General features: G+C 43.6%; 1 protein-coding gene across 3 annotated transcripts; it reads left to right on the plus strand.

Moving 5' to 3' along the window:
* Nucleotides 1-14399: 14399 nt before the first annotated feature.
* ZNF217 (zinc finger protein 217) lies at nucleotides 14400-52626 on the plus strand. Of its 3 annotated transcripts, XM_032605640.1 has the most exons (7): nucleotides 14400-14496; nucleotides 25603-25682; nucleotides 39958-41725; nucleotides 45440-45556; nucleotides 45883-47397; nucleotides 48833-48964; nucleotides 50850-52626. In XM_032605640.1, exons 3-6 carry the CDS (start codon nucleotides 40333-40335, stop codon nucleotides 48940-48942), a joined length of 3135 nt encoding a protein of 1044 aa, XP_032461531.1. In that variant the 5' UTR covers nucleotides 14400-14496; nucleotides 25603-25682; nucleotides 39958-40332; the 3' UTR covers nucleotides 48943-48964; nucleotides 50850-52626. The 3 variants fall into 3 exon arrangements, with proteins under 3 accessions (XP_032461531.1, XP_032461533.1, XP_032461532.1); XM_032605642.1 differs by lacking the exons at nucleotides 14400-14496; nucleotides 25603-25682 and adding an exon at nucleotides 28961-29164; XM_032605641.1 differs by lacking the exons at nucleotides 14400-14496; nucleotides 25603-25682 and adding an exon at nucleotides 29409-29508.
* Nucleotides 52627-71844: the final 19218 nt, after the last annotated feature.

Below are 71844 nucleotides of genomic sequence, written 5' to 3' on the forward strand. Positions count from 1 at the left end.
CATCATCGCGGCCTCTCTTGTTGTGGAGCACAGGCTCCGAACGGACAGGCTCAGCAGCCATGGCTCACGGGCCTAGTTGCTCCGCGGCACGTGGGATCTTCCCAGATCAGGGCTCGAACCCGTGTCCCCTGCATTAGCAGGCAGACTCTCAACAACTGTGCCACCAGGGAAGCCCTAGCAGTGTAACTTTCTTACATGCAATAAGAACTTAAAAGTTTACTGAACTCTTTCATACAATGAAATCATTTCAACTTTCTCTCGTGGGGTTTACATTGAGTTCACTTTAAGATGAGAGCCTTCAGGTCTTTTCATTATCCACAGAATGAAGAGCTTAATTAAATTATACTTGTCAGAGCATTTGTATGTGTTCTTTAGTGGTTAGCAACTTGATAATAATGACAAGTTTTAATGACCCGTATAAGTTCTGTATATTTCAGTCATGTCCCAAGGATAGCTTTTCTTCCTCTTGTTAAAATTGCACTGCAGTATCTATAGAGTGGGTGTTGCATTTAAAAACATGTGTGTGTCGGATTTCCCTGGCGGTCCATTGCCCTTCCAATGCAGGGGGTGCGGGTTCCCTCCCCGGTCAGGGAACTAAGATCCCACACGTCCATGCAGCGCAGCCAAAAAAAAAAAAAAAAAAAAAAAAAAATGGTGTGTGTGTGGGGGGGGGTGTGTGTGTATAAAAACAGAGGCCTTTTATTTTCTCACTTCCCCTTTAGAAGGAGGAAGAGATAAATCATGAGAACAGGACTGATATTAGGAATTTGGTCCAAAAAAAGAAGGTTCCAGCAAATGCTGTGAAGTCCATGTAGGTAAAACTTGACTTAAGATGCCTTCTATTTCATCATGAGTGATAAGGCAGTTCAGAATGAGGGCTTTGAAGAATTGTGAGTTATCCAAGAAAAATGATACTTGTTTTCTACTTGTGGTTTATTTTATTGATATCCAAACTTGTTTCATAAAACATGACATATTTCCCATATTACATGTTTAAAGATTGAAGAATATTTCTTGTATATTTAAAAATGTACAAGAAATATTTATGTACATATATTTCTAATATGTATTTAAAAAATATAAAAGCTGAAAGAAAACTTTTATTTGTAGACATCCGAGTAACTAGAATATATAATTAAGCAAAATATATATTTTCCCAAACATTATGGCTAGATCAAATTTGTTGTTTGCTTGGTTATATTTGTTTTTTCTTTTTGGTTTGTTTCTAGTTTGCTTGTTGATACTGTTTTTGTTTTGTTTTGTGTAAGATAGTAGAGTCCTTCAGCTAGTGAATAAAATCCTCCATGTTTTAACATTTTATGGTTTGTTTTATAAGCATTTAAAATGAATTGAAATGCATCTGCTGGTTCAAAGCTAAGGTATCTAGCACTTACTCTTTAAGATATGTCTTGCTTTCTAGCTGAACTGACTTAGCTAGGGAACCGCACTTTGGTGCCGCAGCAAATGATTTGACTCAAGGGTTTAGAGGAAACGTTAACGGGTAGAAATAAAGTGTTGCTGCAGATCAGTGCCACACCCCTTCTCTTTCTCAGTGGGTCCCGGCTGTCTATTGAGTTCGAGTCTCTGCAGTGAGATTTCCCCCGACTTTCACCTACACTCCTGTGACTTTAGGAAAAAATCTGCCTCTGGGACAAAGGTCAATGAGCTATAGCTTCACTGAAGGTTTGCAGGCTGCATTAATGTCTGGAGGCAGCAAAGAATAATGGGTCTGAGCATGGCGCCTAGCTGTGCAGTCTCGGGCAGGTGAGTTAACATTTCTGTGCCTTTTTCCTCCTCTGTAAAATGGCATCTGCCCTACAGAGCTGTAGTAAGGATTCACTGAGCGAAGAGATATAAAACGCTTAGAATAGCACTTTGAGACGTGGTGAGCAAGATATAAAAATGTTTGCCATTATTGCGTTGTGCGTTGGTGATAACCCCCCTCCCCCCAACGGCTACAGCTCAGCAAATAAGAGTCTGCTCAGGAGGGAGGGGGCTGGAGCCACTGGGGGAAAGTCATTTACTGAAAGAACAAAGTTTTCTTTTATCTATTTTGAAAATGGAATCCTTCACAGAAGACAGCTCTTCTGTATAGTAAAAATGCCAGTGAAGAAGAGAAAATGCTGATTTCTCCCAGCCTGTGGCACCAGGGAGGAGGGACTTTTAGAGCCAAAGGGACTTTTAGCTGAGTAATAAAGCAATATTCCTCAGGAACACCACCCTCGTCCTTCTCCCGGTGATTGTAAAACTCTGTAACAGAATGTTCAAGGTCTTCTAGGTATTTTACAAAAATCACTTGAGAAAGATTGCTCCTGAACCATCAATTTTTAACCAGTGCTTACCGGGCATATTCGAAATAAGTGATACCCAAACAACTATTTAATGGTTTGTCATGAAACTCTGCAATTGTTTTTTCTACTGGTGTTAGCAATAAACATCCATTATGAGAATTACAACATGTGAGTTACACAAAAACGATAAGATAGTTTTTAAAACTAATTTTTTTCCCTAAATAACAACAACAACAACAAAAAAATCACTGTTAAAAAAATGTGAAAAATAAACACACATACACAGAGGAAATTAAAAATTACCGGTGACTATTAATAACATCTTAGTGGATGAGAACGGGTTTTTAAAAAATCCCTCACATGTGGTGCAAAATCTGGAATTTTTTTTAGATGTCGGGATAAAATAAGACCAAAATAAATTCAAGGAGAAAAAGAGGAAGCCATTCTACATGAATACCAGAATGGAGACCACTTGCTTCTCAAATAGGTTCATCCCCCTTTGTGAAAAAGGACCAGAATCTTCAAAGTAGGGAGGAGAAACAAGAATATCCCTTGGGAATTCTAGGAGTTGAAAAGCACAGGCTTAATGTAAAAGCAACAAGCACAGGAGCTGACAGAGTCTGGATATACAGAAGGAACATGCAGACTCAGGTTACAAGGGACAGGGTGTGCGTGGGAAGGCCAGTACTCTTTGCCAGAAGTCCTGGATTTAAGTTTGGTGCAGCTGACTAACTTTGTGATCTTAGGAAGGTCAAGGTCTCTCGGAACCACGGTTTCCTAATCTGTGAAATGGGACCACACACTTCCTCTTTCTCCCTTGCCGAGTCATATTAAGATAATGTGTCTGTGAGATCCTTTCAGTAGTACAATGCAAACATGCTGTTCCTGAGGCACAATTCCAAGCTTTTCTGTATTGTTTGGATCAAAACATTATTTTCTTGTCTGCATTACTTACCTACATGGACTTACAGTTGTTTGTAAAGATGAAATGAGCTGCTTTCCCAGAGCCTGTTCAGAAACCTGGGTGGTTGAATTCTTTGCAAATTTATCTAAAGTCATGTTTTTAAAAATAGGTACCTAGGGCTCCCCTGGTGGCGCAATGGTTGAGAATCTGCCTGCCAATGCAGGGGTTCCGGGTTCAAGCCCTAGTCTGGGAAGATCCCACATGCCGCGGAGCAAGTAAGCCCGTGCGCCACAACTGCTGAGCCTGCGAACCACAACTGCTGAGCCTGCGTGCCACAGCTACTGAAGCCTGTGCACCTAGAGCCCGTGCTCCACAACAAGAGAAACCACCGCAATGAGAAGCCCGCGCACCGCAACGAAGAGTAGCCCCCTCTCCCCGCAACTAGAGAAAACCTGTGCACGGTGACAAAGACCCAATGCGGCCAAAAATAAATAAATAAATAAATAAATAAATAAATAAATAAATAAATAAATAAAAACAACAACAACAACAAAAAACCAGGTACCTAGAAATACGCTTCCTCAGCTGTCCCGAGGTTAAAGCCGCCTCGCTCACAGTTTATTCCTGACTCGGAACATTTGCTGACTGTTTCTGGGCACCGGTTAATGGCCTGAGCTTAAGCAGTCTTGATGAATGGATCGAGAAGTCAGTATTTCCTCGCCAAACACATTCTCATCCTGTACCCCATCTCTGGCCAAATTCTTAGGGCTCTGGCCATAAATATGTAATGCCTCCTAGGAACACGGGCCTGCCTATCTGTGGGCCCACGCCCATCTGCTGTTCCACGTGAAACTTGGAAACAGGCCAGGGTATGGCCAAATAATGACTGTGCCAGAATGTGTTAATCACAGGCCCTCCAGAGCAGGGCGGACAGAGACCCCTCCACGCTGGACCCAGGCAGGCTGGGGAGGCACTTCCGAGCCTGCCATTCTGGTGGGACAGTAACCCTTCCAGGCAGCAGGAGCCTTTGTGAAATTACCGCAGTGTTGAGCTAATTGGGTGCCGGCTCTCTGGATTTAGGCCACGGTTACTGGTTGGCTTTTCTCAGCCTGCTTTTGGCAAGGTGGGAAAGGAGGAGAAAAAAAAATGGTGTAAGCAAGTTTCGAAATCTTAGATCATTTCATGAATGACTCAGTGTTTCCTTTTGGAAAAGTGCAATAATTGACGTTCATTAGTAAGTTAGCTACAAAAAAAAAATAGTTCTAAATATTGAGGAGCCTTTTGGGCTATCTGAACACAGTCATCCTCCAATCTTCATTTTTATAGCTTCCAGAGGAATCTCATTCACTTGATAACGTGTACTTGTTGAAAAATAAACTGTCACATACTTCCTTCTTCAGGCTTCCTGTTCTTTCTGAGAAAAGCATTGAGGTTGTCTTTTTCTCTCTTTCTTTCCTTTTTTTTTTTTTGATTTGAAAATGCAAAATATAATGTATCAAATTAACACGTACAGTTTAAACTTACATAATGTTATGTGTCAATTATACCTCAATCGAGCTGGAAAAAATATTCAAAATGTAAAGCTATTACCCTTCTTTACAAGCCTAGTTCTATTCAGACAAGAAGAGAATAGCAACTTCTTTATGTCATACAGAATGAGAAGGTTATACAGTATATTTCTTTAGTGTATGAAATAAATAACGAAGTATGTTTCAAATATTATCTTTAATTCATTTGGGCATATTTCAGTTTTAGAATTAAAAAAACCAAACAACAAAAAACTCTTTCTGTCTCTCTCTGTACAAAAAAAATCCCGAAGTTGTAACGCAGAAGACACCCATTTTTCCGGCATTAGTACTGTACAATCCAGCTAAAGAGCTATAAACCCGGAGGATGTCTCCAATGACTCATTACTGGAATAAATGTTTCTAATGTTGAAGGTATGCAAATAGAGCTTAATCGGCGAAGGGAGACTCTCTGCAATTCAATAAATAAGGTTGAGAATGTTACTGTGGTTACCGTGGACTCTATTTGCATACAGGCTTATCTTGTTTTTAAAGCAGTGGGGGAAAAAAAGAGGAGGGAGAGAAAAATCCCAACTTTCACCGCAGGTTCTCAAAATACAATCTTATAAGGCACCACAGTTCAGGCCCCATTAACAAGCAGAAGAAAGAAAAAAAAAAAAAATGCTTAGTGTGGAAGAATCCAAAACCCATTAGAAACATTTTCTAGAATGTAGAAGGCAAACAAGACACTAGCCTCAGGTCATCTTACCGAGAAAATTACACAATCAAACTTTTTGTCACTCACGTCTGTGTTAGATCCGGGCTGATTCCATGACTACTCTGGTCTCAGGAGTCTGCCCTGCTCAGGCTGTGGGCTCATCACTACGTGTGTCCCTGGCTAGCGCTCCAAGCCAGACAGAGGCTCACATTGAAATAGGATAGAAAAAAAAAAAAAAAGGAGAGGGGCCCCATAGCGGATTCTCACGCTATATATCAAATCACAAATCTTGCCTCGTTTAATACTGTGAATTAAGCTGGAATCACTCGTCCTCATTTTGCAAGAAAAGCTCAAACTGTACATTTTTTTAAAATTAATTTTTATTTTTGGCTGCGTTGGGTCTTTGTTGCTGCGCTGCGCATGGGCTTCCTCTAGTTGGGGAGAGCGGGGGCTACTCTTCGTTGTGGTGCGCGGGTTTCCCAATGCGGTGGCTTCTCTTGCTGCGGAGCATGGGCTCTAGGCCCGTGGGCTCAGTCGCTGTGGCTCGCAGGGGCTTAGTTGCTCCGCCGCATGTGGCATCTTCCCGGACCAGGGATCGAACCCGTGTCCCCTGCATTGGCAGGCAGATTCTTAACCACCGCGCCACCAGGGAAGCCCGAACTGCGCATCTTTGTACCTCCGTGTGAGCACATCTGATCCACTTTGGGCTCCAGAAGAAACTGCTCTCCCATGCGATTGCTCGTCCATGTGTGGTGGAAGTATTTCAAGGAAATAGACTGGGCAAAGTCCACACTGACTCAGGAAGGGAATGGATTTAAAGCTTCAAAACTTGTCTAAATTACTCATACCCCCGGTGGAGGAGCAGGCGGGAACAGGGAAAGCGCATCACAGGCAGGTGCCCTGCTGGCGCGAGGCGCCCACGACAGACAGCATCTCACACTGTGGACGATCCGGCATCCGTTTGCCTTCCGGGAAGGGATTCACCGTCTTCCAGGTGCGACGTGCTGGAGAAATGCTGAAAACGCTTAGAGTAGAAACAAGTACAAATGCTCTAAAGATTCATTTTATAACCATCTTTACGTGTTTGTATTTTATATAGTTAGATAATCTAGCTTTGGGGGCGTTGTCAAGGCTGCTCTGACAATTTACTCGCGGACAGGATGGAACAGGTGTCCTATTTGTAGTTACTGTGCACCACCCCTCCCCAAATGAAGTTTGATTCCGAGGTGGAAAGTGAGAAAAGGGAGCAGTGGTTAAGAACCTTAGGTACTGAGAAGCAGAGATGGTGTGCTTTTATTTAAGGAGCTTGGTCCCTTAAGATTGTAATACAGCCATATGTTTTACTGGACTTTAAAAAAAACCTACGGTCGTATTTTTCTACCATGCTAATACCTGCCTCTCATATCAAATTCCAGAGGTACAAAGGGGACACAGAGAAAAAGCCTATCCCCTGCCCGCTATGCTCCCCCCACCCCCAACCCTTCCCAGGTCCCCTCCCTAGAGGTCTCCACTATGACCAGGGTGAAGATTTTTTAAAGGAGATAATTACCCTGTCAATTTGGTTCTCCTTTACAATGTGAATACCTCTTTTGTGGTCTTTATTCCTGGATAGTTTGCTCTGAAATATCTTAAGATACAAAGGGAAAAAAGAGTTTCAGTGGTATGATGGTCTTTACCTATTATGGTTTTAATTCAGCTGTCAGTGAAACCTTTTTCTTTTTTCTTTCTTTTCTGTTTCACTTTTCGGAGATATTCTGCACCATTCTGCTGACCGAAAGACCAAAAGGAGCTGGGGGCAGGGGTGTGGTGGAGGAGTGTGTACAGCATTTGTGTTTTATAAATATTTATATGAGAAAGAAAACAAGGCATGATTTAAGAAGCTAACGTTTTTAACACATGGGAAAAATCATCGTTGTAAAGGATCAGGTGAAGAAAAGCAGAATAAAACCAAGTACTATGTCATTTTTAAAAAGCTGCCAGGAAACATACCAGTTTTGGAACCATGGTTGTTTCTGAGGGTCATGTTTTTGGGTTTATGGGTTTTTTTTTCAGTTTTCAAATTTTCTGTAGTGAACAGTAAGTCCTTCTAATCATAAACATTAAAAAGTGTCTCTTAAGCATTCTATATTGTATCTAGAATGTATCCTCTGGTCCTTCCTCAGTGATACTGTAAAATGTGTAAACTCTTATAATTAAAATATGGCAGGCGTACAGACCTAATGACAGTATTCTTCTGCTTACTGTGGACTTACCCTGAATAACTCTGCTTCATCTACTGTGGCCTCTACTGTATCCTATTTACATTTGTTCAACATATATTATGTATACTTTAACCATATAGATAACATTTCAGCAACTATCCCTACAGTTTGGAAGTTGGTATTTTTAACACTATGCAGGATATTCTGTATCAGGTCAGTAAATAGAAGTTCAACTTGAATATTGAGGATCTGGTCAGCTTTTCTTAAAGAGTTGGTCTTGACACCTACAACAAGCCTGAGAATGGATTACAGACACTCCATCTAATAGTCTATAAAGATCCCTGGCGGTAGCTTCTTGGCTTGATCAGCTTAATGATTCATTTATATTGCAATGTTATTTTTCAGTTGTATGCCTGTGTGTGCTTAAAGTAAAAAGGACAAAAATAAGTTTGAGGGGGAAAATACATTTTAATTGCTTTCAAATGTTCCAGTAAATTCAAACCCATGTACTCTCGCTCAAGAATTTCTTTGCCAGATTATTACGTACTTGCTTGCCAAATCTCTCTAGTTTTCTCTTATTTTCTTCATCTTAGGAACCATAGAAGATATTATGCTGGCTGGTCAGAAAATGTAAATATTTTCAAAAAACTTAAACATTCAAACGTCATAGGAAAGAGTAAAAAAAAAAAAAAAAAATCAGATCTCTACTCCTAAAAACAACTAATAGTAAGAATCAGAAAATAGCAAAACCAATCTTAAGCCCTCAAGAAGAAAGAATATATAATTTTTTCACATTCATGTTTAATTTTGTTATCTTCAACTGTAGTTCCTACTGCAAACATCCCAATAAACGGCCAGTCTCTATGACTAAGGAAATATTCCAACTTATGATGCACTGATAAGGCGAAGAAATATCAACAAGTCCAGGAGGTCTCTTGAGTCGCTATCTAACAGATGGTGGCACCAGCAGCAGGCCCAGCTAAATGACAAGGAGCAGTGGTTGTACCCAAACCATTGCGAGTTTGCTAAGATTATTTCAGCCCATCGAACAACTCCAGGTGGGCACCAGTCACACTGGATTCTATGTGACCAGAATACAATACAATATACATGAATGGTGGGTGCCTGTTGTTCAAAGAAGTTTTTAATTATTACAGGTTGAAATTCCAGTATTTCTCTGATGAATTTACAGTATTTAGCTGCATACTTGAAAACTCAGAAACACATAAAATCTTTCACAACTTGGAGAAGTAAAGAGGAGGGCACACACACAGATGGAAAGAGACAAAACTTGAGAGTGAATTCAGATATCTTTTTCCACAAGCAAAAACTCAGATATAAATAATATCCCTAAAATGTTTATAAGAACCGTTCTATTTCAGTCTTGATTTCTTTGAGGGTGAAAGGAGACAGCTTCTTGGGTTCAGGATTCTCTTACAAAATACTGTTTTCTTTGTTTGGTTTTTTTTTTTTGGCTGTGCCTTACAGCATGCGGGAATCCTAGTTCCCCGACCAGGGATTGAACCTGTGCCCCCTGCATTGGAAGTGCAGAATCTCAACCACTGGATCACCAGGGAAGTCCCCAAAGTACTATGTTTATTTTATTTATTTATTTATTTTTAAAAAATTATTTATGTATTTATTTTTATTTCGCTGCGTTGGGTCTTCGTTGCTGTGCGCGGGCTTTTCTCTAGTTGTGGCAAGCGGGGGCTACTCTTTGTTGTGGTGCGTGGGCTTCTCATTGCGGTGGCTCCTCTTGTCACGGAGCGCGGGCTCTAGGCGCGCAGGCTTCAGTAGTTGTGGCATGAGGGCTCAGTAGTTGTGGCTCGCAGGCTCTAGAGCATAGGCTCAGTAGTTGTGGCACACGGGCTTAGTTGCTCTGCAGCATGTGGGATCTTCCTGGACCAGGGCTTGAACCCGTGCCCCCTGCATTGGCAGGCGGATTCTTAACCACTGCGCCACCAGGGAAGTCCAAGTACTATGTTTATAAATGGTTATTTTCAAGATGAAATATCTATGACATCTTGATGTCTCCAAAAAGGCAATATTGGACTTCCCTGGTGGTCCAGTGGTTAAGACATCGCACTTCCACTGCAGGGGGCACAGGTTTGATCCCTGTTGGGGGAAGTTACGCGTGCTGCATAGTATGGCCAATAAAAGACAGTATCATGGTCATGGGGCACTTTTCCTGCACCCTCCTAGTGTCTTGTGATATAAGCAGGGAAACTGAGTCAGGGATAGAGTCAAACTGTAGCTCTTATATGATCCAAGAACAGCAAAAGCCCAAAGTCTGTTTAATTTAATCCAGTGCCCTTGGCTCTCAACTCTACTTGACATCATTGTTATTTAAAGCACATGAATTAAAAAAAATAGTTTTCATCATAATTTATCATGTAGTATTAGAAGTAATTCATTAATCTCTGGGGTCAGAAGGAAAGGCTTTCATTCTTAAGAGACCCAATCAAAGGTTAGTTTACCCACTAAACAGCCTCAGACATTCTCAAATGCCAGAGGATGTCTTCAGAAGAAATAAAATTCCTAAGTAGGCCTTCTTTGCTCCCTCTTAGACCCCTAAGAAGGCAGGTTTGCCACTAAGGCAAACACCTGCTTTATCTTGTAGTCTAAGGCTATGAGCTTTTCTTATCTGTCTTCTTATTTACAGCTAAGATACTTAATTAAAAACTAAATATAAATCTATCAACCTGATGGGCTAAAAGAAGGAGTCTTTGAAAAGACATTGATTAAGGAAGAGAAGTCTGAAGTAGAAAAATGGAATATTGTGTCATAGAGCAGATTTAGGATCCCTCAAACTGCAAAATAATGTTTTCCAAATAGTTTTTAAGTGCTTGTCAAATCTGTCAATTATCTGTCAATTATTTGGGTTATTTTACATTTTTTCAAAACCTCTGAAGTTCAAAGCAAATAATGGTGACAATGGTTAAGTCCAGCATTTACAAGGAGACTGTTTCCAGAGAATTTGACATTTCAATTAAGGTTGCAACAGTGATGCCCCTGCCTTTTCAAAGATGATCAAATATATCACCTTGGAAAACTGTGTAATCTTGTTTGGAAGCCTCCCTCAGACTCTTGCTCCCTATAAGAGACCTGCTAGAGAATTTTAATACAAACCAGAAACTTAATTTAAGTAAATGGTACTAAAAAAGAAACTTCTGGCCCAGTACTTCGAATCTTTGGACTATTAATAACCAAGAGAACTGTATTTTCAAGTTGGTGTATTGTTCATCTATTCTGCTCCCAACTTTGATCTCAATATTTACAGGGTGTCTGTGAAGTCTGGAAACAAAGAAGGAAATGCATAATATCATCATGAACCTCTTCAATCTGCAAAAAATTAGAATACAACAGAATAGACTGATAGAATGGTATAATCGAATAAAACAAAACAAAAAAACAGAGTAAAGTAAATTAATAAAGTAAATGAGGGCTTCCCTGGTGGCGCAGTGGTTGAGAGTCCACCTGCCGATGCAGGGGACACGGGTTCGTGCCCCGGTCCGGGAAGATCCCACGTGCCGCGGAGCGGCTGGGCCCGTGAGCCATGGCTGCCGAGCCTGCGCGTCCGGAGCCTGTGCTCCGCAACGGGAGAGGCCACAACAGTGAGAGGGCCGCGTACCGCAAAAAAAAAAAAATAAATAAATAAATAAATAAAATAAATTAAATAACACTATCTATGTTTCCAGACTTTATGGAAATCCTCCCCGTGAACTTGTGTTGAGCCAAGAGTAGCTTGGCGAAGTGGGAAACTCCACTGCAGGAAGTGGTGCTTTTCTGATGCTGCTAATTAAGGAATGTGGAACCCTTCCTTCTGAGTCAGCTTGGCGGTATGTGGATCTCTGTGCTGCTTGCTGCTTACATGATTATTGCATGAAACTTTGGAAATAAAACCAGAGTATCTCACCACTTAACACTTAAGAGGCAGGAGGTGGTATGTGTGTGTGTGTTTTTAAATGGTTCCTAATCTTTAAAATGGTTTGCTGCAGCTGGCCTTGTTATCAGCTGATCATATTTACAGCATAGTCTCAGACAGTGGTGCAACCCACAGAGAGGATTTGGACCATTCATGAGCTCGCATTTTAAGGTACCTAGGCTTATCAGAGCATTCTGAGGATTCATTACTATTACACAGCAATAAAGACATCTCATGGGACTGTCAACTCTTAAATTTCTTTTTGGTAAAATAAATGTTAATTTGTTTTATTTCAAAGGTAATACAGGCATATAAGAGAATATTTCAAGAAAAATAAGAGGTAGAAAAAGGTCATGCATATCCCATGATCAAAAAACAACCATTTAAAAAATTTCAATAGAAATTTTGAAATGAACATAAGAATAGAGAGAATAGTGAAGCCCCCATGCCCAGCCTCAGTTCTGCAGTTTCAAGATGTAAAACACATCTGCTTCAATTCTCTCCTTTTTAAAGTTTGCTAAATATTATAAACTCCAACATACCAGGCCATTCATCTCCTATACTCTACAATATATATCTCTAAAAAATATGTCAATTTTTTTCTAGTAACTCAAAATGCCATTATCACAGCAAATGAATGAATAAGCCCTCGGTATCACATGATGCGCAGTCCGTACTAAAATTTCCGCGATAAGAAAACCAATTTCAACAGTTTTACATATTCTTATATGCTCTCTTTTTGCTTACTAATGAAAAGACATAGTTTATTAAAAATATGATTTTGCATCTTGATTTTTTTCCATTTGCTATTTTAACTATTTCCCAATGGCATTATTTTTCTAAAACTTTCTAATTTCAAAATGGCTACGTGCAAAAGTGGGGCATAATTTGGATGATTAGCTATTCCTCTGTGTGTTTCCACATGTATGTGGAGAGAGAGGGTGTGTGTGTGTTTTTCTTCCCCTTATATTAAGTCTGGTTGCTGTGAATGTCTTTGTTCATAACACCTTTTCCTTGATTAGAGTTATTTCCTGGGGATTGATTTCAGGAGTGTTATTGCTGCACCTAAATGTATGAACATTTGTAAGGCCCTTGACTTGTCTCACTGAGTTGTTTACAAAAGGACTGTACCAATTTACACTTCCACTTACAAAGGATGAGAGAACCTCTATTAAAATGTTTAAAGACAGTGCTTTTCAGAGCTCTTATAAATCATTGGCTAAGGCTAGCTCATGTGTCATATGGTCATAGCCATCTCAAAATAAATAAATACACATTTTCTATAGCCATAAAAACCTGGCAAGCGCAGACTGCCAAACAACCACAAACTAACTTTGATTAAACAAGGAAACCGGTCTGCTTGTTGAAAATGTGGTAATGAGATAGTTTCCACCCAGCCGGGAAGCCCAGTCGTGGAGGGGGAGGGGAGCCTGCATTTCTTCTTGCCTCTCTACCCATCCTGGAGAAGGTAGAAATGAACAGGTCAGCAATCTCTTCCCTCTACGATTTTTTTTTTTTTAAGCTGAGTGTTTTATTTGTTTCCATATGGCTGAGTTGATGATGCAAAAATACGATTGAAAGCGGGTTGAAAACTAGCAGAAAACTTCTGGTGGCAGGCGTTTCCTGTAAACGCAGCCCCATGGTACCGGGTAACAGAGGATTAAGGCAGAGCCATTTTAGCTTGGAGTCCAAATTCTATTTTGTTTCCTTGGGGACACGTTGTTGTTCTAATTCTTTGACTTCAGATACAACTGCTTCAGAAACTGTTTATTTCTGTTCATAGACTTCTTTAAAGGACATAGTGACAAATCATTATAGCAAATTCAATTGTATCTGTTTGGAGAAATTTATGTGACAGAGTGTTTGGTTTTTTTTTTTTTTGAAAGTAGAGAGAAAGAAAAACTATCTCATTACTGTTGTGTTTATGGGTGAGGAAAAGAAAAAAAGAAGGAACTTGGTAAGAAAATACTTAGCAAGATGGTCTTTAAAAGCCCAGGATCTGAATCTTTAATTCTTTGCTTTTTCTTTTCTTTTTCTTTTTCTTTTTTTTAAAGTTCAGGAAAGATGGTCCTATTATCCTGATTTACTTTTATACTGTTTTCATCCCACTCAACGGCGCTGAAGCTGTTCCTCAAAGCAAGTGGGAACAAAACATAATCTCTTAAAATATTTTTAAGAGGACATGCAGGCTTGGTATTTGTAAAAATATGTCAACAAAATGTGCTAACGACGTTTGAAAAAAAGTTGTCAAAGAGGCCAAGGAGATTAGTTAAGTAGAAGGGCTGATTTAGGACAGGGAGACGGATGGCTAATGTCGTTTTGGCTGACATTTACTGAGTCAGTTTTAAGGTTTTTAAGGTCTCATCACCATCAGCCCATTTAACCCTTAAAGGCGCCTGATGCACTGGGGACTGTTATTCCCATTTTACAGGTGAGGTAGAGAGGCTAAATCATCGGGCTGAGGTCCCCCAGCAGCTGAGCAGTGGAGTCAGGATTTGGATCCAGGAAGCCTCTGGAGACTGTACTTTATTCAGTTCCGGTTTCTGGGAAAACTTGCTGTGTTAGTGTTGGGAGCTGCTGCAAGTGAAGTGGTGAAGTAGCTGGTTTGGGATTAACTATGCTCCAGAAATTTAGGGCAACTGTCTGATCTTTAGTCTAGACCCAGGGATTTTTTTGGTCACTCTGTGCCTGTCAAGTGTATGGTTCAGACCTTAATCTCCTCTCCAGCACTTCTCCCAAATCCCAATATCCTATTGGAGGGCGTGGCTTGAGAGGGCACACCTAAAGTCAGGAGATTCTTCTGTTCCACATCCTTTCCTGCTGCCGCTCACCTCTGACCTCCTCCTTCAGGGGTCGCTCAGGCCTTGCTTGACCTTCAGTTTGGAGAAGATGCCCAAGGAACACTGAAAGGTGGGTTGTCTCCGAACTTCCTGGAGGATCACCCAGATTGAGGTATGTATCCTTTTTTCCAGGGAATTCCACGTACTTAGTCTACATTGGGTGGGCGCTCAGATGATTGAAAGTGCCTCAGTTCTGGAGAGGACAAATCCCTCACCTCTATAAACACACTTCTCTTCTCCAACCCATGAATAAGTACCCTGGCAGGGTCCTGCAGTGGGTGAGCTTCTGTGACCCTGGTCAATAATCTTCATAATAATAGTGTGTCTTAATTAAATGTTTACCATGTGCCAAATTCTCTGCAAAACATTTTACAGGTGAGGATTTATTTATTCCTCTTAAATACACTTGTCAGTGAGTATTCTTACCTCCATCGGTAAAATGGGGAGAACAGAGGCAAAGAGAGCTTAAGTGAGGTGGCAAAGGTCGCACGGCTGGGTAGTCCAGAGTCTTGGTTTGAACCCAGTTTTATGAGCTCAGCCCTTTAACCACTATCCGTATGACTGCTCGGAGTTGCAGGTTTCTAATCTGGGCGAAGAGGGTACTGACTCTGCCTGGGTATCCAGTAATGGTGCATACAATGTGCTTGGCCTATAATAAGTACTTAATCAAGGATCCCTATTATTACCCTCTAGTCTCCTAAGGCCAAGGTAAACAACTTAGGGTGAAAAAGAATGGCGTGTGGCAGCATGGCGTTTGGAATTAGACGGGGCGAGAATTGCACTTTTATTTTTTTTTATTTTTATTTTTTGCCGTACGCAGGCCTCTCGCTGTTGTGGCCTCTCGTGTTGCGGAGCACAGGCTCCGGATGCGCAGGCTCAGCGGCCATGGCTCACGGGCCCAGCCGCTCCGTGGCATGTGGGATCTTCCCGGACCGGGGCACGAACCCGTGTCCCCTGCATCGGCAGGTGGACTCTCAACCACTGCGCCACCAGGGAAGCCCCATTTTATTTTTGTTGTAGCACCTCTAGGAAGTCAGAGAAGTTAGTAAGTCAGAAAGCAAGTTAATCTCTGATGGCTATAGTTTCCTCATCTGGCAAATGAATTTAAATATACTTAATTTATATATACATTTACATTTCTATATATTTACATAAATATAGATAGGTTATCAGGAGAGCTAAGTAACAGCTTGATTGGATACAGTAGATGTGGAGTCAAGACTCTGGCACATAGCGGGGGCTCAATAAATTATTTTATTTCTCCCTTCTTCTTATCCTTCTTATCTCTTCTATTGCTATTGTGCTCGTTATTGTTGTTGTTATTGTAAACGTAGCCTGAAAATATGAACACACTTAAATATCTGAGTGATTTCAGCAAAGGAGACTATCTGCTTTACTACTTTGGAAGTGCTCTTAATTTTATCATCTGTTTAATAAGCCTCTTAATACCCCAGCCAGGTCATCATTCCTCTGCTCAAACCACTCCGTGGCCCTCAGGCTCATTCAGATAAAATCCTATCTTTACAAAGTCCCAAAGGCCCCAGGCAATTTATATGCATCCCCTCCATTCTCATTTTCTGAGTTGTCTCTTCTTACTTCACTCCAGCCACTCGGCCACCATGCTAGCTGCCTGGTAGTTCCTTGAGTCACTGGATACACACTTCAAGGTCTTTGCAGGCCAGCCTTTTAGCCTCTTTTCCCAGAACCCCACATGGCTCCCACTGCAGCCCTATTCAGATCTTTACTCAGACATCTCCACCTATGAAGTCAACCTGCAGTAGACTTTTTTTTTTTTCTTTTGGCCACTTCTTGGCATGCGGAACTTCCCTGACCAGGTATCGAACCCTCACCCCCTGCAGAGGAAGCGCGGTCTTAACCACTGGTCTGCCAGGGAAGGCCTGGACTAGCCTATTTAATATCCCCTCGCCTCCCACACCTACCCGTTCCATTTCCTGACCCCTTCGCTCCCCTTATTTTTCTCCATAGTACTTACTTAACACACTAGGCTATTAAATGTTCACTTTGTGAGGATAGGCGTTTTGATTGGTTTGCTTTCCTGCGGCATTCCCAGCACCTAGAACAGTGCCTGGTACACAGTAGGTGCTTAGTAAATGTTGTTGAGTAAGAGAGTAAATGCATGAGTGAATGAAAGAATTCAGGGAGCATATTTATTTAATTAAATAGAACAGCTAAATATTGAGACACTTCCTGTGTGCCAGCAGCTGTGACATGGAGGAAACTGGCCTTCCCTTCAAGGAGCGTGTGATTCATTCAGGTGGGCTAAGCATAATCCAGCAGATGTCACAAAGCAGGGGTGAACAGACAGTGACTGAACAAAGAGAGGGCGGTGGCATTTGGAGTGGTCCTTGGGGAGTGGGCAGGATGGCTACAGATTGGCTTTTGCACATACATGGCACATGTATTTGGAGAGATTCAGAGTGACAGTGGGACAGGAAGCCGTCGCAGAGCAAGGAGACAGGTAAGCAGAGAATGGTTTATCAAATGTTCATCAGAATGCAGTACATGGAGATACTAAACATTTTATTCTCCGTTTTTTTTTTTTATTTCCCAGTGTATTCAACACAGTTTGGAATTTCTTTTTAGTAGGCATATGAGTATGCTTTACATGTAAAGAAATTAAAATATTTAGCTATCACCAAACTGTCCTGGATCCTTGCCCACACTTGAGAATTAACCAGCTTTTATTTGTGTATTTCCATATATATATTTCTTATTTATTTATTGAGATATAACTGACATATAACATTATATTAGTTTCAGGTGGTACAGCATAATGATTCAGTATTTGTATATATTGAGAAATGATCAGCATATATATGTTTCGTATGATGTGTGTGTACATATATATTTACATTAATATACGCATACATATATACATATGTATACATACGTATGTGTATACATAAACATGTATGTGTATATTAATGTAAATATAGGTGTACATGTATATGTATATGTAAATATATTTATATATAATATACACACATACATATTATATACATGTATTTCCTTGGAAATATATTTACATTAATATACACATACATATACACATATGTACACATACATATATGTATACATAAACATGCATTGCATATTAAAGTAAATATAGGTGTACATGTATACGTATATATGTATATGTAAATATATTTATATAATACACACATAAATATTATATACATATACATGTATTTACTTTGGAAAATATATTATTGTGCGTGTCTTTTTTTTTTTTTTTTTTTTTTTTTGCCGTACGCGGGCCTCTCACTGTTATGGCCTCTCCCGTTGCGGAGCACAGCCTCCGGACGCACAGGCTCAGCGGCCATGGCTGACGGGCCCAGCTGCTCCGCAGCATGTGGGATCTTCCCGGACCGGGGCACGAACCCGTTTCCCCTGCATCAGCAGGCAGACTCTCAACCACTGCGCCACCAGGGAAGCCCCTGTGTGTGTCTTTTTAAACCAAAATGGCATATGTTTTTGCAGCCTTGTTTTCTTACTCCACAATGTCTTGGTGATCTAGCCACACAACTTCATTCTTTCCAACTGCTGTCTATATTCTTCAGTTCGGATATACTGTAGTTTATGTGGCCATTTTCCTTTTTGTGAACACATAGGTTGTTTCTAATTTTTCACTGTTTTAAAATGCTGCAATGAACATCCTTGTGTATGCTTCTTTAAGTACCCGAGTGATTATTTCTCCAGGGTAGGTACTGTAATTATATGCTTTTCTGTTTATTTATGTTTTAATTTGTTAAATGTCTCTTTCTCCTATTAAAATGTAAGCTCCATGAAGGTAGGAATCCAATTTGTTTTGTATCTCATTCTTTAGTTACTATCTAGCCAAGTGCCTGGGACAGAGGAGTGCTCCCAAATAAATATTTATGGAATGAATCTGGCAGAAAGCTTGGCTGTGGCCGTAGTTTTGCATCCTAAGAGAGGGAGGTATGGCTTCTTTTGGTAAAATTAGAGATTTTTGCACGGGACAGTGGCAGGATGGTTATTTGTGGGGTTCGGGAAAAAGTATTCTGGGTTAGGAAGAAGACAGGTACAGGAGGACCGGTTAAGAGATTACTACACAGATCAGAATGAAACAAGAAACAAGGCCTGTGGAAATAAGAAGGAAAGGGTGCATTGAGAGATTTTGAGAGGATAGCATCTGTAAGATTTGCTAGCTGCTGAGCTCTGACAGGCAATGTGAAGGAAGGCATGGATGTTTGAGACCTAGTCTAGGATATTTTCATCTTACAAACCTATATTGCTTCCCAACTCTGTGAAAAGCACTCTGCTAATTGCTGTTTGGGATATACTTTGCATGACCTTTCTCCCCTACCTTCAAAGGAGATTTGCAGACTGTTGGGGAAGACAGGCCGAGTTCACAGGGACACCAGGAACGCCAGGGAGTGACTGAAATGGGAGGGGACTAGCCCCGGGGCAATGGAGTAAAATATGGCTGGTCCAGAATGCGGGGGAGGGGAGGCACATTGGGTGAGGAGGTTTCAACTTTGCCCCGGAGCCACACACGGCTGACTGGTGAATATTCAGGAAATAGAGTGTCAGGCAATGCGTATCAGTGCTGATTTTTATTTATTTATTTAATTTATTTTTGGCTGCATTGAGTCTTCGTTGCTGCGCGGGGGCTTTCTCTAGTGGCGGTGGGCAGGGTCTACTCTTTGTTGAGGTGCGCGGGCTTCTCACTGTGGTGGCTTCTTTAGTTGCAGAGCACGGGCTCTAGGTGCGCAGGCTCAGTAGTTGTGGCTCGCGGGCTTAGTTGCTCCGCGGCATGTGGGATCTTCCCGGACCAGAGCTCGAACCCGTGTCCCCTGCATTGGCAGGCAGATTCTTAACCCCTGCGCCACCAGGGAAGCCCCAGTGTTGATTTTTAGAGGTGACAGAGTTGAGGTTTGACATTGGGTTCAAATGGCCCATTGGCTTTAGTCTGTAAGATAGGGAATCAAACTGTTAGCTGTGTGACCTCAGTCAGCCTACTTAACTCTTCTAAGCCTCAGTTTCCTCTTTTTTAAGGAAAGGCAGTAATAACTCAAGGGGTGATGATTGATCAGATTACAGCTGGTGCCAGGCACGGCGATCAGTGACTGCTGTGATTCTGTGATCCTACCCTTGGCAGAAGGAAAATGGGGGCTTGAAGCAAGAGGACTGTAACTTCTTCATGTTTGCTATGGCTTCTTTGTTTAACCAGGATGAGATCCTTCAGGAGATAATCTCTCAAGGAAGAAACACTTGAAATTCAATAGTTCTTTCGGTTTTACTACTATTTTTGTTCCCGTTGGCATCCCAGCGCTTTTGGAATAAAGTCCAAAGTCTTCACAGGGCCCACCAGATCCTGCCAGAAATTTTGTCTTTATTTTAAGACACGTTGGGAGTTTGGGGCAGGGCCCTGATGTGATCAGATTTGACTTTTGAAAAGATCAGTGCAGATTGTGAAGAGCTCAGTGTGACAGAGATGTGATCGTCTGCATCTCTCCTGGATTGGCAGATCTGCAAGCTCAGAGTCCACTTTCCTCATAGCTGTATCCCTGGTATGTGGGAAAAATGCTGGGCCCATTACTAGGAGAATGTAATGTGATAGTAGATGGCAGGCACCTGGCGCACAGCATTCGCCCTCATTTTGCATCCGGTATTTTAATGAGCAGCTATTATGTGCCAGACATGGTTCAAGGTCCTGGGGATACACCATGAGGTGTTGGGGTGAGGCTTGGCCGGTGTCTGCACAGGAAAGGAGGCCATTGTGATGAAAGACAGTGAGGGAGGGGGAAAGGGTGGGAGAGGAGCTGAGGTGGAGACCTAGGCAGGGGACCTGGGTATGAGGAAAGTCGTGTATCTGTAGGTAAGGACAGAGGCCCTAGAGGCAAGTGCTGGATTTAGACTCCTGGCTCTGCTGCTTATTGCCAGCTACTTAATCTCTTTGTGCTCACGTTCTTTGTCTATAAAAATGGAAAAATATAGGCCCTGCCTCGCAGGGTCGTTAGGTGGATTAAATGAGTTACCAAATGAAAAGCACACATGAACTCAGTCAACGTTAGAGCTTATCAGCTAAGCCTCTAGGCAAGCTGGCCCTGTTTCTGGCATAGAAGTTTTTTGAACTGTCAGTGGTTTAGTCCACCCAACCCATCCCAAGGCAGAGAAATGCAGGAGGCTCTGCTGGGTGTGAGTTTGGACAAGTCCCCACTCCTGATGGAGTTAACAGTCTGATTCAGACCAAAAAATGAACGAAAATAAAATTCCTAATCAACCAACTATATAAACCATTCACTACACCAGTTATCTCATCCAAAAGGGAGAGAAAAGTGAGTTCAAAGACTCTGAATGCTCTTTTAGCAAAGTGCGGGACCTCTTGGGTTTCAGGTCTGATGTAAAGGTCATCAGGGGATCTGAGTTCCAGGTGTACCCAAAGATGAGTCCAGACACAAGTGGAGCCCCCTGCCGAGTTGACACTCAGCAGTCAAGACAAGGGTCATGGTAAAAACAACCCTTTGCTGTTATACAGCACAGAGCTTCCCCTTGGTATGACGGGGGCAACCCCACTGTCCAATGAGGCAGGTCGAACAGAGGTTAGAAGCCCCATTTTACAGATGAGAAAACTGAGCCAAGACCCCAGTGACTGGCCTGAACACCCAAACTTCAGGTCCCTTTTGGCTGGATCTCACTGCGGCTGAGTTCTGTGCATTAGTATTATTTCTATATTCATTTGTGTTGAACACATTTATTGATCCCTGCTATAGATAGGCATCATACTAAGACTTGGAGATACAGCAGAGAACAAATCACAGTATCATGTATTTCTATGGAGTTTAGACTCTAGTGGGAGGAGGACAGGCAGAAATAATTACTATAATGTGTGATGAGTATAATTGCATTGGTTTGAGCTCGGGGGGTACCTGGCAGGGATGCATGATCCAATGTCGGTGGCTGACCCAGCTCTCTACCCACGCTTTCTTCTCCATCTACATTCCCTTCCTGGAGAGTCTCATGCAATTCTGTGATCTTATGTATTCATTAGTGGTGGAGGACTGTGGGAGAAGGTCTGAGGTTGAAATCTAGAAATAATTTCTGGACATCTAAATGGAGCTGGAGTAGACAGCTGGAAATATATTTTGGGATTTAAGGGGAGAGGTCTGGGTGGGAAATATATAAATTTAGGAGCCTTATAGATGGTATTTTGAGCCACTGGACTGGATGAAATACTTACGGAATGAGTAGGAAAAAGACTAGGCTCCAGCACTGGGCCCTGGGGCACTTCAGAGCCTGGAAGTCTGGGGAAAAGAACCAGCAGAGGGGATGAAGGAGCAGCCAGTGAGGACTGGTGGAAATCAGCAAAGCGTGGCGTCCCAAATCAGGGGAAACGTGTTTCAAGGAAGAGGACAGGGTTGACTCTGTCGAGGGCTGCAGATACAGCAAATAGAATGAGAGCAGAGAATTGGCCATCTTTTTTAAATTAATTAATTAATTAATTTATTTTTGGCTGTGTTGGGTCTTTATTGCCGTGCACACGAGCTTTCTCTAGTTGCGGCGAGCGGGGGCTACTCTTCGCTGTGGTGCGCGGGCTTCTCATTGCAGTGGCTTCTCTTTGTTGCGGAGCATGGGCTCTAGTCGCGTGGGCTTTAGTGTGGCATGCGGGCTCAGTAGTTGTGTCTCTAGACTGCAGGCTCAGTAGTTGTGACACACGGGCTTAGTTGCTCCATGGCATGTGGGATTCTCCTGGACCAGGGCTCGAACCCGGGTGCCCTGCATTGGCAGGCAGATTCTTAACCACTGCGCCACCAGGGAAGTCCCTGACCATTTTTGATATCCTACTGCTACCAGGGTCAAAAACCAGTCCTTGGGACTTCCCTGGCGGTCCAGTGGTTAAGACTCTGTGCTTCCACTGCAGGGGGCATGGATTCTATCCCTGGTCTGGGAACTGAGATACCACATGCCTTGTGATCAGGCCAAAAAAAACAAACAAAAAAACCAGTCCTTCCCTCTGTCTTTACAAGGTCCTGCCTTATTATTTCCTTGCTCCCCTGTCCTCACCCGCTGGGCCCCGATGCACTGGCCTCCTTGCAGTGCTTTCCCCAGGTCAGCCTGTCTTCTGCCCTTAGCCTTCTCACCTTCTGCTTCCTGCCTTAGTATGCTTTGCCACCGGACTTCCTGGAGGTCTCTGCTCCTCAGGGAGCCCCAGTCCAAAAAACAGCAGGCATCTTCCCCTCTCCGCTGAGCCTGTGTGTTGTCTGCCTCCCTCTAGAAGGTAAGCTCCAAAACGGAAAGAACTGCGTTTGCTTTGCTTACTGTAAGCTCTAGCTCCAGTGCCTAGAACAGTGCCAGGCCTGCAAAACTCTGGGCTTACAAGCTTTACAGTGTGCCTCAATTTTCCCAAGAGTCTTATGAAAACAGAAATACTATTTATATAAATAATATAATTATATTATTATATAGTTCTTCCAGTTTTATTGAGATATGATTTACATATAGCACTGTATAAGTTTAAGGTATACAATGGAGTAATTTGGTGTATGTATACATTTTGAAATGGTGACCACAATACATTTAGTTAACATGAATCATTTCACATAGTTACAAATATTTTTTTTCCTTGCGATGAGAACTTTTAAGATCTACTTTCTTCTACTAGAATATATTGATATTATATAGCACAGGGAATATAGCCAACAATATAATAAATTTTTTTTTTAATTTAAAAATTAAAAAAAATTTTTTGGCCACGCCACACGGCATGGGATCTTAGTTCCCTGACCAGGGATGGAACCCGTGCCCACTGCATTGGAAGCACAGAGTCTTAACCACTGGACCACCAGGGAAGTCCCTATAATAACCTTAAATAGAGTATAATCTACAAAAATTTTGAATCACTATGTCATATACCTGAAACTAATATATTATAATACTGTAAATCAACTATACTTTTTTGGGGGCGGGCCACACCAAGAGGCTTGCAGGATCATAGTTCCCTGACCAGGGATTGAACCCAGGCCACCTTAGTGAAAGTGCTGAGTCATAACCACTGGACCGCCAGGGAAGTCCCTAAATCAACTATAATTTAAAAAATTAAAAGAAAAAAATTTACCTCACCCTTATCCGCCTCCTCCATCTTCTTCTTCTTCTTTTAAATTTATTTTTGGCTGTGTTGGGTCTTCGTTTCTGTGCGCAGGCTTTCTTTAGTTGCGGCAAGCGGGGGCCACTTTTCATCGTGGTGCGCGGGCCTCTCACTGTCGTGGCCTGTCTTGTTGCAGAGCACAGGCTCCAGACGCGCAGGCTCAGTAGTTGTTGCTCATGGGCCTAGTTGCTCCGCGGCATGTGGGATCTTCCCAGACCAAGGCTCGAACCCGTGTCCTCTGCATCGGCAGGCAGATTTTCAACCACTGCTCCACCAGGGAAGCCCCCATCTTCTTCTTTTTCTTCTTTATCACACATTTTATGGATCAGGAATTGAAACCCATGAAGATTAAATAGTATTCTAGGATTAATGCAGCTGTCAAGAGGTTGGAGCAGGAACGTTTGAGCCCAAGATTGGATTATTGGAGAGAAGACCTTCCAACACCTTGTCAGAGGGCCTCCCCCCAGAGAGCCCAGAGTTTAAACCTCTCAGGGGGAATAGAAGCTGATTTCCTGAAAGACTGGAGAGGTAGAACTAGGCAAAGGGAAACGCAGGGCTGGAGCCTCTGGGTCAGAGAGAAGGCCTTGTGGCTGGAGCTTAGAGCTCTAAGCAGAGGGCTTGCCAAGACTTGAGGCTGGAGACTTAGGCAGGGGCCAGATCTACAGGGTTGGCAGGCAGGCTCTGGAGTTTGTTCTTTTTCCTGAGGCAATAGGAAGCCATTAAGCAGGGTGGTGACACGATCTGATTTACACTGTAAAAGATCTCTTGGGCTATCGGTGAAGAACATAACTAAGGCAAACCTAGAAAGGAAGAAGCTTGGAGACACCTTGGTATATTTGGAGGAGTGAGAGATCGTGGTCCTGTGCAGTAGCCTTGTGTTAGAGATTTGAGATATATTAAGATAGAAATTATAGGCCCTGCTGATGGATTAAAGGTGTGTGTGTGTGTGTGTGTGTGTGAGAGAGAGAGAGAGAGAGAGAGATACGGGAGGTGGGGCTGGAGATGAAATATCATAGTTTGACTTCCAGGTTTTGGCTTACGTGGGTGGCTGGAAGATGGTTCCATTTATTGAGATGATGAGGAAAATTGCATTTCAATAGATGTTAGTTACTTTTCTCTTCTGTCACCTCCCGCTCACCCCACAGCTCCCCATTTGGAATATTAGATGAGTACAAAAGCTTTAAAGAGGTGCTCCAAAAGTTACATGACCCATGTAATTTATTTTTCTTCTAGTTTTATTGCGATATATTCAACATATGCCATTGCGTAAGGTTAGGGCGTACGGCATAACGATTGACTTTTCACAATCACGAAATGATGACCATAATAAGTTTAGCGAACATCCATCATCTCATATAGACACACACAAAAAAAGAACAACTTTTTCTCCTTGTGATGAGTACTCAGGATTTACTCTCAGCTTTCATATATAACATACAGTGGTGTTGATTATACTAATCATGTTGCATATTGCATCCCTAGTACTTTATATATATATATATATATATATATATATATATATATATTTTAATTGAGGTATAGTTGATGTACAGTGTTATATAAGTTTCAGGTGTACAACAGTGATTCAAAAAATTTAAAGGTCCATTTACAGTTACTATAAAATACTGGCTCTATTCCCTGTGTTTACAATATATCCTTGTAGCTTATTTATTTTATACATAGTAGTTTGTATCTCTTAATCCCCTCCCTCTATCTTGCCCCTCCCCCTCTTCCCTTTGCCTACTGGTAACCACTAGTTTGTTCTCTATATCTGAGTGTTTCTTTTTTGTTAATATTCTCTAGTTTGTTTTATTTGTGACCCGTGTACTTTTTAAAGAAAGTTTACAGTGACAGTTTGAGTGGAGTCAGCCTTGGAAAACCATCCAGGATATTGGAGAAGATGCATAGAGGTTGTGTTTGTAAAGTGGGGCAGGGTACTACTCACCAAACTTGCCAATGGGACAGACACAGCCATGATTGGTTAGTCAAGCTGGGATTGCATCTAAACCTCTATTTATACTGAGCCTTATTCTTGGCCCCTCCCTTTTTTGGTTTGCTTATAAAAACCAGCAATCACATCTCTTCCAGTATTGTTCCGAGTCAGGTGGACCGGCCAACTCAGGGAGAGAAAGCCTCCTGGTTCCAGACCCTGCCTCCACTTCTGCAAGGTAATTTCTGCTACTTATTTTTATCATGTATTATTATGATGTTTTGTAGGGCGTTTAAAATTGTGAGATGACTTGAATGGGATGAATAAACTTAACAGGAAAGAGAGAAGTTTAGTGTTCTCTGGAGTCGCTGGTGATCCCTACTTCATTTAGTGCATTCTGTCCTGTTAAAAGAGCTGCCCTTCTTCATTTCCTTCTCAAATGTCCCTTGTAGTTTGCAGAGCTGGCAGGTTTGCCTAACTTTTTCATTTTCTTTTCCTGCTAACTCCTCACTGCAGTTTTTCAGGTTTTCCTGCTCTGAACACTGAATTCTTTTAAGTCTGTGTTGGCTGCGTTTCAGCTCCAGGGATTTACATACAGTTTCCAAATCGTTTCTCTATAATAGTTCCACAGTAAAATAAATACTTGCGAAAATAAGAAGATCATAACGGCATCCTCCTCTGCTAATGAAGGCTAACTCTCAAAAGATGATTCCAATGAATGTTAAATATAGCAAATTAGAAGGGTTTTTTGTTGTTAGATCTGCGAATGCGGTGGCAGGCAGGAGCTGGAGAGAAAATCAGAAGTTAACTAAAGCCAGAGGGCTCCTATCACTGGGATTAGATCAGAGATAATGGTGCGATTTTATAAGCATACACTGGGAAATAGATCTTAAGGAGGGCTGGTCTGTTTGGATAATTGTGAAAAATGAGGTGTAGGTGATGTGCGTCGCATTAAAAAGAGGTGAAGTGGGGTCTTTCGCTCTCTCCCCGAATAACGTGTGCCGAGCATCAGCTCACATTTGAAGGGACATTTCTGGTTCCATTGTTTGTGTCGCCTGCGTCTCTGCAGCACCTGACTCCTTTAGAGATAGTCTAGCTGGGGTGGGGGGGGGCGGGGGGAAGGGGGGGCGAAACAGGATTATGCGTGGGCGGAGCTAAGTATATGGAGACCAACGTTCGATTTTCGATTTTCATTTCATACGATAATAATGAGTTCCTGGCTTTACTACAAAACCGAATGTTCCTGGCGTCCTCCTGTTGCTTTTGGAGTTTTCATTCTTAATTGTTTTAACTATACACGCTTTCCAAGTAAATCTAAGGGGCCGGAATGTGTCCCACAGACGCCCTTACAGCACATTCAGATCACTCTATGTCCATTTAAAAAAACAGTATGTGTTTGCAACCCAGCACTCAGCCATTGGCAGAATTTTTCAACGACTTCCCAGTTTTGTTGGCACGTCTCCAGGAATAAGGTTCTTTGTAATTCTTTGCTCAAACGTAAGATCGCCTATAAAACGCTTAGCGGATAGAACAGTTAATAAAATTACTTTCAATTTGAAAATCTACAAGGTAATATGGTTTTTTTGTTGTTGTTCTATTTTTTATTTTTTGCCGGGCCGGGGTGGGGGGGGGGGAGGAGAGAGAAACAGTAACTAACAAACCATATGATGCTGTTATGCTCACAAAGTGGTAGTTTTGTGAGGGCATAGGGAAAAGTACCATTTTTTGCTCAGAAAATAATTCAGTAGCAACAAGGTCTGAGGGCCAGGAGCCTCATTGTTCTTAGTGAAACGATTATTTGTCAAAACATTTGATTGTTTCCCTATTCCTACTGAAAAGTTTGGACTTTTATTTTGCTCAATTTTGACACTAGGATTTTTAACTATCAGTGCTATTGTGTTTACAGCTTTCAAGGTTTCAGAGTTCAAAGGTTATCTATTAACATGTAGAGTGAGGCTACACTTATGTGAAGACTCAATTTGGTTTCACTTGTTCATAGTTTCTTTGTTTTGTAGTAGTGCCCGAAGTCATTTGTTTTGGTAAGTTAAATGAAGTTTCTTGTTTAGGAAGAGTGTGTCTATGGACTGTATTTTGGTATGTGACTGTAAGACTTTAAAAAATATTTTAAACAAAGATTTTCATCTTCCCTGAGAAAAGGAACTCTAGTACTAGAAGTGATCAATATCAATGTACTTGAGTGAGGAAAAAAAAAAAGAGTTCTGGCTTAAGAATCTACTTCTGGAACTGCTAATTAATTAAGTGTGAGTAAGTAATTGGTTCACTTCCTTTTTAAAAAAGACTAACCAGACCATATGTGGGGTTAGTAGTTATATATAAAATGACAGCAAAACATCACACTTGGCAAATTCTTCCCCTTTGCTGAGAAACTGTCTCTCAAGTTCCATTTCCTACTTATTAAGGATTGCACTGCTCACCAGCGGAGCATTTATGTAGGGCTTTTTTTGTCCTGATTTATTAAAAATATACTTTAAGGGCCTTTCTTGATATGTTTTAAGTTTTTCCATTTTGGACACACCAAAGGCCAATAAAAAAAACACAACAAAACAAACTTGGCTATTTTGTGGTGACTTAACGTAGCACCCTTTACTTTTGCATTCGTTTGCATCTTGGGGCAGAGAACTTGGTGGATACGATTGTTGCTTCTTTGGTTCCTCCTTGGGGCTTACTTAAAATGGGGGAATATCACTGGCCTTCGGAATCATAACCTTTTCTTTTTTAGTGAGCAAATAAAAAGAATAGTTGCGAAACGCTTTCAATTAAGGGGAGGGGGAAGGCTAGTTTTTTTTTTTTTTTTTTCCTCCAGTTTTAAGCCTGGTTTCATCCACGTGGATTTCTATCAAAGCCAAGTGGATTCTTGGCATCTAGGCCAAGTTTAGAAACCTCAAGTTATAGCAGCGCAAGCTCAGCCCTTTCAGAAAAATAGGAACAACTAAAAGTAGTTTAACGGAGATACTAATTTAAAAAATATTTTAATCATCTTATCTTATCGACCTTTCTCATGCTTGAAGAAAATCTGAAAAAATGTTGTTTGTGCACAGTTGCCTTCTAACCTACCCAAATGGGGGTAAAGGCTTTTCGTTTGTTGGTAATGCAGGATGACCCAGGAGTCCGGGCGACCAGCCCCTCCCCTCGCCTGGGCACACCTTGCATGGGAGGGGGAAGCGGCGAGGCAGAGGCCTGGAACTGCGCTTGCGCGCTGCCCTCGTGGCCCCCTCCCCGCGTACCTGTCACTGGAACCGCCGGGGCGCGCGCGGGCCACGTGAAGCCGGATGGCGGGAGGCGGGGGTTGTGGGGGTGGTGAAAGGCGCGCGCGTGCGCGGGAGTGGCAGGGCGAGAACAGGGAGTGCGCGCGCTCGGCCGCTCGCTCGCGTCCGGGAGGCGGGGGTCCGTGGCGGTGGGCGGGGCAGGGGCGCGCCTGCGCAGATCACGTGGACGTGGGGGCGTGGCAGAGGGCGTGGCCGGGCGGCCGGTGAAGGCAGGAGGCGGGGCGTCTCCGAGCGGCCGGGCCGAGGGAGGGCGCAACAGCTGCTCCCTGAGCACTTTCTGACCGAACAGTCCCCCTGCGCCTGACGCGCCGCGCCCCGGCGGCTCTAGGGACCCCCCGCGCCTGCACTGTCCTCGCGCAGACGAGTAGGGGGCGCCCGCGCCTTTGACCCCCGTGAGCACCCCCGCCCCTCTCACCTTAGCCCCGCGCCTGAGGTGAGCCCGGCCCCCAAATCCTCCAGGCGGGGGTGGGGGTGGGGGACGCTCCTTTTGGGGGGGTCTTCAAGGCGCGAAGCCCCGAGGCGCCCTGGGGGATGGCCTCGCTTCTCGCGCAGTGGCCCCCAGTCTCTTTTGGGGGGCCGGTGCGGGCGCGGAATCCGGGAGGTGTCCGCACAAAAGGCCGAGAGAAACTCCCCGTCGCCTCCCCTCCCTTTTGCCTTCCCCGCCCCCTCCCCTCCTCGCCTGCTCCCTCCTCATTCAAACCTCGGCTCGCTCGTGTGGTGTCAGTTCAGTCCCGGCCGCCGCCGAGCGAGGAAATGGCCGAGGAGCCGGAGCCGCAGGTAAAGGGGGCCCGCCCCCCGCCCCCGCGGGGCCCCAGGGGGCTCCTCGTCTCGCCCCTCCGGTGTCCCCCGAGCCAGCCCTCGAGTTTCTCGTGCTCGTTATCTCGTCCCCTCCCCGGACGGCTCCCCCGCCCCGCCGGCCCCCCCCCACCATTCCTACTCTCTATTTCGCTCCTCTAGGGCGCCCCCTCCCCTCCTGGCTTCTGAGCGATTCCACTGGCGAGAAGGTGTCGGGCGAGCCCCCGGTGTGCACAGACTGTGTTTGACCATCACACTTACTCTGGGAAACAGTCTAGATGGCTTGGGGGCGGAGAAGTGCCCCGTTCCCTGGGTCGGGAGCCAGGGGCCCGCCGGAGGGAGCTCGGGGGCTGCGTGGGGGGCTGTTTCTGAAAAGTTGGGTGGCTCCGCCGGGCAGGTCTCCCCGTTTGCCAACTCTGCCGTGGGGCGCGGGCGGAGGGGAGCGGGCCGGCGCGGGGTCCCCTGCTATGGCCCGAGAGGGGCCGGGGCAAGTTGGAAACAGCCAAAACAATGCGTCCTAACAGGCATCCCCCGCAAACAATGGCCGGGACCGTCCGCACGGGCCGGGCGGAGGGCGCGTCTACAGGGGCCAAGGGAGGGGCTTGGCCTCGCCGCGGACCCGGCCGCGCGCCCCAGCCAGCCCTCCGGGCGCCCCCAAATCCGTCCCCGGGAGCCCCGGTCCTCTGCCCACCCCTGAGCAGGCGGTGCACCGGGCTGCGTTTCCTGTATGTGTGATAAGGGTTTTTTTTCCCCCCCTTTAATTTTAAAATATTTTTTTAACTTTTTTTTTTTTAATAACCCTTAAATGCTTTAAGAATATATCACTCAATTCTAGTGGGAAACGCAAAGCCAGCTGGAAGCAGAACTAGGAACTCTAAAGGGCAGGAGGGATTGAAATGTTAGCCTAAAAGTGTTTCTTTTTTTTTTTTTAAAAGGGAAGTTTCTGCCAGGAGGCGCAGAGTGGCGAGACCGCTCAGTTTCAGATGTAGAGCCCTCTTCACTCTTGATTTGGCCCCAAAATGCGAGCCGCACGGGATGGGGAGGGAGAGGGGGAGGAGGGCGCTGCTGGGGGCCCCGGGAGGCTGGATTTGGGATGGCCCGGGCGGTCTTGCTCCGAGGGGGCCAGACCTGGCCTGCGGGGTGCGCAGGCCGCGGTACCTGCGCCCCGGGGGTCGGAATAGAAGTTCAAGTCCCGCGTTGGAGCCCACATTTTAGGATTCAGGGTAGGGCCACCGAGGACGGGAAGCCGCATTCTTGGGCGGGTGGGTGGGGGTGGGGTGGGTGGGTGGAGGCAGTTTCCCCCCAGGGCTTATTAAAGAGAGCAGGAGAGGGCCACCAGTGGCCACTTCTGGGACCCCAAGCAGCTTGTTCACACTTGGAGCAGTGTAAACTTTTTTTTCTCTCATTTTGTTGCTTTTTCCAAGAAAAGGATAGTCACTTCAGAGTTTGAGGCTTTGCTGTGTTGTTCCCCTTTGAAATTCCTTGAGCCTCAATTTATCTTTCTGGATCAGCCTATATGGCTTGGAGCGTTAAGCTTGAACATTCCTTCACGTGTATTAAAGACAGGCGGGTGCAGTGGTTCTTTGGCCGGTCTGGGGTCCTATGTTATTGACCACCGTGCAAACGAGCAGGTTTCCTAGTTTTCTAGATCGTTTGGAATCATTAAGGTGTATGTTTTAAGAAGCCTAGGTCTGATTTAGTTCAGGTTGATTCAATTATGTCTTCATCGCTTTTGAGTTGGTTGAATGAGTTGACATGAGATTAAGCCCAACAAAAGAAAAGGCAGGGTAACAGCAGCTGCCAGCCAGGCCTGGCCACTAGGTAGGGGTCCTTAGGAGGCCTTTACCTTCTCTTTTGTATGTGTCAAGAAGTACATTTAAAATGTTTTCGACTGTACTTTTTCCCCCCTGGAATGGATGGGGGGATTGATTGATAGCAAATAAGACTTAAAATAGTGAATTTTGTAATACTTTGAGAATGAGTAATAGATCTAGATTTTCTAAAAAGCCTTTAGCGCAGTAGTGACAAGTGTAGAGCAATAACCTAATTGCTTCTTGTCTGAAAAGTGTAACAGTCAAACCACTAGTTTGTGCTTGCTTAGTTAATGTGTGCTAAGAACTTTTAAGGTGTGTCCTTAATGGTAGATGACTTTTTCTGAGAAGTCCTGTTTATTTTAGATACTGTTTTGTTTAGTATTCTAAAGACTGTAGTAGTGCGTGTGCGTGCGTTCGTGCGTGTGTGTGTGTGTGTGTGTGTGTGTGTGTGTGTGTGTGTTTAATCCTGGTGTTTTAGTGGAAGTCGACCCCCACCCCACATTGCTGCCATTTTAAATCAGTTATATAAATCCTGAATTCCAGAGGCAGGGACTTATTTAAAAATTCAGTTGTCAATAGCTACAGGCAAAATGTATCATTTATTTGGCTTGTTTGGTAGAATAGGGTTAATAATCCGATTGTTTGGAATTTTAATTATTTGGCAAGACGAGGGAGGCTGCTCCTTTAGAATTGCACATTGATTTTGCATGCTGGAGGAGGGAGTAGGGGAAGATTATGACTTTTCTAGGTAAAGGACACAGACTTTTTTCTTTCGTGTCCAACTTCTTTCAGTCCTTTTATCTTCACAACACCGTCTAACACTGCCGTTTGACCTTTGCTGTGTGTTTTTAATAACTTGTGAGATCGAAGTTTAGTAGTTGTCTTGGGTTCATATTATTCCCTTTCACTTCTTAATCAAAAAAAGGAACTAATACACCACTCAGATAAAACTTGTAGAAAATGTTTTGCTCCTTTGTCCTGAAGAATCGATTTAGATAACAGCTTGGTTGTTTTTTTTTTTTTTTTCCAAGTAGGGGAGGAAGAGGGAGGGGTGAAGGTTTTGACTTTCCCAGTAAAAAGGTTTAAGGTGGAGGTCGGTCTGTGTTCTCTTAATAATCCTCCATTTTTGGCAGTGGAACTTCAGGGAGGAATAGCAGCCCCTGTTTTAATAAAAACCCCTTCCAGTGGTCCTTTTCAAGAGGAAATCTGGAAATAAGACTCAGTCATCAAGTCACTTACAAACTGATGAAATAATTAAGGAATATAATGGCCTGGCAAGGACAGAGTCCCTCTGTCTCCTCATTTCAGATAAATGCTAATCACTTCTCTCTCTTTTAACAACATTTATGATGAAATGGCCTGTTTTTGCCACAGCAGGGTTGCTTTGCCAACCCAGAGCACTCTTAATTCTGATACGCTTGATTAGAGCCTCAGGGGTCCCAAAAGATGTGCTGTTTTCCCACTTTGTAAAATTACATTCTTTTCTCACAGTTGTGGCAAACATGATATTGGTTGATAAGAACTTTTGAGTAGTTTTAATGATTCTTTACTGCTTACAATCTACTACTTTAAAAAAAAAGGTAGACTTTTATCTCTCTTAAGACTATAAATGATTGGACCTTTTTTACATTTTACATGAAGCTTTGTTTCCATTTGCTCAAAAAAAAAAAAAAAAAAAAAGAAAAGTCAATTCAGATCATTCCAGCTCACAGATGCCACTATGGCCTGTAAGCGTTTTCTAGGTTGCTGGGTATGACTTGTTTTAAATGGTTCATTTCTAATTTCAGTTTAATTGTGTAGTAGTGTGTTTAATAGATGAATTGGAAAGGTGAAGTCAAAGAACTGAACAATGGCTATGTATTTTCAAGCTTCAGAATTACACAGTAAGAATGAAACACATGAGACAGTTGGATAAACTGATGAGTATTCATTCCTGTAGAATAAAATAAATGTAAGGAGATTTTAAGTTAAATGACTTTATTTGGAATATACTGAGTAGTTTTCAAATTGCTGAGGTGTGCTGCAGAATAAAAAAAAACCTGGAAGGTATTTACAGAACAGCCACTGAAGTGGAATTAGAGGAATCCAATCATATTAAATACTCTAAATAGTGAAGAGTTTAGTTACAGCATGTAAATGAAAGTCGTGACAGTGGAAGAGTCTTGATTTGTATGCCTCATCTTCAGATCTTTGGGGGAGGGGTGCTGACTAGTTTAAATGCACGTGGAAGAAAGAATGAGTTACACAAAGACAGCAGGAAATTTCTTAAATCTGCGGTAGGGAAGCTTGATCATCATAGCTGAATGGCCTCATTTGGGGGCAGTATAAAACCTTCTGAAATGTTGGTGAAATGTTGACTTTTGGCAGTAAGGTGATCTGGATTATTTTTCTCCAACTGATACTACGGTTAGGCAAATTTGCAGTGGTATGTAGGGCAAAGGATTGGGAATTGAGACCATGAGGGCAGATAGAAAGAAATCTGACTTTGAGGAAGTGGGAGGACAGGGACCATCCTTTCCTAAAATCGGCAGCTATTGATAAGTAAGCTCAATGCTTGTATAAATCTATCTTCCCAATAAATAGAGGGGCAGCCCCTGTCAGCCAGGTGCCACCACACGTTGCTCATTTATGCTTCGGCTTGGAATGCTCATTAGAACACTGTATATTTGAACATTTGTTGACGGACTCTTCTGAACATCCCCATAACTTCCTGCCCAGGGTAACAACATAACTGAGTTACTGGAAATTTGGGGCCAGTTTGGTAATCTTGTGATAAAGTTGAGAAATAAAATTACTAAACCCGAAAAGACAGCTTAATAGCTTGTATGAGAGAATTAGTTTAATTCTTTACCCTTTGTCCTCGAGCTTTACCAGAGTTGCTCTTGGCCTGTACGGCCCTCCACTTGCTGTGGGAGAGCAGTCCTGGAGTGAGCTGCTAGTTTTTTAACGGGTTCGTGTAATGTTTTGTGTGTTGGTGTTCATTAGTTTCTAGTGTGTCGGGGAACCTTCTGAATTTAAAATATAGTTCTGTGGACTGGAAATTGAGTCCACATATGTATTGTTCCTGAGCCAGCATTAGGAAGAACACTTGTTTTTATATTTCCTACCTGTAACAAATCAGGATAACCTCAGAACAGTTCAATTATACCAGAAGAAGTGTTTTTGTGTTTTTTAAATTAGTGGATAAGTTCTTTTCAGTTCAGTATATAAGTCTACTGAGCAGTGATTGTATTAATTGAAGGGAGACTTTTTTTTCTTATTTTTGAGAGCAAATAGGTGATTTGAAAGAGCCAGACATACAGCTTTAGTATTTACTCAACAGAGATGGGGAGGGGAATATTTAAATGTGGCTAAAGAAAGATCTCATGCCTTAAAAGGCATTGCCCTTGTTTATATATAATCTGAAGTTGGTTAAATTGGCTATAATTAAGAACACTCACCATTAGGCACTGTGGAAAAAGAGGTGTAGTTGTGTAGGGTAATGGGTAATATGGTTATAGTGATTTGTATATCTGTGTGTGTTATATACACACAGATATACAAATACATATACACACGTGTGTGTGTGTGTGTGTGTGTGTGTGTGTGTGTGTGTGCAGTGTTTTCTTTGTAGAGAGTTAAAGAATACAGGTAGTTTTTTTTTTTTTTTTTTTTTTTAGTTGAAATCTCTCTGAAGTTAGTCCTGTCCAAAATTTTTGCAAAATACTTAAGGTAGTACTGGTTAAGTGGTAATAATAGAAACTCACGATAGCAGTGTGCTTAAGTAAAAATTAAAACAATTAATTTCCCTTATAATTCTTTTTTTCACGTCAAGATGGAATTTTTAAAAGCCAGTTTACAGGCCACAGTATCTGTTAATATTGATAAAACTAAAACTTAATATGTGGTGTTTTAAGTTCATATTAAGATCGTTTATCAAGCTTAATTAATTTAGGAGGAATCAGGCAGAGTTCTTAATCATGACGCTGAAATACGCTAGTAGGAATATATTTTTATCCTACTTTGGTCTCTAATCCCATGTAGCACCGAGCACCTACACAGAATTTCAAGAAAATGAGCCTTTATCCCATCGGATCTTCCCAAGCTTTGCCTTTGAACAATCATTTGCTTTCGAATAGATTGTAATGTTGAATGTAAACTGCGAATGTTTTAGTCTTTCTCTCTCGCTTAACTTTTAAACATCTTTCCACAGCTATGTTAGGAAAGTTGGGTTGGCCATCTGCTCAGTGGGTGTGACCTTGGTGATTTCCTTGCAATAGTGTTGAAGGATTTAAAGTTGTAGGTTTTGATTGCCACTGTAGATTACTTTGTAGAGTTGTCTTCACTTGTCAGATTAAGGAAAAAATAGTATGTGCAAAATAGAGAAGGGAAACTATAGAAAAACCGGCAGTTTCCTAACCACATCTTGGAGATAATTTTGAAGTTTAAAGGATACAAATGAATTGGCCGGAGACTAGTAGTTTGTTTAGACTGAATGTTTTAGTGATCATTTATTTGGACACTTAGGTAACTTGGGTGGTGGTAGGGGGAGTAGATTTGTAGGAATACTGCAAATTACTTGACTATAAATAGAATTTTTAAGTGTTTTTGACAGGTTTTGAGGGCCTTGAATACCTTATTGCTCCATACTATGGTAATAAATATTCCATGCCAAGACATGTCAGATAACCTGTTCAGCCGAGGTAGGGATGTGGGGTCTCTAAAGGCGACAGTTTGAGTACAGCTGTACATTAAGAACAGTATTTCCAAATGAACATTGTCAGCAAGGTGGCATTCACCTCTAATTTACTGTGCTTAAGCACAAATTATGGTGCTTTTCATTAAGTGTTGTATACTGGGTAGTATCAGTATTTGCTAATTTCAAGGTCAATAGGTATTGGCAGAATTCATAGTAAATTTACTCACAGATGAATATCTGCTTTAAAAAGAGATAAATGACCTAAAGAACACCAGACTTATATTTCAGGTGGTTGTAGCAGTTATGGCTTCTGTTCTTTTCAAAGCTTATGTTGTGGTGAATTAAAAGTATCTACTTAAGTGATCACAATATAAACCCTAGTATTCGCTCAAAATATTAGGTTATACTGAATAACCTCTTGCCTTAGGTGCCTTAGGTGTGTCTGGCTGATGGTCAAGTGCTGTCATTAACCTGAGTAAAGGTTAAGAAAACTTGTTTTAGACGTTGAAAAACATTTTTGCTGAGCGCCTTTCAGTAAGCTGAGTGTGTTCAGAATGCTCACTTTTCTTCAAACTAAAAGCAGTTAGACTGTAGGTGTTGGTTTATAACGTCTTCCCTACCCCCTCCATCTCCAGTTCTTTGTCGAGACAGACAATTCACTTTATCAGCAGTGCCACTGGCGTACTGTTGGCGTCCGTGTGCTCCATACATGGAAACGCCGAAAGTGCTGGGGAGCCTGTGTGTGCACACTTCCTTCAGTTGGAATGGTGATCTGTTGCTGTTACCAGTAATTAGGTTACGATGTCTGGTTTCCTTAAGTTCTGTTATTATTAAAGTCTTTATTATTACAGGCACTCTATAAAGATTTTTGATTTTTGTTGAGCAGACTGATTTTGAGTGTAGTTATTGATGTATAGTTTAAGGAAGTGTTTTGTTTGCATTTAGTTTTCTAAGTCGAGTTGAGGGTATTTGCTCAGAGAGATGTCCCTAGCAGGCCCTGCATTTTGGGTTTGGTAGGTCAATAAGGAGAGTGGTTATAAAGCCAAGTGATGCAGTTTTGCTTCTACTAGTTAACTTTATGGTATGATTATATATGATTCATTTTTTATTATACTCTTAACATTGCAGAAAATGGCAATTAGATGGCAGCCTCAGATAGCTGTGTAGAAGTCTTGATGAACATTCAAGTTAATTTTAATATCAAGTCAGTTACGGTTGGTGACTGTGGCCAAAAATACACGTACTCATTCTCTACCTGTACTGATTATATGTGGTGTTTGAGAGCCTCACCCTGTGCCAGGGACCCTTTCTAGGCACTGGGGGGCAGCAGTGAGCCAGGCCGACAGGATCTCTGCCCCTGGGATCTTACTTTAAAGGGAGTGGCCCATAGTTTTCGTATCTTTTGGGAGAATAGTAAGGATTGCTTGTGACCCTAGTGCTGGGGACAGCTGGGCACAGTTAATGACCATCAGAATCTGTCCCAGAAACTTCCCTGGAGGAAGAAGTCCTTGGGTTTTGCCTGGGAGGGTCTTCTTCCCCAGCTGACTGCACCCCAAGATTCTCTGGCCTGGGACATCCTTTCCTCCCTCCTCTTCACCTTCTTGGGCAAAACTGAAGGTCTTCTTTCTCCGAAGGTTTTTCCCACTACCCTCCTTTACCAATCCTTTAGGTCTTGTGTTGGAAGCTGATGATGACTTAACTTAACCCAGATATTTAACATTTCAGAGATAGAGTTGAAACTAAACTGTCTTTCTAAGACAGGAATTTCCAGTATATGCTGTTACCCCATGTGGGAAATAATAGGGATGTACCCACATCATGTTTGATCCAGATACTGAGTTTAGGATTGGTGTCTTTTGGGGAAAGATTATTTATAGAAAAGTGGAGTTCCCCCAAACTTAAAAATGTCACAGACTAGTCAAATTTCTTATAAAAAAAAAAAAATATGTTGAGGTCTGACCTGGGGGACTTTGATTTTGCCAAATTAGGACATTAAAAAAAAAAAAAAGCCTGCTATTGCCACTCTTTTGTTTTATGAAAAGGGTATTTTGGCATCAAAAAGTAGAAAGGACCTCAAATAAAGGACAATCTTTATTCAGATTGGAATTAATTCACATAGCTTTGTGTAGAGCTCATTGAGCAGTTTTTCTCTTTCTCATTCAGCTGTTGGCCAGTGAAAACAGTGTTGTCGGGTTTGAGAACTGCTTTTCTAGAGTGTGTGCTGTTACTTTCTTCAGTTAAAATATTACCTGGGACACTAGCACTCAGTAAATATTTGTTGAATGAGTAAATGACTACACAGAAACCCGAATTATCAATCACAGATCCAAATATCATTTAACATCTTGATTAGCATAATCATTAAATATTCTTTTGAGTATGTCTATCCATAAATGTAGATCTAACCCCAGGACCACAGAGTTTTGGAACCTGGCAAGTGGTCCTGTAATTTAACCACCCTCATTAAGTAGACAGAGAAAGGTAAGGTATGTAGTGGTGCCAGCTTTAAGGTTGTGACTTGGCCAGGACTGGAACTCAGGTCTCTGGAGTGTTCTGTTCTGTCCTACCCAGCAGCTGGTAGCCAGCCCATGTGTTTATCCTCCACTGTGATTGCAACAAAAGACTAAGAAATTAAGATAAAACACTTCAGTCCATTCTTTCTGTACCCTAAACTTTGATCTGCAGTCTTATTTAGAAAAGCTTAATGTTAAAGATCTAGTTTACTCAAAACTAAAGATAACAGGGAGTATGAGAATTTTCTTTGAGCGTAAAGAGTGGAAGAAATGTTTCCTCCTCCTCTGAGCCTACAGGCAGGCCCTTCCTTGCTCTTTGAGGAAGTGGAGAGAAGGAAAGTTGTGTGTGTTTTTTTAATATAACGTTGACTGTGGTGGGAATAGTTTGCATGTCTTTTTGTTTTCTTGGGTAGAATTAACTGACTTCAGTTAAAGGAGTTGGGACTATTTAAAAACAATTCCTGTGCTTGCTGTAAAGGTGGAGGGTGTTGGCTTTAGAGGTTAATTCTTCTCCAAGAGTGAAAATTAGCTTCTAAATCGGACCCTGTAGAGTTAAATCAACTCATGCATTTTTTACCTGGCCAGTGCATATGTGAAAGGTGGATTAGAAATGAGAGGATCTATTTTCTGATGAAACACTAAGCCATGTCGAACCAGCTATGTTGAGGATTTTATTTTAAATGTGTACATTCACAGAGTAGCTTTGTGTATATTTGTTGTTTGGACAAGGAAGCCCTACCCTGCCTGACGCTGTTAAAAGCAAACTGGGATTTGGGCAGTGGAATGAAGGCCAGAATATCCAGTGAACCAAAATACATCAATATCAGGGTTCTGCTTTGCCAGGAGAAGCAGCGGTTCTGAGGTGTGTTTCTTGAATGGGGATTTTAGGAAAGGGTCCCATTTTCTTGTGCTTATGTTGTTGACTTATGTATGGGTAATCTTTGAGTGTGCTTTTAGGCATTTGTGTTTCTTGTATGATTTGTCTGTAAGACAGTTTGAAACTCTTGGCTTTTGAAATTTTACCTAAAGTGCTTTTATTGTTATTTTTTACAATTCTTATAGTCTCTATACTTATACAGGTTGTTTGTAAGGATACACATGTGCGTTTTAATGGCAGTTAAAACATACTCAGCTGAAATTGACAATTTCTGTCCTGAAACTTTACATTTTAGATGTAAATCATTAAAGCACCAGGTTTTCAGTTTAACTGCATGAATTTCTGGCAGTTTGATAAGGGTACTGACTGGATAAAATGCTAATGATTTAATTAACGAGCACTTTAACAGGATGCGCTGTATTAGTTAAAAGTGAAGCAGCTGAATTAGGTACATTCTGTGCTTCGTGGGAAGGACCACTGTGAGTCATCGGCCAGCCTTCTCTTTTCTCTGACTGGAGCTATAGCCGTTTCTATTTTTTTTTCCTCTAGGTTTTGGAAATCCCTTGTCTCCAGGTTGCTGGAATTGACTTCTTGCTCAACTGAATCACTCACTTGATGAAGACAAAGAGAACTAATGCTTTGTGCTGACTCATCTCTGAATCCAAGCACTGGGGAGTCTGTCTGCCTGGTTTGTGGAAAGATCCAGTGATTGTTTTTATCACTAAGCTTCCTGAGACTTCTGAAGATAAGAAGTCAGAGGAATATACACTTTCTTTTGAATTTTCATAACATACTTGCTCTAGTTTTGAAGCCTCGGGCTGCTGGGCGTGTGAGTGACAAGTCTTTACAAGTGGCCTTATTCCAACTCCAGAGATTCCTCACCCAGATTCTAATTTTATATACAATCCTCAAGAGACAGGAAACATGCCAACTCAATCCCTCTTGATGTATATGGATGGACCAGAAGTTATTGGCAATTCTCTTGGCACCCAAATGGAGATCGATGATGCCATGACAATAAAAGGGACTGCCGCTGTTCCTTTCAGAGCCACGCAGGAGAAAAACATAATCCAAATAGAAGGGTATATGCCCTTGGACTGCATGTTTTGCAGTCAGACCTTCACACATTCGGAAGACCTCAATAAACACGTCTTAATGCAACATCGGCCTATCCTCTGTGAGCCCGCCGTTCTGCGTGTTGAAGCAGAGTATCTGAGTCCTCTTGATAAAGTTCAGGTGAGAACAGAACCTCCAAAGGATAAGAATTGCAAGGAAAACGAAGAACTTTGCTGTGAAGTGTGTGGGCAGACGTTTCGAGCCGCCTTCGACGTTGAGATCCACATGAAGAAACACAAGGACTCTTTCACTTACGGGTGTAATGTGTGTGGCAGAAGATTCAAGGAGCCCTGGTTTCTGAAGAATCACATGCGAACGCACACTGGCAAATCGGGGGCCAAGAGCAGACCACAGCCAGGCCTGGAGAGCCCGGTGACCATCAACGAGGTGGTGCAGGAGCACACAGCTGAGAGCGTCTCATCTCCTTACAAGATCTGCATGGTTTGTGGCTTTCTGTTTCCAAATAAAGAAAGTCTCATTGATCACAGGAAGATGCACACCAAAGACACTGCTTCCGGTACCCGCAGCTCACAGACAGACACGCAGCAGGAGGGAATGCCGTCTCCGGGGGAAGAGTTGCTGCAGTTCTTAAACCTAAGACCCAGGTCTCACCCTGAGGTCGCGAAGAAGCCGGCCAAATGGATACCTCAGCTGGACCCGTTCACCACCTACCAAGCCTGGCAGCTGGCCACCAAAGGGAAGGTCGCTGTGTGCCGAGAGGTGAAGGAGCAGCCGGGCCAGGAGGGGAGCACCGACAACGATGAGTCCTGTTCAGACAAAGAAGAGCTGGGGGAAATTTGGAATGCGAATAAAAGCCATCCCGAAGGTTCTGGAAAGTCCAAGACAAGTAAAAGCGGTTGTCCAGGTCTCTCACAAGATAAGGAGAAGCCCAGACACCCCGCCGGTGAAGTGCCTTCCGTGGACGCAGACCCCAAGTTAGCCAGTAACAAAGAGAAACCGACGCATTGCTCGGAGTGTGGCAAAGCCTTCAGAACCTACCACCAGCTGGTCCTGCACTCCCGGGTGCACAAGAAGGACCGTAGGGCCGATGCCGAGTCGCCACCCATGTCAGTGGACGGCAGGCAGCCGAGCACCTGTTCTCCGGACCTGCCCCCGACCCTGGAGGAGAACGGAGCCATCGATCGAGAAGGTGGCTCTGAAGACGGGTCCGAGGATGGGCTTCCAGAAGGGCTCCACCTGGGTAAGCTGCTGGGTGGTGCACTGTCCCTCCTCTGCTCGGTGCCAGAGGACACTAGCCGGTTACCAGGGTGGGGAGGTGGGTTTGAGTGCCGGCTGTTTCTGGTGTCATCCCCCTGTTGTAAGTCCCTTAGCCTCTCGGGGCCTTCACTTTCTCATTTCTGTAACAGTAGGGTGGAGTTATAAGGCTTATCGAGGTTTCTTCCTGTTCTAAGAGTGATGTGATTTCATACTTTGCTAACAAGAGACACATATTATTTTATTTTTTTTAAACCAATCTTTTAAATTAATTTTTGGCTGCGTTGGATCTTCGTTGGGTCTTTGTTGCTGCACACGGACTTTCTCTAGTTGGGCGAGCGGAGGCTACTCTTGGTTGCAGTGCGCGGGCTTCTCATCACGGTGGCTTCTCTTGTTGCGGAGCATGGGCTCTAGGCACGCGGGCTCAGTAGTTGTGGCTCGCGGGCTCTAGAGCGCAGGCTCAGTAGTTGTGGTTCGCGGGCTTAGCTGCTTCGCTGGGGCAGTTTTGCCCCCAGTGGACATCTGGCACTGTCTGGAGACAGTTTTGGTCGTCACCACTGTGTTGGTGTGTGTGCCGCTGGCACCCAGTAAGTGGAGGCCTGGGATGCACTACACATCCTCCCAGGCACAGGGCAGGCCCCCCCCCCCCCCCCCCCCGCCCCCCACCCGTCCCAGTAGTGTCAGAGTTGAGAGATGCTGGCCTTCCCTTACAGTTTCCCAGCATTTCTGATCTTAATCTATAAAAACAAGTTATCCTTATATGCAGTGCACTTCCCTTTCTGTCAAGGGCCAGATTTCACACGTTTATTCCAAACGGATATCTGTGGGCACAGATCAGTACTGGGAATGGTTGTCAATCAGAGAAAGAGTATTAGGCCATTTGGTGCTGCCTGGTCCCCTATCCTTTGTGTCTGGGGGCAAGTATTCATTCATAGCTCATTCACTGAAACAATTTGTAAAGTAAAGAGAATGTGAACACACCAAAGATGATGTAAAGATCTCACTTGCTCAGTCAAAATTCTAATGTACCGATGGCATTTATGGGAAACGGAAGCCATCGCTGAGGTCCTGTTGTCCTCCTCTTGAGTCCCAGTGGGCGTCATCTAGGGCAGAGCATTCCACCTGTGGTTCAGATCGTCTTTACGTCTTCACGTAAACCACAGCTTCTCTACCCATTTAATAATATTTTGTTTGAACAGAGGATTCTGCTGCTGGAGAACACTGAATAAACCCCTGCATTATCAACACAGGAATGATGAGATCATGAATTAGTCTTAGAGAAACGGTATCGTTTACAGACTGGTCTTGGGTTTAAACATGCTGGCCTCTTGCACTGTAACTTGACTGTGTGTTGATGTCTCTAAGAACCCCGTGTGTGAGATCCAGGGTGAATGTGACCAGATAATACATCTTCTCTGAAGCTGGTGCCCAGTTCTTTTTCTGATCACAGGATGGGTGTGAGAGCAGCAGTTTTCATATCAAATATTTAGCATGTTTAGAGTTTCCTGGGAGACAGGAAACCTAGCACTTAGCGTGCTTACAATCTTCATTTTTCAGAAATCTAGAAAACGCATTATGGTGTCTTAATGACATCATAAACATGACTTGAAACCAGCCCTCCAGTTTTCTAAGTGATTCCTCTTAGTGGCAGTGCTGTTCGTGGGCCTGCAGTAATGGGGAGGTAATTAGGCCTGTGAGATAGATGCCCCGGTGCCCTGAAAGAAATGAGCTAGCCGGTCACATTCTGCCAGTAGGTGGTGTGGGCAGAACTGGGTGGAAAACTTGGGCCCAGTCGGCAGGCAGATAGAATAGCCCATGATAGTTGGGAGCGCCAAGACTTGCGTTGAGTCTGGTTCTACCACTGCCTTGTTCTGTGACCCATTTCGTGTTGCTTAACCTTTCTTTGCCCTGATTTCCCTGTTGACAAAATTGGTTCATTGACCCTTGTCTTCCACCTCCCAAGGATGATTTCAACTGCCTATTTATAAAAAGTCCTTTAAAGGGCAGCACAAGCAAAATCACAGGTGGTGCTGAAGGAGCAGGAACCAGGTAGAGGTGGACGTTTCATGCCCTTTGTGTTAGAATAAAGGCATTTCATAACGTTTGGGATATGATGCAACATACCATAAATCCTGACACATAGCTGGAAGTAGGAAATTGCAGTGAGGTGCAAGCCCAGCTACAGAGTTGGGTGTGATTGTCAGAAAGAGAGTTGGGCATTCTACGTTAGGGAATGGACTTTCATGAATTAATATTATGATGTGGTCTTCTAGTCTAGATTTATTTTATTGTTATGTACTATCAGCCTCGCTTTCTTTAGATTTACTTTTAAGATCAAAAAGCAGAGTAAATAATTTATTGTTTTCAACTTTAAGCTATAAATAGCTTTAATAATAGTTGTTCATGTAAATTATTTTTAAACGTCTTCATGACACCTTTTTAGATCAAGGGTTGTCTCTGCTGTCTTAGCGTGTCTGGAGGTTTAGAGGTGGCTACATTGTCTTCAGGGAAGTTTAGGGGTGACAGAGATTTTATAGTCCTGTCTTTTTTTTTTTTGGCTGTGCCTCGTTCCCCGACTAGGGATTGAATCTGGGCCCTCGGCAGTGAAAATGTGGAGTCCTAACTACTGGACCGCCAGGGAATTCCCTATATAGTCCCGTCTTTATTGTATCTGGAGGCTCACCGTGGTTTACTTATAAGTTGCTTTTTAAAATCAGTGAAATCTATAATCTAGACTGCGGAATGTGGAAGGAGCCAGGAAGGGGCCATTTAGTAGGGAATTACAGTTTTCCAAGGCAAAAGGACAAGTTATGCTAAATTTAAAGAGATGACCCGACTTACGTTGTAGTCATATTGTGATTTATGTAATATGACATAATTTAATAATATAAGAGGAGGTTCATCTAGAACTTATGCCCATATATGGCAAGCCGATACTTTAACCGCAGCACGGCTGTCTGGGAGGGCTGCTGTGTCCTCCTCTCATTAGTGGCCCCCCCAGGACCTTCATTTACTCCCCTGTTCTGATCAGGCTGCAGAGAGTGAAGTTTAAAGTTCAACCCCGGGTCATTTGGGGACAGATTTTGAGTTGTCAGGTACATTTAGCCCGTGTGAGTGCTTGTGGGTAATACAACCTGCTTTCCAAAAACGTTGCTAAATTTTGACAAACTTTCCTAGGTGTTTGCCCAGGGCCAAGCTTTTTTATTTTCTGTAAAGATGTGCTCACTGCCCTCTAGTGGTAACTTGCTTAAGGTAAAAAGCTTTTCCTCTGGTGGTTGGGAAAGTCGATGATTTGTATTGGCTGGGTTTTCTAAATTACTTATTCTGAAGAATCTGGATATTCCAGCCTGTGTGCAGGTCCAGCTTGAGTTTGCCAGGTTCTGCGTGTCTCAGACTTGTTGGGAGAGCGGACAGCTGCCCGTTGGTTTCAGTCTATTAAATGGTCCTGTGATCGAGGTAGATGAAGAACTGAATCTTTAACAGTGAACTCTGCTGTGCTCCGAAAAAAAACTGATGCACACTTGCTTTAATACTGCAGGCAACCTCAAAGCAACATTTGGCACGTTTTTAGCCAATACCTAATATAAAAATTATTTTATACTTTCCAAAAATGTTTCTATCAAGAATCTTTAAGTCAGCTCGCCGTGTTCACATACTTGAGCCATCTTCTTACATGAATTATTTTTGTTTCTGTTTTAAGATAAAAATGATGATGGAGGAAAAATAAAGCATCTTACATCCTCAAGAGAATGTAGTTATTGTGGAAAGTTTTTCCGTTCAAATTATTACCTCAATATTCATCTCAGAACACATACAGGTAAGGAACTTCTTAGATTTGTTTACAGCATGTATTAGTTGAGAGGATTATGATGTAGTTCTGTGTCTGATTTTTTTTTTTATTGTTGTTGTTCAGATATTCTGAGATAATTTTAAAGTGTGCTTTTTAATTTTTTAAATTAAAGACGTGTTCACGTTTTCAAATATTTGGGGTAGAAAGGGCGATGAAGCAAACAACTCATGACAGATCCTGGATGTGAAGATTAATAGACAAGAAGGGAAAAGGAAAGGACCCCATTTTCTCTGTCTTACTTGTTTCGATGCCTTCCATAAACTTCTGTAATAGAGTGACATTTCTTGTTTTAGGTGAAAAACCATACAAATGTGAATTTTGTGACTATGCTGCGGCCCAGAAGACCTCTCTGCGGTATCACCTGGAGAGACATCACAAGGATAAGCAGACCGATGCTGCTGCTGAAGTCAGGAGCGAGGGGAAAAGCCAGGAGACGGAAGATGCACTTCTGACCGCTGACAGTGCGCAGACCAAAAATCAGAAAAGATGTTTTGACGGTGCCAAAGATGTTAAAGGCAGCTCACCTGCAAAGCAACTGAAGGGGATGGCCCCTGCCTTTCAGAACATTCTGGGCAGTGCTGTCCTCTTAGCAGTACACAAAGATACTCAGGATTTCAGTAAAAACGCAGCTGATGACAGTGCCGATAAACTGAGCAAAAATCCTGCCCCTGCTTATTTGGACGTGTTAAAAAAGAGATCAGCAGTTGAACCTCAGGCACACAACCTCACCTGCAGAACAGAAGTGGACGTGGCCCCTCACCCAGACGGCCGGGCGGCCCATCACGTCCAGGTCGGCCACAGAGAGAAGAAAGCGGAGGTCGATGCCAACTGTCAGGAGAAGCCCTTAAACTTATCCCTCGGGGCTTCCCACTGCTGCCCGGCAGCTTCTTTGGGTAAAAGTGTGACCACGAGTACCACCTGCCCGTTCTGCACCTTCAAGACATTTTATCCAGAGGTTCTAACGATGCACCAGAGACTGGAGCATAAGTACAACCCAGACAGCCACAGAAACTGTCGGAACAAGTCTCTGCTTCGAAGTCGACGGACCGGATGCCCCCCAGCTTTACTGGGGAAAGACGTGCCTCCCCTGTCGAATCCCTACAAGCCCAAGCCCAGGCCCGCCTTCCCAGCGCAGCCCAGACCCCTGCCGCCCGAGAAAGCGAAGCCCAACCCCCCGGGGCCCGGCAAAGCCCCTCTGACTTCAGGGATCGACTCTAGCACTTTAGCCCCCAGCAACCTGAAGTCCCACCGGCCGCCGCAGAGCCTTGGGGGGCCGGGGGCCGCGGCCCGGCAGCCGCCTTCCGAGATGTTCGCCAAAGCCAGCGCGACCCCGGCCGCGGATAAAGCCAAGCGGCTGGAGCCCAAGCCCAAGCCTCAGCCTCCTGCCGGGGCCCCGGCGCAGCCCGCCCCAGGCGGCGCCCTCAATGGCTGCAGTGACCACACCCCCAGGAATGACGGCCTCTGGGCGCCACCGGCCCGGGACTACTTCTGCGGCCGCGGCGCCGAGCCGGACGAGCCGCTCCCCAAGCGGCCAAGGGTCGGGGCGCCGGCCCGCGATGGGGACCAACCCGGCCCCCACTACCGGCGGCCCTTCGACCTCCCCAAGTTCCATGTGGTGCACGGCCTCACGTCGCTGCTGCCCCCCGAGTGCGCGTGCCCTCCGCCCACTTCGCTGCCTGCGCGGCCCCGCTTCTTGGCCACCGGCGAGGCGGACGCGGCCGTGCTGCCCGCGCAGAAGCCCTTCGCTGCGGCTGGAGCCCTGTTCCCCTGCGGCCCCGCGGGCCCTGCGGCCGGGTCGGCGCTGGAAGGTGGGTGTCCTGGAGGTGGGGGCTTCTGGGAGGGCGAGACGTTCCGAGACCGGGCAGTGGTTCGGGGCCCCCAAACTCAGCCCTACAGGATGAAAGCTTATTCCCCAGTGTTTCATTTCGCTCTTTTAATTTTCTCCCTGGTTGGGAGGATGGTGAAAAGCGCTTGAGAACCCAGGAGTCTGATGTCAGGTGTCACTTACGCCCGCTCACCTGACTTCGTCACTGTCCAGTTTTCTCCTTTGCGCGTGTGTGTTGCGTCCAGCGCTCCAGCCCAGCCTGGGAGGTGGGAGCCCGGAGGTGGGGTACTTCTGTCCATGTCTCACCACCCCTACTAGACTGTGAACTCACTCAGGGCAGAAAATGCGTTTTATATCTTTGATATGCGGCCCTGTCAGGTGCCCAGCACAGGGTGGTGCCAGAGGTGCTCAGTAAATACCCATGAGGACCCTTGATCCACCAGAGCAGAAGGCTAAGAACTGCTGGTTAAACAATCCTTTGAACAGCTTGATGTTCAGACTTACAGAACTGTACTGCCTTCTTTAGCCTTTGTTAAATAGTTAAGTGAATTGTAGAAAGCACGGTTTTTCCCCATATTGTCCATTACGCTCATAGATACTTTGGTGTCTTCAACGCCCTTGCTAACTCATGACAGTTTCATAGAGGTGTCTGACACATACCTGTGCCTGCAAAAAAGTAGATCAGAGTGTCGTGGGGACCTGTCCCCCTTGGAAAACATGATGAAACCACCATGCCTTCTTTTGACGGATATAAACTGCAGGTTTGTCCGTCCCAAAGGGACAAATCCATTTTGACCCTCTCAGTTTGTATTTATTTCAAATTAAAGATTCTGTGTGGTGACAATGCTCTGTCAAGGATGGCTTGATGCCAGTTGATCTGGTAGGGACAGCACATTAAACAAGTGCTTTCATACAGTCCAGTGACTTTTATAAAGATTCTGATGAAGAGATAATTTTTGCAGCCTTTTGATTAGAAGCGTCCCTTTTTTTCCCCCTCCTCGGCACTTAAAATGGACATGAGTCATAACTGTGTCTTTACTTGAAGAGAAAAGGCTCTGTGTTGCAAGTAAATCAGTCTTTTTTTCCCTCCTCCTCCACACAGTTTTGGTTCATGATACACAAAGCTTTAAAATCCTTATGCTGCCGTTTCCTTTTAGCTTTTTAATTTTTACTGATGACCACCTAGCACTTAGATAATTTTAGCTTTAGTGACTTAAAATTCTGTGCTAAGAAATATCCTCATGGCATTTAAAAACATTTCACCTTGTAAGTAACTTTATAACATGTATGCATCTTATGTGTTCTGGTCACATTATCAGTTAGGAATTTTGAAAATTGACTTCTAACATCCCACACATTTTACCTAACTGTTGAACTTAATTCTAAATGCCCTTTTATGCTTTTTTTTTTTCAATCAGGAAAAAGGCCTGTGTCCTATCAACACTTATCTAGCAGCATGCTACAGAAGAGGAACTATGAGAATTTTATTGGGAGCGCACACTACCGACCAAATGACAAAAAAACTTGATTCCCTATTTTGGGGATGAAAGGTGAGCACATATAATGCATTGATTTTACTTAATTGAAAATAAACCATCTGGCTTATCCAGTATAATAATAAAAAGTAAAATTGCTTTGAATTTGACTTTTGAAGTGTCTTAAAACAGAGTCCTCCCGGTCTCTGCATATCAGCGGCGATGATAATGGTAAAAACAACAATAGCAACTGGAAGTTACTAAGCATTTGTTTCATGCCAGGCGTTGAGTGAAGTGTTTTGTCGCCATCAGCTCATTTAATCCTTCTTACAGCATCAGGTCAGGGGTTAGCCAACTGCCTGCCACCTGTTTTTGTCAATAAAGTTTTATTGGCACACAGCCACATCCATTCCTTTACGTATTGTCTGTGACTGCTTGGTGCCACAGCAGCAGGGGTGGGTAATTGTGATAGGGACTTCATGGCCTGCAAAGCCGAGAATATTAACTGTCTGGCCCTTTACAGAACAAGTTTGCCGATCCCTGGGTTAGGAGGTCCTGTGCCCACTTTACAGATATGGAGACTGAGACTCGGATTATGTAACTTGCTCAGCGCCTTACTCTGCCTACTTTTGGTCGTAGGTCTGCACAGTCCAAGGCCTGTGCCCCAACCCTCCAGTTTAAGAGCTTGTTCAAAGCCTTTATAAATCCTTATCTGTTGGGGGAGGGGAGTGGGACAGAGCAAGTAGGTTTATTTTGACTTTTTGGTTCACATGGCAAATGTATCTAACGGTAGCTACCCCAAAGCCTCAGTGTTCTTGGAGTTGTACACGTGTTAGTTGAGTTACTTCCAAGTTTGGGCAGAGGGCATGATGTCTGTGTGAGAGTCACACTAGGACGCTTTTAAAAATAAATTGAATGGAAAGATTGGGGCTCATGGACCGATCTAGTTCCCTCCCAGATAACTCTTGTCCTGTCAAACCACCACCATATCCCCATGGAGCAGACTCTTGACTGAGTGCCTGCTAGATCTAGGTACAGAGATAAAGGCTCATGGACTAGGGCAGAATTTCTTCTTCTGTTTTCACTGGGACACATGGGGCCCGTCAGCCTCTGCAGCTCTACATCCTTCTCTCCCGCTCAGGTGATGCCAGTGGTGTGAGACTGGTGTCATTACAGGAATCCACTCTGCCTTAAAACCTGAAAACAGAAAATTTATAGGTTGTAAGCAATAGATTATTTGCACTGCATGTAACAGCAGATGGGAACGGTCCTGTTTATCCAGCTCCGGCCTCTTCCTGCAGCCTCTGGGCTACTCTGCTTGCATTTCTCTCTCCTCGGGAACATCCTTCCTGCACCCTCTTTGCCAAACAACCTCGTTCTGAGACTTCAGGACCAGCTCACATATCATCTCTGCAGAATGTTTGCCGGGAACTGGGGCTTCCCTGTTTGTGTTCCGTCTGAGCTGTGGTTCTTACCCATTTGTGCCCATCTTACCTGTGCGTCGGGCTTCTACTCCGAGCTAAGCTGAGGAGGGGTCTCCTTCATTCAGTGGCTGGCCCATCGCTGGGAATTTCAGCCATACAAGTCGATAGGTGTTGGCTGAACAAATACTGTTACACTCTGTGCCATGAATTTCCCTTTCATAGGGTATAAACTTCCAGAGTTTCTTATAGGTGGTAGTTGCCTTTGGCAACTGTCAGATATGAATTCTGGTTCTTGGTTAAATCATCTTCATTAAATCACTGTTAAGTATATATTAGCACCCCCTAAATAGTGCAGCTTTTATTTATTTAGACTCCTGAGACTTTGGTCACAAAATTTAAGCTTAAATGGAACCCATTGCATTTCTAGATCACTTTAGCTCTATTTATTATACTTTTTTTTTCTTTCTTAAGATTTTTGTATACTGTATTTAGTTTTATCCTAATCATTTTTAAACCTTTCCCCCTCCCCGCCTTAGGTCTTGATGGATATAAATGTGTACTCTCCATGAAACTGAATTAGTTCATCTTTTGAAAAAGCAGATGGTGAAAGCTACTGAAATAAGCTGTGATTGTACTGTACATATATAAAGAACACTACGGTTTTGTAAAGTTGTTCTGTTAACTTTTGTACCAAATAGCAATAAAAACTATAGTTGGAACAGTTGGGTTGTACACAAATGGAGACCGGACATCTCTGTTTTGCCCTGAATAATATTTTTTTTAGAATTGACCAAATAAGAAGTGGAGTTTTTTTGCATACTTGAGCGCTGCTGAAAAGAAATCATTTGGGCTGGGGGGTGGGATAGGGAGAAAGTATATAACGCTTGCACCTCAGGTAAAACTGTAAATATATGTTGTAAACCTGCTTGTTTAAAACTGTGTGTATTCTTTTCTCTAATGTTGCTCATCACTTGGAGCATGTTTCTGCTACTTGTCCTCTTTCATTTAAAATGTATGTTTTTTAAAAAAGAATTTCTCAATGATTTGTATTATGTTAAATCCTCCGCAGTCTGTTGTCTTAACAGAATTGTTAACAGAAGCATTGACCCCCTATGAATATGTGCTGCATGTACGGAGATCAGCCATTCTGAATTTGGTGCCCTTTTACTGCAAATTTCGGTATGTCATCTGAGAAAGACCCAGATCCACAGTCCTTTTCTGAGGGAATGGCATGGTTTGCGGGATTTTTAAGTGTGTGTATCTACAGGGAAACATTTCCTCTGTAGGCCAGCCACACATTCAATAAGCATACCAAATCGTATGTGGAGTTACTTAAATTTGTTTTCTATCAAATTAATCATTTTTGTTGGACAATTCCTGGGTTTTTCTGGCATTTGCCTAAATTCATATATAAGAATATAAACACTAAATTGTACATGTGAATTATATATATATTGGAAACAATTTTAAAAGAAATGAAAGTTTTGGAGTAATTTTAGGTTTGCATTTGGAAGTCTTGGTGTGTCTGGCATTTGGGTTAACTGTGGACACACTCAGGTTAATTACAGACACGTGGATTTTGCAGGAGTGCGTGCTGGCTGAGTTTTCTGGTACTCAGGGGAGAGGTAATCTGTTTTGAGACCTCAATTGTCTTCCCATTTTTGGTTGTTTTGAAGCAGCAGCGTTTTTCTCAGTGTACATGCAATTTGGGTTTTAATGAGAGACTAGCCACCAGCTGGCTTACTAGATGTTTTAAACTTCTGTTTTCTTAATCCGCTGTCCATGGCTGAGTGTATTCTGCAGTACCTGGGTTTAGCGACCACAAAATACTTCATTAACAAAACTGTTTCAAAAATAAATTTGCACTGTTAATTTTTCTTGCCCTGCCCTTCTCCATTAGAGCAAGGGTAATGTCCTCAAAGAATCCTGATTTTTTTTGTTTGTTTTCATTATGCAACATGACACCTACTCGATAGAAAAGTCTTAACTCCCAGGTGAAAAGGGAGACCTGGTTTGAGATCAGTCTGCTGGCATCGTGATGAAGTGCTTTGTATCAGGAAAGTGTACACTATTTACCTTTCTTCCTGTTCACAAGCTGAGCCATATGTACATAATCTAGATTTTTGTTTTCATAGTTTTGCACTTTTATAGCCTACTTTTGAAGATTAACACATTTGCAAGATGATTGACCTGATCCTTACCTAATCCAATGAGTGTTACAGAAAGCTTGCTGTGATGATACATATAAATCCTAAAAGGGGATACATGATAATAGAGGGCTGAAATTTAAATCTGTATTTAAAAAAAAAAAAATCACCAAATCTATTTGAAAACAAGTCAGTTCGTGTTATGCTGAAATTTTGGGGGGCTTTCAGATTTCTCCTTTTTAACCACATTTCTGAGTGCATAAAAATATCAGTTTTTTTTCTTTCCACAGCCCTTGTACTCCAAAATACGTTTTTTTTTTTTTTTTGTCCATCAGTATTAACTATTGGGATACTACTGGTTTTGTGTTTTTTTTTTTTCTTTGAGACAACAGTACATATAATAGAGGTACAATCTGTTGGATTTTTGTTTATGTATTTATTTCATTCCAGTTTGATTTATTTTAATTGTTGATACTTAAGTTGTCAAACCGTAGATATTACTTGTTTTATTTATGATATATTTCAGCTTAAAGTTATGTTATTATATATGGATGTAAATATAGATTTGGTGTTTTGCAGTCTTGGGCTTTGGTCTTTTTTGTGTCCCTGCTTTCTGATTTTGTTTTAACTTTTTATAAATGTAATTTTAGACATAAACCGTAATAGATTAATATTATGAGTCCCCATGTGCTCTCAGCAACACTTTGCCAGTCTCTGTGATTCCCCACCCCTTTCCTGAGTATTTTAAAGCAAATCTTAGACATAATTTAATTTCATTCCTCAGACACTTCTAAGTATCTCTAACAGATAAGGGCTCTTCCTGATCACACCTAACTAAACGGAAAACGATTTCTCGTAACTGACCTCCATGTCTGTCTGCATTCCCTGGTTGTCTCAGAAACGTCTTCTGACAACTGGTAAGTTGCAGTCAGGATCCAAACAAGATCCACTTACTTGGTTTAGTTGATGGGTTTCTTAACCCGATTTTAATCTTAACCTTCTACCCCCGACACACACACACACAAACACACACACACCCATGACATTTTATTTATTGAAGAAACTGGGTCATTTGTCCGGTAGAAGTTCTCACTTTCTTGTTTGGGTTTATTGCATATTTGTGGTTTCATCTAACCTGTGTCTCCAGCCTCTATATGTAGTCCTATAAACGGGTAAATAAAAGTCTAGAGGTTTAAAGTAGATCTCAATTTTGGGGAGGCGGGGGCTTCTTCATCCCATCGCACTTCAACTGCATCACCTCTGGGCACGTACAATGTGTGACTGTTAACTACCTTCATGTATTCAACCCTTTTTTTCTGTACAGTTTCTCAAATAGCTAAAGTCCAAAATTTTTGCAGGGATAGGCTGACCATATCTTAGCCCGGCTCAGGCAAGTGCTGAAAAAGAAAGAAGGCAAGAGCCCTCCGTGGCTGTGTAATGTCAAGAGGGTGAGAGAGCTGAACTTCCAGAGGCTGCACTCGACCCCCTCCTTGGACAGACGAGGAGCCCGAGGTCCCCAGAAGGCCACATGTGATCCCAAGGCCAGACAGCTTTGCTGGGCGTTATGAGGGAGGCGTCTCTTCTGTTACACTCGGCTCTCTTTCCAAGGGTCAGAGAGAAGTGCAGAATCTCAGGTTCATTTTCAGACTTGGTTAGACCTAAGTCTGCCCTTCCTTCCTCAGAACTCGGCCATTTGTGGTGCCTGGGTGACATCTCTGTGCCAGTGTCTGCGACTTGGGCACCTGATGTTAATGCAATTGTACAGCCTTTCAATGAGATTCTACTTCCTAGTGTGAATGGGACATACTCATGTGACAAAAGATTTCCAACCTGTGAGTTTATGGAAAGTTATACCAAAGAAGAAAAAAAAAAATCACATTTCTTTTCTGTCCTTTACCCTTATTCGTCACAGTGGAATTGCATCCTCACTTTTGCACACACATCAAACTCCCGAACGTCTATGGCTCCTGTGGACTGTAGCCACAGAATCAGAATCACCTGGCCTGTCTCCCAGCCCGACCTCCCCTGGAGCAGGGTTGAGAAACCTGAATGCCTACCAAGCACACCAGGTGATTCTTATTTACTCCAAAGAGTGAGAAGTTACCTAAGGTTCCTGGATATTCTATTTGGGCAGCTGTAATCTCATAATGATGGTTAAAGTGTCCCTGGGCTTCCTGCCTCACAAGCCGTCATCGTCAGTGGACTGATTGCCATCCTCAGTGCCCCAGGGATTTTCACTTTACCCGGCAGCAGCCCCAGCAGGGATTTTAGGAACGGGTGGATCTTCCCTTCTGTGCCTCTTGACATGGCAGGACCCGGCAGGACCCAGGGTTCAGGGCTCTGTCCGCATTGGTCCAGCCTCAGGACTGTCCACGCCCTGGCCCTGCCCCTGAGCCCAGATGTGTCGCTCACAGCTGCCTCTTGCACATCTGCACCCGGGTCCCCAGCTGGCATCTGAGCTCAACGCGCCCGGAATGATGGCAGCCCATGACAGCCCGTCTTCCTCCCTCTGTGGAATGGACCAAACCCTTTTCAGTCACCCTGGACTCCTCTTTCTCATTTCCCGTCCAATCTAAGAGCAAACTTGTTCCCTCCATTCCTTCAAAACACATCCGGACACATGGCCGTTTCCCGTCACCTCCATTGCCATCACCCTAGACCAAGACACGAGCTTCACCTTGATGACTTCACCTTTTTAGTCTCCCCTCTTCCCTCTTTAACCTCTTCTTCCATCTAATCACGTGGCTGCCAGAACTATCTTTTACAATAGAGGTCATTTTACCCCATCCTTGCCCAAACCCTGCAATGATCTTACATGACTCACAGTATAAAACCCAATCCTGGCCATGGCTTTGCTCACCAGGCCTGACCCCTGGTTTCCCCCATCCCCTCCTCTCGTTGATTACAGCAACCACAGGGGACTTGGTTGTCCTTCTGGAACATCTTAGGCACCTTCCTCTTTCAGCAGTGATGCCCTTGCTGAGTCATGCCTGGTACCTCCTTTATACCTGGTACCTTGGATAATCCACGTTCAAGTGCTCACGCGTCACCAGCCTCCAAGTCTCTCCAGCCCTCTCCGTCTCTGGATCTGGCATTATCTTTCTTCCTAGCACTCAGCACCACCTGCCATTATAATGTGCATTTGTTTGGTCTTCCCCCAGTTGCAGGTGAACTCCCTGAGGGCAGAAATTTGTTATCAATGTATCCCCAGGCCTGTGCAGAGCTTGGCACTCTTAATATTTGTTGGCAGAACGGATGGATGGATGGAAAGATGGATAATATATGTGGTTTATTCTAGCCCAGCAATTCATTAAAGACGGAGAGGTGTTTGCCTAGAATTATGTCAGAATAACCTCATACCTTTGAAATTAATTACTGAGTTCCTTGACATAAGCATTTCCATGGCAACAAATGTAATTCACACTCACCACTGCTTAGTTTATTTTTGCTTATACATCAGTATACAAAGTGAGAGGAGTTTTACCGAGAGGATGATTGTGGGTGGGACTGGTATTTTAGAGGAATAAACGCTAGGATTAATAAATAGCTAGGATTGAGAGAGCTTTGGTCTGGAGTACTTGAATGATTGCTTTTTTACTGGGTGTGCGTGTTTGTGAGGGTGTGAAGGATGTGAAGATGGCTTGAGGGCAGAATTTGATAATCAGGTTGCAGGAGAGCAGAGATAGTGCCTGGAAAAGGGTATTATTCACGTCTGAGAAGTTTAGCCATTCACAAATCACCGATACATATGCAGAAAAAGTTTTCCTAGGTCTATGCCAATCCAAGCATCATTTGTTGTAGGAAAGGTTGACAGAATTCGGCCATTCTGAAGACTTTTGGCTTCAGAATCCCTTTACACCCTTAAAAATTCTTCAGGGTCCTCGAAAGTTTTTTTATGTGGGTTATGCCTATTGATATTTACCATATTCTGGTTAAAACGGAATTAAAACTTTAATTCATGAGGAAAAACAAACCCACTACATGTTAATATAAATAACATGTCTTTTCATGGTAGATAACAAAATTTCCAAGGCAAAAACATTTTATGAGAAGAATAGCATGGTTTCACTTTTTTGTCACTGTCACTAGTGTCTTACTGCCCTGCATTCAGTCTTTGGGGACATCCCACACCATGTGGCCTCTGGAAAACTCCAGTTGAGAGTGTGAAAATCAAATAATTTCCTGGTATTAGATCTTTTGACCCTTGGACCCCCTGAGGGGTCTTTTGGACCCGGAGGAGGTCCCTGGACCACACTGTTAAGACTTTTGGAATAATACAGTTGACTGAGGGCTTTACAGAAGACAGAGGTATTGCTTGATGCCTCCTGTATACTCCATTAAAAAACCCTGATTTTGCACAAAAGAGCAAATACTGCATGATTCCACTTATAATAGTCCAGTCCACAGAGACAGAAACTAGAGTGGTGGCTGCCAGGAGCGAGGCGTAGGGGAGAAAGATGAAGAGTTTAACGGGGACAGAGTTTCAGTTTGGGAAGATGAAAATATTCTGGAGATGGAGGGTGGTTATAGAGGCACAACAATGTAAATGTGCTTAATGCCACTGAGTTTTACACTTGAAAACAGTTAAAATGGTAAATTTTGTGTTACGTGTATTTTACCACAGTACAAAAAACCCGTTAATTTAAAACTACAAGCACAATATGTCTTTATGAAGAAGCAAGCTTTGTGTCAATCTATAACATAGAAAGTGAAACTTCCTCCTCTAAAATAACCGCCTTTAATAGTTCAGAATCCATGTCTTCTGATTATTCGTTGAGCATTTACTTAATAGAAAAGCATGAAGGGGCTTTACATGCCTTATCTTAAGGCAGAGAATTTATTCTCACCATTTGACAGATGAGGAAGCCGAGGCCCAGAGAATTTAAGTAACCTGTCCATGGCTGGTAAAGGGGTTGAGCTAGGTCTGTACTTTTAACATAGAGATGGGTAGCTGGCTATAGTTTCCACGTGAGTTTTTGTAAAGTGAATATTTCTGTGAATTAAGCTAAAGCAGTTACTGGGGTTTGATTACATTTGGGACCAAACCAGTCTCTAGTCATGAGGGAGGCGATGAGCACAATTCACTTTTGCCAATTGCATTTGAGAGGTGCGTTCTTAAAGACAGTCAATAATCGAACACTGAATAATTCAAGACTATTTTCCCCATGGAACTGACCAAGACCCCAGATATTCTAACCCTGGAAAGTGCTAAATAAACTACACCACCAGGTGGCGCTGTTGTGAACAAGCTTCGTTTACTCGTCCAACCAGCTTTGCTATTCAACTATTGGGGACAAAATTTCCCAAGACAGAGCAATAGTGATTTGTGTTATTGCAAATGCTGCAGGGACTATGAGACTCTATTAATGTGATTTTATTGAAAAATTTAACATTTTTATAGTTCAGCATCCCACGAGCTAACCTTTATGTTCATTACTCAGTGACTGTAACTCTGCAGTAGAATGACACCACTTCTATTTTGATGTTTATTTCCGGGAATGCCCCAAACCCAGTTTAATTTAAAAAAAAAAAAAGGAAGAAAGAAACTGGTCACCATCGTCTTCTCCTCTTTGCCTCAGATGTTGGCTTCAGAGAGAGCCAGGGGCAGGATGGAGATGCCTCTGCCTTCTAGTTTACAGGGAGGATGTGGGGCAGGAAGGTACAGGTTCAAATCAGTGATCCTGGAGAGTGGGGGGAGGGTGTGGTGAAGTCCCAACATTAAAGGAAATCTAGTCCTGGAGGAAGGAGCCTCTCGGCTCCAGGGGGAGCGGACTGACCTTTGCCCTCTCGCCCTCTCCTCTTTCTCTACGAACCCATCCTGCTTTCCTGTCTCCCTGCTTCTCTTCCCTCCCCCCTCTCCCCCCTTCTAAGGTGACTCCATCAAGAACTTCCGGAAGTAGATCTGGCTTACTGTGGCTCGTGCAAAGGTCCTGGGTTACTCAAGAGCAGTGAGAAAGCGCAGGTGGCCGGCTGGCCAGGTGGCTGAGGAGACAGGAGATGGGGACCTGCTGGCTGTTGGAAGGATTTGACTTTTGCTCTGAGCGTGATGGGGAACTGCTGAGGGCTTTGAGCAGAGGATTAACATGATTGGACTCAGTCACAGCCGTATTCCAGCTCCATGCCGGGACATGGTCATTGAGTCACTGAGGCTACCTCCAAGTGGGGTTGAACTTTCATACAGTAGAGACCCTGTGGGGCTGCTCATCCCACCATGTTGAACTTGATTCCCATTCCTGGAAGGCCCCACCTGTTGGTGCATCTGAACCCCATGAGGAAGGCCGGGAGGGCTTCCTGGAAGTGTCACCTAATCTGAGACTTGCACATGGACCTGAGAGGGTTTGCGCCTGCTGTTCCCTTCCAACTTCCCTCTGGAGGTTGAAGGCAGAAAGACCCACTTCAGGGATCATCAGTAGGTGGGATCCACTTGAGTAAGAGAATTTTCTGCCAGGGCAGGGTTTGAAGAGGCTGCAGAGGTGCTGGTTAGCCGGTTAAGGAGTTTCCATTATCACGTGGCCAACAGATGCAGGGTGCAAAGCTGCAGAACGACAAGATCCATGGTTTTATCGACCAGAAGCAGTAAGGCAATGTCAAAAATCAACAGCAAGACTTGAACTTTTGGTTGAACTTGTATTATCTCTCCCTCATTATTATCGGTTAGTTTTGAAGGTGAGCAGGCAAGTGTAGCAAATTGGAAAATGGAATCCTCTACTGACTCTTTTTATTGCCTTTTGCTGATCCTTAATATAAAGCAAATAATCGTAAATCACAGCCAGCTCGATGGCTTCCTTTCACCTACAATACAAACGACGCCTGGGGTTGAGAAGTTTACAGATTTTCAGAAGTAGCATCCGCCTGACTGGACCCCAGCTGACACAGCGAGGTCTTACTTTATGCACATTTGAAATTGTGAATTAGATACGTGTTAGCGTTCCATGGTACGCACCCAATTTGCAATAGGGTGGATGCTACAAAATTAGAAATTCTCTGAGAATCTTCATTCGGGCAGTGTGGACTGAAGGTTGGGGACACATCATTGCCACATGGTGGCGCCCGTCATCAGGTAAACAGAAACGTGGGTGCTTCTTTGTTGAGATGTGAATTATGTGGCTTCAAATGATGCATTTTCTTCCCTTGAAAAACAAGCAGCTGCTGTGTAGTTCCAAGCTGGATTTGTCTTTGAAACCAAAGGGCATGTGACACAAGAAAACATTAAAAAATTCAAGTGAAATGTTGTAGCTGATAGCGTTTCCTTATGTCATAGCCCTTTCCATGCTGTTGAAATGGCCATTTATGTAAAAATAAACAACATCACACATGCAAATGGTTAAAACAGCCAAATAGTGTTTATAGTGAAAAACGAGGGTCTTGCACTACCTCCCTACTCCCTCAGTGCGGCTCTTCTGATGCAAGACCGTTTTTCCAAGCTTCTACTGGCATTACCAGCGTTATGGCTACTAGCTCTCGTCTCTCGAATCCTCTCCATTCCACTGTGCCAGGAGTTTTAGCTTGCCCGTTGCAGTGTTTCTCAGTGGGGGCACTATTGGCATTTTGGGGGGAACAAAGTTGTGTTGCGTGGGACCGACCATTTATTGTAAGACGGAACGTTAGCATTCCTGCCCACACCCCTACCCAAGGTGGAGGATCTGCCTGTTAACGTGAGAAAAATATTTCCAAGTGTCCTTGGGGGTGGGCAGCACCTCCTTCAGTTGAGAACAGCTGCTCTGCTGCGGACCTTCTGCCTCCCCTCTTGTGAAATGGTGATAATGATGGTGTCTGCCCCGTCTCATCACATCTCTACTTCCACTTCTCAATTTATGTTATTTGTACTTTTTCTGTTCCATGTTCAAGACTGGTGACACTTGATCTGGGTTCTGGAACCATAAGAACCATAAGAACGTTGTCCATACTTATCGAGTTTGATTCTAAAAGCTGAAAAATCAGTAGTTATAACTATGCAAGTGTCTCTATGCCTTTACTTATTCTGGATATTTCATACAAATGGACTCATACAATATGGACCTTTTTGTGCCTGGCTTTTTCGCTCAGCATCATGTTTTGAAGGTTTACCCATGTGACAGCAGGAATCAGTGCTTTGTTCCTTTTCATGGCTGAATAATATTCCATTGTATGGACACGGCACATTTGTTTACCTTCCATTTGTTGATAGGCGTTTGGGTTGTTTCTGCCTTTTGGCTGTTGGGAATAGTGCTGCTAGGAACTTGCACGTACACGTTTCTCTTTGACTATCTGTTTTCAGTTCTTTTGAGTATATACCTAGGAGTGGAATTGTTTAGTTATATGGGTTATTGTATCACATACACTTTTTTTTTTCTTTTATTTTTCAATAGGAAAACCCATTCTTAGTGTGTTACTTTCCCCCAGACCTTTAGTCTAAACGATATTAATTGCACTTTACGATTGAGTCTTGAATGCCTGGAACAGAGATAAACAGGAGTTGCTAAAGAAATATATTTTATTTTAAATATTATTAAATATATATTTAATGAGTAAATGAATGAATAATAGTGACTGAGGCAACCCTTCATGGCAAAACCCACCAAGACTTCTGTTGTGCTAGTCAGTGAATTGGTACCCTATTAATTACAACATTTGAAAAATTGTTATATAATATGGGCATAAAATTCTCTATGAGAACTGATTATAGTGAATGTTTATTGACTCCTTATTCATGCCAAGGAGCATAGGCTGTATTTTGCTTTTTGTTTCTGGTTTTTCTATCTCAGTCTCACAAGTTATGTGTGGCGCCTGCTGGTCCATTTTATTGATTAGAAAACTGAGCCTGCAGCCATCAAAAGAAACGAGATTGAGTTATTTGTAGTGAGATGGATGGACCTAGAGTCTGTCATACAGAGTGAAGTAAGTCAGAAAGAGAAAAAGAAATACCGTATGCTAACGCATATATATGGAATCTAAAAAAAGAAAAAAGAAAAAAAAGGTCATGAAGAACCTAGGGGCAAGACGGAAATAAAGACGCAGACCTACTAGAGAATGGACTCGAGGATACGGGGAGGGGGAAGGGTAAACTGGGACAAAGTGAGAGAGTGGCATGGACATATATACACTACCACATGTAAAATAGCTAGTGGGAGGCAGCCTCATAGCACAGGGAGATCAGCTCGGTGCTTTGTGTCCACCTAGAGGGGTGGGATAGGCAGGGTGGGAGGGAGACGCAAGGGGGAGGAGATATGGCGATATATGTATAGGTATAGCTGATTCACTTTGTTATAAAGCAGAAACTAACACACCATTGTAAAGCAATTACACTCCAATAAAGATGTTAAAAAAAAAAAAAAAGAAAACTGAGCCTGGGAGGGGGTGTCCACTTAGCAGTGGAGCCTAAATTCACACCCTTATCTTAGAGCAGTCTCTACTTAATTGGACTACTTTCTCTGGAACACTCAGAACATAGACACGAGGACAGGTAGAGAGGGAACTTGAGTTTTATTAGGGAAAGCCCATTAGAGCCACTTCCTTAAACGGTGGCCCCCGGAAAGGTTTTTTCCCAGGCAATGGTAATGCAGCCTCTGTCCACACGGGGGCAGTATTTGCTCAGAATAGCAATCGTAAGGGAACAAAGGCCGCAGTCACCAACAGTGGGCTGGCTGCTGGGTTTCTAGGCCAACTTTAGGAAATTAATCAACGACTGTAGATCGCTGGGTCAACGAATATAAAACAGACCAGGCATCAGCTCCGAAAACCACAGCGAGGATTCTCACCTCTTCCATGGGAGGGAAAGGGCTCACAGCACACGCTCTCACATGTCTGCCTGACGATTGCATCAGAGCTGCCCAAGCGTGGTACCTGGTTTACCCCCTCCCTGTGCTGGTTGTCACAGACAGATGAGGACCCAAAGAAAGGGCACCGCTTCCCCGAGGAAGAACTTTCTAACTCGAGGGCAGCCAAGTGCACGACAAACATCTCAAAAGCAGCTGAAAGCGACTGTCCAAGAAGACCTTCCATTGGGTTGGGGAGGCCAGGGTGCTCAGATTTTTGGAATTTCATTAACCAATAACACTGAAAAACTGGTGTCATCATAGGGGTGGATATCAAGTTTTGATCTTGCCAGTTAAGGGGATAAAAAAAAATACAGTTGGCTTTTACTATTGCCACGATTTCATAAAAGACAGGGCAAGACAGTTGGAAAAATATGATTGAAGACTAAAGGGTAATCCTTTAAATTGGATAAAAAAGAGAATTTCATGAAAAACAAATCCGTGAAAACTTCATTAAGACTCGAGGAGACGTTCTTCTAAAGGTGTTAATTCTTTGGGCTTGAGAGAAACTTGTTAAGGAAATCAAGATTCGAAGGGCAAGTAACTCGTCTGAATTTCCCTAAATGCATTGCTTGTTTCTACCAGACTGGAGGAGAGTTCACCTTTCCTGAGCATTTGCAACGGGCTGTGCATTTCCTTTCTTTCCTTTCTTTCTTTCTTTCTTTGCAAATTGAAGTATAGTTGACACAGTATGGTATTACTTTTAGGTATACAACATGGTAATTCCATAGTTTTGTTTTTTATGTACTGACATTTAATTCTCGTGACTCCCCTTTGAGACAGGAACTTGATATCATTCCCATTTTACAGGGAAGGAAACTAGACCTTGAGGCGTTTATGTGACCGGCAGACAGCTGGTGAGGCGGAGGTGCTGAGATTTGAACCCAGAATATGGAGCGAGTATCCCCTCCCCACCACCGCACCTAACCACCGGGCCACAGAGCTTTGCTGTTCCCTGGTTGCTCCGGGTTGCTCTGGAAAGAAAAGACGTGGGTTTCCTGATAAATTAAAAAACAACCACCACCCCAGTAGACCCTCAAAAAGGAAAATCACCCGTACTTTTCCTAGTTTCGAGGCAGCTAGTGTGTGACCATGATTCTTTTCATTATTTAAAAAAAATTGTTATGTTTTGAGGTTGAACTTTATAAACGAATTTGCATCCTCCCTGGCTCACTTAAAAGTATAAAATAAAGCATTTTCCCCAGTTATCAATATCCTCCATACCATAATTTTTGGAGGTTGTAACATCTCCCATTGATGAATGAAATGTGTATTTTGACGCTACAGCCGTGTACTTAGTGTCTTGGTCTGTTTGGGCTGCTGTAACAAAGCACCACAAACTGGGTGGCTTATAAACAACAGAACTTTATTTCCCATGGTTCTGGAGGCTGGAGGCCTGCGATCGGGGGTCAACGTGGCAGGGTGAGGGCCCTCTCCTGGGTGGCAGACTTCTCGCTGTGTCCTCACATGGTGGAAGGGGCTAGGGTCTCCTTGATAAGGCACCCTCCCACTCTGGAAGTCTTCACCCACATGACAAATCACCTCCCAAAGGCCCCATCTTCTAAAATTATCACCCTGGGCATTAGGATTTCCACATATGAATTTTGGAAGAACAAACATACGGACCACAGCACTTACATTAAGTTGATCCAAGTGTTCATTGTTTATAAAAAAGATTGCATTGGATATCTTTGTGCATTTAGCTTTTTTCACATTTCAGATTTCCTTCTGGCTAGATTTTTTGGAAGCAGAATTATTGGGTCAAAGGCTAGAGTATTTATTAATTTTTTCCCCCAGTTTTATTGAGAAACAATTGACAGACATCACTGTATAAGTCTAAGGGCTACAGCATGATGGTTTGATTTGTACATATTGTGAAATGATTACACAACAGGTTCAGCTAACATCCGTCTTCTCATCTAGATGCAATAAAGTTTCAAGAGAACACAGTGCTCTCATTTGTTTACATGTTGTCTGTGGTTTTTGTGTTACAATAACAGAGCTGAGTAGTGGCAACATGGACGGTTATAGCTGGCAAAGCCTAAAACATTTACTATCTGGACCTTCACAGAAATGGTTTGATCTAGCATCTCTTTAATTAATTAACTAATTATTCTTGATGTACAGTCGATTTATTATATTAGTTTCAGGTGTACAATATAGTGATTCAATATTTTTATAGATTATACTCCATTTGTAGTTATAAAATACTAGCTATATTTCCTGTGCTGTGTAATATATCCTTGTAGCTTATGTTATACATAGTAGTTTGCGCCTCTTAATCCCCTCCCCCTACTTTGCCCCTTCCCTTCCCTTCCCTTCCCCTTCCCTCTCGCCACCGGTAACCTGTATCTGTGAGTCTGTTTCTGTTTCGTATTATTCGTTCATTTGTTTTATTTTTTAGATTCCACAGGTAAGTGATAACATACATACAGTATTTGTCACTGGACTTACTTCACTAAGCATGATACCCTCCAGGTCCATCCACGTTGTTGCAAATGGCCAAATCTCATTCTTTTTAAAAAATTTATTTATTTATTTATTTATTTTTGGCTGTGTTGGGTCTTCGTTTCTGTGCGAGGGCTTTCTCTAGTTGCGGTGAGCGGGGGCCACTCTTCATCGCGGTGCGCGGGCCTCTCACTGTCGCGGCCTCTCTTGTTGCGGAGCACAGGCTCCAGATGCGCAGGCTCAGTAGTTGTGGCTCACGGGCCCAGTTGCTCCGCGGCATGTGGGATCTTCCCAGACCAGGGCTCGAACCCGTGTCCCTTGCATTGGCAGGCAGATTCTCAACCACTGCGCCGCCAGGGAAGCCCCTCATTCTTTTTTTATGGCCGAGTGGTGTTCCATTGTATACATATACCACGTCTTTATCCATTCATCTGTTGATGGACACTTAAGTTGCTTCCCGATCTTGGCAATTGTAAGTAATGCTGCTATGAACATTGAGGTGGGTGTAGCTTTCCAAATTAGTGTTTTTGTTTGCTTTGGATACGTCTAGCATCTCTTTAGACTGCCTGTGAGTTCCCCTAAAGACATAATTCTCCTAGAAAGTTTTTGAATATTACAGTAACAAAGCAGACTCTGAGTTAAATAATTATTTCCATAAAATATGTCCAAATTTCTGTTTTAACTCCTTTGTGAAATGAGGCAGAGTATAAATTTTTAAATGTCATAATAAAAGGCCATATGATTTAATCTAATATACATAGAAATATCATCTATAAATTTTCTTATGAGGGAAGAGAACGTATCTCTTTCTGTTTAGTCATTTCTGGAGTCTGTTTAATCAGAAACATCTTTTTAAAATTATATTTCATTTTTCAGGAAAAAAATCTGAATGTAAAGAGGAGGCTTATTTCTCAGGGTCCCAGCATCCTAAAATGTATTGTCTAGCTCCGTTTGGGCTGCTATAACAAAAACACCATAGACTGGAGGGCATAGATGACAAATATTTATGTCTCACAGTCCTGGATGCTGGAAGCCCCACGGTTATAAATACCTTAGTGACAATAAGGAAGCTGAAAGCCAAGAGGCCTGGGATCCAGTCCCAACTCCATCGCAACTTGCTGGGTGACTTCGGGTGGGCCACACAACCTCTCTGGTCATCCCTGGGGAGATGGAGGGATTGGATTAGAGCAGAGGTGACAAACTCCAAGGCCATTAAGGCCAGTAGGTGGCTCAGATGTGAGTGGACATGTGTACTTGTGAATTGGGCAGGGCGGCCTGGGGACCTGGACCCATTTAAAGGGAGCAGCGGCTACTTAGCTCTGGCTGACCGGTGCCAGGTGGGAATGCAAGTCCATGTCACCAAATCTTCAGATTTTTAAAAAGAAGCCAGAAACCAGGGTATTTACGTGACTTCTCCCTTTACAAAAAATACTGGTTCAAAATATAAAAGACACATGTAGGACAGATGAAACACATTTGCAAGCTTCCAACTTGTGTGTTCTGGTTTGTGCAGCTCAGGTAATGATGATGATGGTGGTGATGGTGGTGGTGACAGACACACACAAGCACACAGACACACACCAGCGACGCGCAGAGCTCCCTGTGCCCGTGGCCTTGCTTCCACTCTTCCTTTCAGGCCAGGAGCCCCAGCCCCATGCCGCCGAGAGGGCACTGGCGGGGCCTGTTTGCCAAGTGCAGGGTGAGGCCACGCTTTTCTGCTGAAGAAGGTGCTTCAGGAATTGACGAGTGACTAGTTAATGCTGGCTCAGAGCCGGCTACTCACGGGGCAACGACAATCATACTTAGAGACAGACAGGAAGCCTGAGGTCCCAGCCCGGCTGTCCTCCTCTGCCCCAGAGACCTGACTCTCTCCTCGACACTTCCCGGGCCTCGGGAATGGGATGGAGCAAAGGAATCACCCAGAAGGAGGAAGGTTGCCTGGAAAGCTGGTCTGGGCCTTCCGCAGAGCCGAAAACCTGGGTGTCCGAGGGTCCTGACATGTGAGTGGGGACCTGGAGGGGCATCACAGTCTTGCCAGATTTTCCAACTTTTCCAGAGACTCCAAAAATCCAGGTTTTTTTTTTTGGTGGTAAAAAATACATAACGTAAAATGTACCGTTTTACCCATTTTTAGGGCACACTTCTGTGACATGAAGTCCATTCACATCACTGTGCAGCCATTGCCACCCTCCATCTCCAGAGCTTTTCATCTTCCCACGCTGAAGCCCCACGCCCGCTAAACGCTAACTCCCTGTCTCCCCTTCTCCAGCCCCTGGCAACCCAGCCCCCCATCTACTTTCTGTCCCTATGAGTTTGAGCAGGTGCTTTTGTTGTTGTTGTTGTTTTTGGCCACACTGTGTGGCCTGTGGGATGTTAGTTCCCCGACCAGGGATTGAACCCAGGCCCTGGGCAGTGAGAGCTTGGAGTCCTAACTATCGGACAGCCAGAGAATTCCCAAGCAGGTGCTTTTTCAAGAATGAAATCTCCTCCTTTGAAAAAGTGGACTCGTTTACCACAGGCCGCTGAAAGGTATCCGTGGATTTCCAACGTACTTCACCGAACTGAACTCTCAATTTTCCCAGCAAATCTTTCTCCATCGTTGACCTCTCTCTCTCTCTCTCTCTCTCTCACCCCAAACCTCACGTGCTTCCATGAGATTGTGTGGAAGGGACGCGGCCAGCAGCCAACCCCATCAAGTCAACATTCCGCGTACGTCTCCAAGCTGCTGGCCAGCCCTTCAGTCCTAAACATGCAAAACACCTTCACCTGGACCTGAGCCGGCACGTAATCCTCGAGGGTCTCCCTGCTTCCTGCGGGGCCCTACAGCCTGTTCTCTCCCCAACAGTTTTGGTGGCTTTGGAACCAGGCAGCCTGGGTTCACATTTGGACTCTGTTACTCCTTATTCATGAGATTTTGTGATTTTTCATGCCTGTGTGTCTTAGTCTCCTCAGCTGATGGATGGAAATAATAATGGGACCCAGACCCATCTTAGAGGATTAAACGGGTTCATCCATCTAAAGCCAATTAATGCTAAGTAGTAGCATTGTAGTTATGATTTTGAAATTTATTGTCACTATTCGCATGTCTTATCTATTTCACACTGAAATGGTCCCTTGAGAATAGGGACCCAATCTAACCGATCTTTGTTTCCCCAGAGTCTGTCCCATGCTTTGTACTTTTTTAGAAAGTGCTCAGTTAATGATTGGGAAAGGAAACAGGGGGGAAGGCAGGAAAGAGGGAAGGGAGGAAATTATTTCAGTGGAAGGTCAGGACACACTTTAAGATATCAGGTCTGAAGGGGAGACACCTCCTAGGGTCCCTGGATAGCTGGGGTCCCCACTTTCACTCCAGATCATAGGAATGCATCCCCTTCCTGTTATTGCCAAGTAACAAATACCCCAAAACTTAGTGGCTTAAAGCCACAAACAGTATATTATGTCTCCTGATTTTGTGGCTCAGGAATGTGGGCAGGGCTTACCTGGGCAGTTTTCCTGTTCCTCATGGTGTTGAATGTGATCCCTTGAAGGCTGGTGGATGGGCTGGTCTGGAAGTGAAAGTGGCTTCACTCTGTGTCTGGTGTCCTGGCAAAGATGGCTGCAAGGCTGGGCCCTGCTTGCACTGTCTGTGCCACGTGGCCTCTGCAGCCTGACCTCAGGGAGTCAGAGTCCTTACACGGAGGCTGGATTCCCCCAGAGCGAGTGTCCCAAGGACAGAGCTGCCAACCAGGCTTCTTATGAGTAGCCTCGGAGGTTCCAGGGCACCACTTCTGGTGCATCCTATGGTCAAGCAAATCACTGAGGCCGCTCAGATTCCAGGTGGGGTAGAATCAGATCCCACCTCTCCAGGGAGGGGCAGCAAAGGCCTTGTGGCACGTTCATCCACCATAATCTTTCCCTCCATTGCAGGTCCGTTAAACCAGGGGTCACTAGGTCTCATGGACACTTTTTTCAGCGAAACCCCTGAATGAGGTTTTGTACAGATGTGCAAAATGTGCATTTTTTTTCCCAGCGAGATGAGCTGTCAGGAAGATTATGAATCACTGCACGGTGGTCTTCCTTTTTACTGAGCCTTATCTAATCCCGGTACTCTGCAAAAATTTCCCAAAAAAACATGCATAGTCTTGTAAACTATTCAAATAATGCAGAAAAACCTAGCCACTCTTGAATTCTCTGCTCTCCCCCATCCACCCTTCTCCTCAGAGATAATCCCTGCCAGCAGCTGGATGTGTATCTTTCATGATGTTTTCCCATGCATTACATAGATGAGTAAGGTTTTTAAAAATGCAGATAGCCTCGTTCTCCTCTATTGTTTCTGTAATTTGCTTATTTTTCACTTTTAACATTACGTAGAGGAGATTGTTCACGTCAGTACCCTAGAGTTATTCCGTGTTTACATCCAGCCTCGTCGAAGCCGGCCAGTGGTTGCATTCATAACACGTGAGCCCTTCTTCCACGAAGGGATCTGGAGGTTGTTGCCAGCTCGCACCACGCTGCTGTAAACAGCCTCACTTTGTCCACTAGGTGTTTCTCTTGGGCAGGTACCAAGAGGTGGAGTTGCCGGGTTATTGAGTATGTGCATATCCCATTTGAATTTTTGTTGCTGAATTCACTTCCAACACAGAGGCACAGATTTACATGCGCTCCAGCAGGGCCTGACAATACCGCACTTTCCATACTCTTGCCAAAGTTGAATCTTCTCAGTCTTCTCAATTCTTTCCAGTCTGAGAGCTGAGCATCTGACCATTTTACGGAGCATCGCTATCCAGCTGACAATGAAAAACATGGCCTTTGGGGTCAGGGAGAACTGAGGTCCTGGGTCGGCCACTTGCCTCTAATGATGCTATTAAATCATGTGACCTCAATGAGGTCCATTGCCTTCTTTTTTTTTTTTTTTTTTTTTGTGGTACGCGGGCCTCCCACTGTTGTGGCCTCTCCCATTTCGGAGCACGGGCTCCGGACGTGCAGACTCAGCAGCCATGGCTCACGGGCCCAGTCGCTCCGCAGCATGTGGGATTATTCCCGGAACGGAGCACGAACCCGTGTCCCCTGCATCGGCAGGCGGACTCTCAACCACTGCGCCACCAGGGAAACCCCATTGCCTTCTTTTTGAGTGGGCACCATAATGTCACCTCCTGTTAAAGCTGCAATGATGGGCCCGTGAAATCGTATGGAAGGTGCTCTTAGCAATGTCTGGAACATATCAGGTTCTCAGTTATTGGCAACAATTTGTATTATTATTATTATTATTCCAAGAGGGTTTCCAGTTTAGCAGTTGTAGAGGGGAAGGTGCTCTTGAGGACATCAGCCTTGACAATCAAAGCTGCTCCTCCGTCCTGCAGGCCCTTTAGTGTAGAGGCTCAAATAGCTAAAGTTAAGTCTTACCCTTCAGTGGGATGGTCTGAAGAGGAACCATAGCCATAATAACCAACTTCACTGTGTCTACCATGCTGCCTGTGCTCCAATTAATCCTACCAGCCCCATGAAGGAGGTGCTGTGATTTGACAACCCATTTGACAGATGAGAAAACCAAGGAACAGAGAACGCTCCTGAGATCACATCGTTTGGCAGAGCTGGGATCTGAACCTGTCAATTAGGCCGAGGGCCCATGGGCTTCACCACGAGCCTGTAGAGTTTTCTAGATTGAACTTGATACAGCAGGTGTCGGTGCTTTGACAATGACGTGGACCATTGGTTCCCTAAAGAGACACTGATGCTCTACTTTTCCATGAGACTGGGCAGCTGTTGGGTCTACAAGTGAGGAAACTGCGTGAAAAACAGAAGCTCCCAGGGTTTGGCCTCACCCCATCCGCCTGTGGTGTCCCCTTCATGTGGCACCCACGACCGCAGGAGGGGAGGGGGAGGGGAGGGGAGAGAGCGAAATCACAACCTATTCTGGCGTGGTCACTGGCTCGGGGCGCCTTCTCAGGTGCTGTCCTGGTCCCGAGCTCACAATCATAACCGGTCGTTTGCATTTGTGCTTGGGCCAGTTTGAGTTGGGTTTTTCTTTCATTTTCAACAGAGAGTAATCTCCATGAGGGCATGAACTACGGAAGGACTATTCTCCAATTTATGCTTGTGATCCAGCCTGGGGTTGGCACAGAGTCTGACAAAACAAATATTTGATGAGTGAATGACAGAGTGAAACAAGAATGCCATGGGGGTCCTGGATCTTGAGGTCCTTATGGAATTCCAGAGCCGCTTTTCAGACTCTGATTTGCACAAAAATCACCTGAGATCTTGTGAAAAGGCAGATTGAAATTCAGCAGCTCCAGGCTGTGGCCTGAGATTCTGGATTTCTAACTCGTTTTACAGGACCACACTTTGAAAAACAGAGTCTGGATGGCTCTGGTCTCCATGTAAGTCACCAGCCACGTGTCCCATCGAGCATATGAAATGTGGCTCATTTGAACTGAGATGTGCTATAAGTATAAAATACACACCAGATTTTAAAGGTTTAGTTTTTAAAAATCTGAAAAACACATTTGATAATTTATATATTTATTACAGGCTGAAATAGCAATATTGTATCATTTTTATATTATTGTTTTAATAATATAGTTATATATATTATATTATTAAATTATAATACTCTAATGACTGTATTATTAAAACTCATTTCACCTGGTTCTTCTTGTTGTTTGAAATGGGGCTACTAGAAATTTTAAAGTACGTGTGTGGCTCACATATTTCTCTTGGACGATGCTGGTCTCAAATGCAGAATCCCACATTTGAGGAAACATGTCTTCAATTGCTGAGGTTTTTTTTCCCGACTGGACCGCAGGCCAACAAGGTCCAACAATGCAGAAAAATCAAGGAGGAGGAAGAAGACTGAGAAGAATTATGGGTACTGGGGTTTTCTAGAAAGAGCCATGTGTCAATGGTGTCAGAAAAGGAATAGCATCACCGGTTGGGTGAGAGAGTGGATGAGGCTGGCGAGCCTGTGGAGATAAAGACTTTCTGTTAAGCAATTTGATGAGATTTTTGTTCCAGTCTGAAAAAAAACTCTGGCAAAAATTAAAATTTTTTTTAGCAAGAATTGGTAGGGATGGGAGCAAAGGGGATTTTCATGGGCACACTGCCAGACTGAACGATTTCACTCCTAGGCAGATACCTAGAAAAACACATGTGTGGACAAGTCGTCA

Source organism: Phocoena sinus, chromosome 15 (genome assembly GCF_008692025.1).
Source record: "Phocoena sinus isolate mPhoSin1 chromosome 15, mPhoSin1.pri, whole genome shotgun sequence".
Lineage (NCBI taxonomy): Eukaryota > Metazoa > Chordata > Mammalia > Artiodactyla > Phocoenidae > Phocoena > Phocoena sinus.

Coding starts and splice junctions, on each gene's coding strand:
- ZNF217 (XM_032605640.1), top strand. CDS start 40,333: ATGCCAACTCAATCCCTCTTGATGTATATGGATGGACCAGAAGTTATT. Junction 45,557..45,882: donor TCATCTCAGAACACATACAG/GTAAGGAACTTC, acceptor TTCTTGTTTTAG/GTGAAAAACCATACAAATGT. Junction 47,398..48,832: donor GGCCGGGTCGGCGCTGGAAG/GTGGGTGTCCTG, acceptor TTTTTCAATCAG/GAAAAAGGCCTGTGTCCTAT.